This window comes from Sceloporus occidentalis, unplaced genomic scaffold (genome assembly GCF_023333645.1).
Source record: "Sceloporus occidentalis isolate IW3139 unplaced genomic scaffold, rSceOcc1.0.p SCAF_203, whole genome shotgun sequence".
In the NCBI taxonomy this organism is placed as follows: domain Eukaryota; kingdom Metazoa; phylum Chordata; class Lepidosauria; order Squamata; family Phrynosomatidae; genus Sceloporus; species Sceloporus occidentalis.
In genome coordinates, this window is record NW_028317183.1 from 338290 (window position 1) to 410378 (window position 72089).

A 72089-nucleotide genomic window follows, 5' to 3' on the forward strand; every position below is an offset into this window, starting at 1 on the left:
AAGATATAGTGGAGCTGGAGAGGGTTCAAAGACGGGCAACCAGAGTAATAAGGGGAATGGGAGGACTACAGTACCCAGAAAGATTATCAGAATTAGGGTTATTTAGTTTGGAAAAAAGACGGCTTAGGGGGGACTTAATAACTATGTATAAATATATAAGGGGGCAGTACAGAGATCACTCCCAGGACCTATTTATACCCAGGACTGTATCTATAACAAGGGGACATCCTCTACGGCTGGAGGAAAGAAGGTTTCTACACCAGCACAGACGGGGGTTCTTTACAGTAAGAGTGGTGAGACTATGGAACTCTCTGCCAGAGGAAGTGGTAATGGTAAACTCAATAAAAGAGTTCAAAAGGAGCCTGGACGTGTTTCTTGAAAGCAATAATATTACAAGTTATGGATATTAGATTAATAGGGACAGAACGTGGATCCAGGGATTTATTCTGATTGCCATATTTGGAGTCGGGAAGGAATTTTCCCCCTGGTATGGGGCAATTGGCATCTGCTTCATAAGGGTTTTTTGCCTTCCTCTGGATCAACACAGTAGGGACTCAATATGTATATAGGTTGAACTTGATGGTTTTTTTTCAACCTTATGAACTATGTTACTATGTTACTATTCCTAGAGCTAACCTATATTTTTGCATATAACACAATCTTCCACTTTAAACTCAATACCTTTCCCTACAGCGCCTTTAACACTGCACCCCACTATATATATATATCTGCTTATTACTTCTCACTACTTCCCTATAATCTTATATATAATTATACATATTCTCTGGCATCCCCCTGGCAGCGGGAACCCCCCTTGGTGATGTCATCATGACATTGCAAGGGTTTCCCCTGTTTGAAAGGAGATCTCTGGGGTCTCAAGCGAAATCTCTATCTTCTCTTCTAGAGAACAAAAAAATGTAAAAAAAAGTTAAATTATATAAAAAAAAAAAGAAAAACTATGAAAAAAAACACTGACCCTCACTACAATTTGCCAAATCATCTGCATGTGGGGCATTGCTGTACTGTGGGCGTATTGCCAAATACAAATTTGCTAGAAATCCGTAGCACCATTACAAAGTGTGATTGAAAATCAGATTTTCCTCTTTGACTGCTAACCTTGGATTAAGTCGAGCAGGAAAATGGATGCATGAAATTTATCAAAATTACCATAATGCAGTACCCTTGTCAACCTTTCAGAAACATATAGTTGTGTGTTGCTTATTGGAGATCTGTGAGCAATATCGAAGTTGGAGACTCAGAAAACCAACTCTCAAAATATTACATTAAGAAAAAATGCACAACTTTTCATCTTTTAGTTGTAACTCAAAATAAATGAAAATATTAGGCATTTAAAGTGCATGGACAAGCGTATGAATATATTTGGGGTTTAAATTTATCATTTGCCCTTGCTATGTGGAATTAATAAGACATGAAACTTTAAAACAATGTGATTTGTTTTCAAACTTATCGCAAACTGGATTATATAGGTGTATGTGGTATGAGATCCCTACAATTATAATTTGTTGTGTACACTAAATGAGAGAGTGAAATTACAGTTAAACAACAGCAAAGCAGAAATGTTAAAAACACTGTCGTCCAAAAGTATAAAAATGCCTTTGTTACAAAGGGGATAATTTCCCCCTCACGCTTCTTCATCTAGGCTCATGAGTGTTACTTTCTTATTTTTCGTTATGTCTAGTAATTTAAGTTACTTGTTTACATTGGGATCCAGTCGACCTTAAGCCTTTCCATTTTCACCTCGCCTTATATCCCCAGCTTCTTCTAGTTTATGAGATACTCTGAGCAGCCCCTCCAACCTTTTGTTTCTGAATGTCCACAATGTAACGCGAGGTACTACTTAAATGCCGTTTGCCTATTGTTCAGCTCTAAGGAATACGATGGAGCTATATAAACCCCTCAATACATAATAATAGTTAATCGGCAGCCTTGCGGAAGCTGCGATTGAGGCCCTGTGCTTTAAAGGTCTCTACAGCTCAGTGAGGAGGTTTGGCGTGACCAAGGCCAAAAATCCACAATGTCTTACTTAAAAAGGGACATTTATTTTGGACGTTTAGTATTACTTAGGCCATAGAGCAAAGATACACACTCCATTGCATTTTACAAAACTGTTTTCGCAATGCCACCCATGCAAAGCGTGTGACTATATGTTGGTGTACCCCATTTTAATACTCCAAAGTCTCTTCTCCTCACTTGACCCTACTAAAGCACGCGCGCCTATGATAAACCTCACCGTGGCTGCCAAGCGCGGGAGCGAGCCCACCAAGCGTCGCGTGACGTTGTGTTGCTTGCGCGCGAGACCGAGCAGGGTGAGGGGCGGGGAAATCGAGCTGGTAAAGCGCGCGGCGAAGGACACCTCACGGGATACGCAGGAAGGAAACTCGCGACCTAAGAGACGTTACCGCCGGTAACAGGCGGTGATTGTCCGCCGCAAGAGAGCGGCCAACTACAGAAACAAAAGTGTAAATATAGTGCAAACTGACGGTGGCTTACGAAATAAAGCGGCCTATCTGGCTAATGGAAGTTGGGTGGGAGCGGAAGGCTTAATTGGGGAACTACAGAGAGATTTTTTTTACTTATAAATTAATAAAATAAACAAAAAGGGTGATGACGTATCGATAAGTATTGCGGTTGTTTTCGGCGCGCGCCTGTTCACGTGCACCATACTTAACATTTCGTCTCCCACCCCGCAGGTCAGGCTTCTGAAATATCGCTGACGTCACAGCTCTCGCGAGACACACAGACTGGCTGGAAAGGCAGCGCAGTGTCCGAAAAGAGGAGGAGGCCGGGGAGACATGATGATGATGGAGCCCCCGTTACCGCCAACCCAGGATCAACAGTCTGTTAGAAATCAAAACGAAGAGGCGGAGGAGAAAAGCCCGAGCCAGACAAGCAGTGGGACTCATGGTCCAGCCGGCGAAGCGCCTGCGGAACTCAGCAAGTCTGCCAGAGGCCTGGTCAGGATGTGCGACTTGCTGCTGAAGAAGAAGCAACAGCGCCAGCGGAGGCAACAAGGAACTGGAGCTTCGCCGGCCTCACCCACTGGGACTGGGCCTCCTGGCAGAAGCCGCAGACAGAAGAGGAGTCGGAGCAGCCGTACAGCCAGTAGCAGCGATACCGACAAGAGTAGCGACAGCGCCGGCAGTAGCAGCCAAGATGATGATGAGGAGGAGGAGGAGGAAGAAGAGGTGTCCGAGGTGGGCAGTGAGGGTGGGAGCTGGTTCGGGGTGGGCCTAGGTGTGACCAAGGTTAATAGGGAGGTACACTCGTGTCTGCGCGCGTGTGTGTAAATTGTATATATGTGTGTATGTATGTGGTTCTGCTTCTGGTAGTATGTGTAACGTATGAGTATTGTGAAAAGTGGGGGCCATAACTATATTTTTTTTATTCGAAGTCGACGTTATTAACGTTTCAATCCTCTTGTACTGTTTCCTGCTTTCCGTACTCGGTGTGATTATCATCTTGGTCGTATTTCGATTGCGTTCGCTGAAGGGAGATTATGGGGGAGGGGTGAAGGGTAAACACCTTTCAGTGTACTCCTAGCTAATGTTTTCTCAGGCAGAGCTGTGAAGCTGATGCGTCAGACGATTAATTTCATGTGCTAATAAGCATACCTTATGTACTGTAGCTGGTGTAGTGAGTGACGTGACTTATCCGAAGTAGTAAGAACCAGCGCCAACCAAGTGGTGCTTGTCTTCCACTAGATTAGTGTATTTGAGAGGTGTTCTGTTGAAAGTGTTAAATGGTGACTGCTCCACATGGTTCACTTTAACCCACAAGGGTGCCCTGTGAGTTGGTTCCTCTGAGTGACTGACGAGGATGCAACCTCTAGCAGTACAGAGTAAATTGACTAATCTCATGCTGTTTGTGCCTTAGATGTATGTGTAGGCCTTTCACCTCTAGTACTGATTCCAGGACAACTTGCTCAGACTGTATACATTGAGTTGTTTTTGCTCTGGTGTTAAATACAGGCTGTTTGTTTCTCCTCTGTGCGTATTTTAAGGTTTTATAAAAATCACGGTGGTTTGTGTCAATTTATGTGAAAATCTAGTTGTATCTCCATTATGAGGAGCTTTTGGGTAGGGCTGCCGCATGTGGTTGAGTCACTAGGATTAGACTGGCCAGCAGGGTTCTCCCAAGAGCTTCTCACATTCTTTGAGATTTTTCTCATGAAATACATTTAATGACTTGGGCCTAAAGCTTGAATGCCTTTGTAAATAGATGGTGCCTGTGTCTTGAGTATTTATTAAAAAAAAAAAAAAAAGTGTAGGCCTTGAATATTTTCTTACCTAAATATAAAAAACTGTAATGTGTCTCTAGTCTTTTTGTTTGATGTTAGGCATTTATACACCACTCCTAGAGCATTAACAAAACCGAATCACTGCACTGGGTTTTTGTTGGACATTAGGCTTTTTGCTGACATTGGCGTCAAAGCCCTGTCTTGTGATGGCATGGTTGGGGGACTGCTTGGTTCTACATTCACCATAGCGAGAGTGCAGACATGCTCAGATACCCAGCACTGACTGCTATCATGAGGCAAGCAGCATTCTGCAATGAAAGCTTTGCAGGGACATAGGGCTAGTGGAGCAGACTTCTGTAGATCTCTGAAAAACTGGACATGGCTGCCTCGTTAACCCTGCATTTATAAGGTATTTTGGAAACTAATTGGCAAATGACATGCATACTGTTTCATCTCCTCTTCAGTCTGGAGTTTCAGAGTACATCTCTGCCAAGGGTGTAGTAAAATACCCGGCGTATAGCCAGAGCTTTTTTGGTGGTTGTCAGCATTGTTTTGGAGCAGTTTAGGCATTTTTAAAACTGCTTTCAAGGACGGTTCAGTAAGATATGGTAAAGCTTCACAAATGGATTTCTTTAATATTTAAGACTAATTTTTAGTGTGCTGTGAAACTAAATTTATTTTATTTTCCACTGTTTTTCTGATGCATAGGCAGACTTGTGGGTATTTTGAAGTATTATTTGAGAGGGGTGGAAGAGTTTGTTCATTGACAGGTGTTTAATGAGCTCAGCCAGTAATGTGTCCACTGAAATGCTTTGAAGCTTTGCCAGTAGGTTAACACCAATGTTTGAAAACTATCCTTAATAACTAGTATCTGCCACATGCTCTCTAGAGATGTACAGTATTTCAGTAGTTACTGATGCACCCGTGGCCCTACCAAAAGTACCTCTGGTATTACAGAACTCGGTAATATGGGCTATATAGTCAGATCTGCATTAGAATAACATATTAATAAGTATGCAGTCAGGTGTGGCAGTATGGAAACTGCCTGCAAACTGAGCATAGCTTTGTGCAAAAACGGGGTTTAAAATTGATTTTTTTAAATTCAAAATGAAGTTTGTAATGTCAAGTGGGATATATACACCAAGCATGGTCAAGAGTAAGTGTTCCAAAAATAGATGATTTGTGCTATATCAGTATCATAAAGCAAATTGGTTGATAAACAGTGTAGGAACATCTGTTTGCAGTTGCAGAACTTTTTAGGTTGCATTAAACCAGCTGTTTAGTAGTGCTGTTGCATAGATGTTCAGAGAGTATATTAATGTATAGTGTGTTTTCACAGCTCTATTTCCCCAAGCATAATTTCGCCTTAATTCTTTTATTCACCCCCCCCCCCCCCGTTTAATTTTTCTCTGCTGTCATCCTTGTACCTGCAACTATATTGAGTGGTATAAATTGTGAAAGGGATGGGGCCAAGTAATGTGTCCCTTACTAAATTAAAATGTTAACTGTTTTAAAACTAAGTACCGTATATTCCGGCGTATAAGATGACTTTTTAACCCCAAAAAATATTCTTAAAAGTCGGGGGTCGTCTTATACGCCGGGTACTAACCGAGTACCGGGTACTTACCCAGCCGGAGAGTCCCACGAAACTCTAGGGGAGGGGCGAGTGGAGAAGCCGCCCCCCTTTGGGCCGGTCTTCAGGGCCACGCCAAGGTAGGTGCAAGATCGTGATCTCCCCAACTAGCCCTGATCAGCAGGGCTGGTTGGGGAGATCACGACCTCCCTCTAACTAGCCCGACATTAGGGAGCTCGAGGTCTGGCACTTCAGACCTCGGCTTCCCTGCTCCCTCATCACTACGCGCCGGCTATTGATGCCGAGCGTGGTGATGACGTCATGTCCCGGCGCTCGGCATCAATTGCCGGCGCTCCCACGACTGGATGGAAAAAAGAAGATAGAAGATGAGAAAGGGGTGTGAGTGCAGTGTATGTATGTTGGTGTGAGATGGTCAGTGTGTTTGTAAGCTTGTGTGTGTGTGTATGTATATATATGTGTGTGTGTATGTGTGTATATATATATATATATGTATATATGTGTATATATATATACACATGTGTGTATATATATGTATACGGTATATACGTGTGTGTGTATATATATATACACGTGTGTGTAAAGGCAGGGGTGTGGTGAGGGCAGTGTATAAATGTGTGTGTGTGTGTGTGTGTGTGTTGACAGGCGTATGTTAGTATGTGTAGAGATATATAATATATATGTGTGTGTGTGTGTGTGTAAGGGCAGTGTATGTATGTATATGTCTGTATAACAACCAGCCAATCACCGGTAAGGTACATCGCTTGCCGTGATTGGCTGGTTGTTGTACGCTGGGTAGAGGGGTAGTCTTATACGGCGAGTATAGTCCAAACTCTATATTTGAACTGGAAAAGTTGGGGGTCGTTTTATATGCCCAGTCGTCTTATACGCCGGAATATACGGTACTTAATCCCTATTTGTAAGATAATGGAAAAATGTATATAGGAAAATCCATGTGACTGCATTGAGTGTTTGGCAGGCATGTGATTTATACAATGTGCATGTTGGTTGTCAACTTGCAGCTTAGGCATCTTTAAAACTGCTTCCAAGAACAGTTCATTGTGATGTTAAGTTTGCCAATTTAACCAAGTTAAACACAATTATACGTGAAATGAAAGTTTGAGCAATGTTTCTTGCAGCTTGGTAAGTGTGAAATGTGCACTGGGACAAAGTACACTTCTACATTTTCAGGCTGTTGCTATGAGATTCAGCATTGCTTAATTCACCTGTGTATACCATGGGGACACCCATCTTAACTTAATGGGGCTGAATTAATCAATCCTTAGACCAGGAATATCTTTCTCCCTCTTTGTTACCATCACGTTTTGGAAGTTGCTTGTTTGCTTTTGTAAGGGTATCTTAAAAATGTTTGTTTTTTTCTAACCCATCTTTAATGTACTGCACTGAAAAATGGCATGCTGTTACCTTATTGATATCCTAGTTATATCACTTTTTGACTCGCATACAAACTGACCACTCAACCCCATGCGCTAATTCCGATCGCTTTTTGCCTTAAATGCTGCAGAATTTAGACCCCTGTGTGTAGGGCTGCAACAACTAATCGATAATAATCGATAATGAAAATCGTTGCCAACGAATTTCATTATCGATTAGTTGAGTCGATTTTTATCGATTATAAAATGAGGGGTTTTTCAGAGCAAACGCTCTGAAAAATACCCCTCATTATATAAACCGTTTCAGTGACTCACAGCAGCAGCTCCTACTTACCAGCCCCTCCCTGTAATCACTGTGACAACTGGCCCCGCCCCCTTCCTTCTCCCAGAAGGCCAGAACCACATGGCTGTGACACTCATCTAACTGTAAGTATAAAATTAATATTTGGGCTGCTGAAAGTTAGGGGAGGTGGGGTTTAATTTAGGGGCAGTTATGGTTAATGGGGTGTTTAGGGTTAATTTAGGGGAAGTTATGGTTAATGGGGTGTTTAGGGGCAGCTATGGTTAATGGGGTGTTTAGGGGCAGCTATGGTTAATGGGGTGTTTAGGGTTAATTTAGGGGCAGCTATGGTTAATGGGGTGTTTAGGGTTAATTTAGGGACAGCTATGGTTAATGGGGTGTTTAGGGTTAATTTAGGGGCAGTTATGGTTAATGGGGTGTTTAGGGTTAATATAGGAGCAGCTGTGGTTAATGGGGTGTTTGGGGTTAATTTGAGGCAGTTGTGGTTAATGGGGTGTTTAGGGTTAATTTAGGGGCTGTTGTGGTTGATGGGGGTCTTTAGGGTTAATTTAGGGTAGTTGTGTTTGATGGGGTATTTAGAGTTAATTTAGGGGTAGTTATGGTTAATGGGGTGTTTAGGGTTAATTTAATGATGAGGACTGAGGGTTAATTTAATAAAGTTAACTTAAGGCGCAGTTAGAGGTACAGGGGGGCAGACTAAGGGGAATCTAAATCCTGGGGGCAGTGAAGATTAACCCAGTACTTATTTATAAAAGTATGGTCTGTGACTCTGAGGGGACTATGAGATATCTGGGGGTATAAGGCATATCTGGGGAGGATGGAGTGACATATCTGGGGGTATAAGGCATATACGATATATAAGGCATATGTGGGGAGGGCAGCGTGGCATGTCTGGGGAGGATTGAGTGGTGTATCAGGGGGTATAAGGCGTATCAGGCACAGTGGCATATGTGGGAGTGGAGTGGAGTGGAGTGGAGTGGCATATGTGGGAGGCAGCGTGGAGTGGCAAGCCTGGGCTCAAATGTGCATGTGGGAGGCAGCGTGGCATATGTGGGAGGCAGCGTGGAGTGGAATATGTGGGAGGCAGCGTGGAGTGGAATATGTGGGAGGCAGCGTGGAGTGGTATATGTGGGAGGCAGCGTGGAGTGGTATATGTGGGAGGCAGCGTGGAGTGGTATATGTGGGAGGCAGCGTGGAGTGGTATATGTGGGAGGCAGCGTGGAGTGGTATATGTGGGAGGCAGCGTGGAGTGGTATATGTGGGAGGCAGCGTGGAGTGGTATATGTGGGAGGCAGCGTGGAGTGGTATATGTGGGAGGCAGCGTGGAGTGGCATATGTGGGAGGCAGCGTGGCAAGCCTGTGCTCAAATGTGCATTTTAGCAGTTTTTTTTTTTTATTCTGAGTTTGTATTTAACATCATTTGTTTATTAAATTATTTTAAATAAATGAAAAATGTACATTCATTTTTTTTATCCGATTAATCGAAAAAATAATCGGCCAACTAATCGATTATATAATTTATAATCGTTAGTTGCAGCCCTACCTGTGTGCATGCATGGCGAATACTGCCATTGATGGGAGCAATGTCCTGCCAATCAGTGGAACAAAATATCTGGACACTGAGATTGCGATGCATTTACCCTCTGCTGTGCCCTAGCCTCACCCTAGGGCAGTGCAACCCTACCCCTCCAAGACGGAGTCTACACTGCCTTAAAATGAGCACTGTGGCTTTAAGACACGGAGTAACTATCAGGATAAATCCCTTTTGTTGTGTGTCTAATGCAGACTATGAGGGCTGTGCCGAGTTTGCACAGTCTCCATAGTGTAAATTGGCCCATTGAGCAGTTGGATACTTGGGCTCCTCATTCCCGAAGATGGCGATCTGCACCCCGGACTGCCGCCCCTTTGGACCTGCAGCCTTAGGCCTGGTCTCCTTAGGCCATTATAAGGAAATGCAAATTAGAAATATAGAATAAAAAAAAAAACTTCTGGTCCAAACCCAAATGTTTTTAAAACCCGTTCATGATGGATGTGAAAAGAAGCCACACAATTCCGGCAGTTGGCGCCTGAGGATGCACTGCCGTGTTGGGCATCGGCAGGGCTAAATACCTACCGATGCACGGGCGATCAGGCTATCAATTGACATTAACGTAACGGGGTACTTGAAAGCTTCTGTTCTGGCTCATGCAGGTGCAAAGGCATCTTTAGAGACCCCGATCGGGTCTCCAAGCAGGTTTCTTTGCTTCTGGTTACATTTGTTAATGTGATCAGCAGAGCTGCATAGCTCTGTCTTGTAATTACTGTGTGATCAGAAGTCACTGCAGGCTTTGATGTCTGTTGCCTGCCGGATTATCAGAAGAGGAAGAAACTGAAGTCTCTCCTACCAAAAGTAAAATTAAAAAAGTGTACAGTACTAGAAGGAAACACCTTTAGTGATATCATCTTGACATCACAAGGATTTCCACTGTTTCAAGAAACCCATATTAGATCTCCAGGTGTAGCACATTGCTCTCTTCTTGAGAGCAGTGCTTAAAAAAAGACAAAAATATCTAACATTTAAAAGTGTAAAAATATATAATGGAAGTGGAAAAGAAACACACAAAAATCTACCACCCGTTTCCGTTTCACTAAAAAAAGCGAAGCCATATGTTGTGCATTGCTATACTCGGGGAATGTAGCAGAAATCCAAAGCACCGTTATGAAGTTTGTTTGAAAATTGGGTTTATAAGGGGGGAAAAAAACCTGCACGTTTTGGGTGAGGTTTGTGGGGAAATCAATGTGCTAAATGTCAAAATCACCATAGTAGAATATCCTGGGCTAACTCTACAGAAACATACTGTTACGATGCAGTTTTGAGATCTGTGAGTGCAATGACCTTAGGGCCTCCAATATACCAAATGTAAAAATATTACTGTTTTGGATGCAGACACTTTGATATTTGTCCTATAACTGCCAAAATATACGAAAATCCTGGGCATTATGCACTATATGTTGAGGTTTTCCTAATTTGCATCTGTGTACAGATACTGATATACCGTAAAAAAAAAAAGATTTTCCAAATGGGTTTCAGTTTTTCCTTACTAACTAAAAGGTTATATAGGCCTTTTAACTACAGCACCCAGCAGCAGCTGAATGTTGCAACATGCATTGGGGTCAGAAGCTAAGCAACTCATCTATTCCTTCTATTTCCTTTATCACTTAATCCCTTAATGTCAATATGCACGTACTGTTACCTTTACAAAACATGTCAAGATGACCCTTTGAATGTTTGACAGGATGTCCAGTTTTTGTTCTCCTTTGTAGCTGCAGCGAAACGTCCTACTTGTGAGATCGAGCTGCGTGATCTCCCACACCACTGGCTCCATGCTGCTGTAACGGCACAAACGGGAGGGTTTGTTCTGCTGGCCCATCGCACACATTGTGAGGTAGCGCTATGGTGCTCATCTTTTAATCACGCTGTGGCCTGTACAGAGGAGACCAGCATGAGGGTTAAAGTTGGAACAAAATTGAAATGAGAAAAAAATTATACTGCCATTGTTTAGCCAATTATTTCACTTTTTCATAGACTTTCATTAATCATATTGATTGGATAATTCAGTCTCTGAGCCATTCTATTGTTTGCCACAGAGCATTATGATAAGGAGTCAAAATGTTTGTCTAGAAGATTGTGTTACTGGTTTAGTAAACATATACCCACCAAGTAAAGGTGATACACATATAGGTCTCCTTGTCTGGCATCCCTATAGATTGGGCTAACAGCTTCGGTAGAACACATATGACAAACTTACAGTAATTGAAAACGACACTATTTTATGTGACACCAGTAAGGTAAAAAAGTAGGTAGGAGTTGTCTTTAAACTCTGGTAGCATAGCGGCTAAATCCTTGCAGGTGCCAAGCAGGAAGCTGTGTAAGTAAAACGTGCATATTTAAAATCATAACGCTATTTTGAATTGGTTTTAAGGCCGCTGTCACACAATCAGTAGGTTAATAGAACTCTGAAAACTTCATTTGTTATGTAATAAGGTTAAAAATATCACCTTGGGGGATTTTTGGTGCATAGAAAGGCAGGCCTCTGGCGCCTGTGTACCATATTGAATAAACGGCAAATTTAGCCTCAATGGTTTTTTGTGTGTTATCTACGCCCCATCTATAGGGACAGCTTCTTTTTATATCTTGAGGTGGTTGGCGTAGCAAAACTTTTAGATGCCAGTTACGTGACTGGTGCCTTGTGAATACATTGACGGCCAGGACACCAATTTGTGTTTTTATGAATTAGCATCTACTAAATTGTAGGTTATCATGGCTAGTCAATGGTATTTTGGGTGCATTGACCCGTTCCTGTTAAATAGCTGAAGTCCTTTCCTCCAAAGACCTTAATGTGTTCACGCTGGGCAAGTACTTAAGAGCGGGATATCCTATTGTTTGGCACAAAGCACCACAATAAGGAGTCGGCGTGTGTAGAAGTTTTGGCCAGGTAAACACTAACATGACAGATGTGGCTAACATTAGGTAGAGCTAGAGTAAAGAGCTGGATTTGTTTTAATAAAATTTGTGAAATGATAAAAAAAGCAGCTCTGTGTTAATGTGTAATTTCTATGTAACCATATTATACAGTGCTAAAGTGCTTTTAGGTTTGTGTATATAGCGGATTTGTGTGTGTGTGTGTATAATCTGAAAGATAAGGAAAAGGGGGTGTAATTGCAAGTTAGCAATTGATAGTGTTATTGCATTGTTTGCCTCTGGTGCATTGGTAACACAAGTAGAAAATAAATATACCAGTCCAATAAATGGTTAAAAGGCTGATCAATGTGCTTAAAGGCCTTTTTTTTTTTTTTTTATAGATCTCCTGCAATGCAAAAATGGGCTAGGTAGAAAGAAAATTGTGAGTGACTTTAAAGCTTATTCAGCGAGTCACCCCCGTGTGTTGGTAGAGGCCTGCTTTGAAAATGCAGAGCTGCTCCAGGCGAGAATAGAACCTTCCATTTCCTGTTCCCTAGCTGACAGGGGAGGGTTCCTGCTGGCACTGATCTAATCATAGTGCAGCAAAGGATATGGCTGTTTGAGAAAACATGGTGGAGACAGCAGCCGAAATGGAAGCATATGTTTTAGAAGACATCCTGGAGGTAGAGAGAATGTTTTAGCGGCCAGAGAGCATTCTGCAGAGGAGGAGGAGGAGGGGGTGGAGGAGTCAAGGGGAAGACGGCTTTCTGGATAATGTGAAGGGAGGCTTGAAGATTAGCTAGACCTTGTGTGATTTCTTCTTGCTCATTTTGTTAACTTTACATGCGCTGGCTAGTAAATGAGCGTTTCTTTGCTGGAAATGCTTTCTTCATGTTTGCTGCAGTAGCTGCTAGTTTCTGAAAAAGGGGGAAAGGCCCTTGGATTACGTAAAATGCATGCATGCCTGTGACCTTTAGATTAACTCATTAGAAGGTGGGGTCTGCAAAGCAGCTTTCTGTGGGTTTAGTATCGTATGTCTTGCACAATTCGTTTACATCAAGAGGCCTACAACACCGCTAGCACTTTCGAGAATCAATCCTGACCATTTTTTTTGTTCTTTGTGTTACGCAGAATTTTTACTTTTAACTCCTAGTAGTGTAGTTTCTGACAGTCATTGTTTTTTTTCCACTAAGTTGTGTATAGTGAACACTGAAACATGCTGAAAGTTTTGTTTTTGTTCTGGCTGTGTATAACTATATATCGAACCTGTATATGTACTTGAAGATGAATTGGCATTTTTTAGTATCTCCCACAAAACAAAGTTGATATTTGTATGTATGTGTATGTATGTATTCTAATTAGTGTAACAATTGGCTGCAGCAAATTATTTTCTTTTGCCATGGATTTTGATCATTAACACTGTGTGCTAATTGGCAGTTGAGTGGTCTTAGTAAGGACTATTTTTAGTGTTTTATTGCTTTCAGTAGTGAGTGGGGGTGGAGATCTCCAAATGCGCATTGTACAGTACTGCGTGATCAATGAGAATGTTCTGTAGACTTTCTCCGTCTGAAGCTGACAGTGCAGTAATATCTGAGTGCTTTCAGCTTCAAGTACGTTACTAATTGAATCCAGTTTTTCAGTTGGTCTTGTTTTTCTGTAAACTTCTAGTTTTGTACATTTAGGTACCGACTCAAATGGGAAACGTAGTTTAGGCAATATCTAGTGGTTATCCAAAGCAAGGCACCGAACAGTTGGAACTGGAATCCAGTATCGGTTCGGAATCATTGTGAAAATTGCAGCCGTCTTCCCTTTGATGATCACCCCCATATCTCCCCCCCCCCTCCAAAAAAACAACAAAAAACCATGCTGCACGGCATTTTTTATTTTGATTTTATTTTATCCTATCCTAAAGATGTCATCTTGGCTATGCATGTTCAGTAGTAGGGCCAGTAGGTCAAGTGCTTTCCTGGCAGAAGTGAATGAGGCTTGAAATCAAAATTTATTTCGTAGATTAAATGTTTTTATTAATCCAAATGGGAATTCCTTGATTGTAGATCTGTCACCTTTTTAAGTAATAAAAAAAGTTAAGACAAATATTTCATGATAAAGCTGTGATCCCATTGCCACTTTAGCCTCGTCATTGGTAGTGTTTTGATTAGACTATAAGTTACTACTTAAGTAACTACTAGTTACTACTACTTAACAAAAGCAAATATAAGTTGTATGGCAAATCATATACACTGATATCTGTTCTGGTGAATATAGTAGTTGTATGAGTTTTGCCACTTATAGATAGATGTTGCATCATCCCAGAATAATCTATTAAGTCCCTTCTGGTTTTATACTTCCCTCAATGTCAGCAGTTACTCCTTGGGAAAAGTTGCAGGTGTATTGGAGGCATTACAACAAAAGCAGTTAGCTCTGCGCCAGCAATGCTGGCTCCTGATTTTAGGAGAGTCTGTGCTTTCAAAAGACAAGCCGACCTCCTGTGCATTGTCAAAAAATCTACACACCAGTGCAAAAACTGCTGGATGTATGATACAAACTAAGCATCTTCTTCACACCTGTTAGTCTAGTCTATCCATAGGGTCCTGAAGGGGTTAACATAAGCTTGCAGCATGTTTTCTCTATCTTTGTATTGGTCTGTTGATATCAAACGTTTATTCAGCTGTTTTGTCTACAAAAATCAACAATCTCAGTGGGTCCTTTACAGTAGACTACTGGCAAACATATACTACTTACCTTATGCCATGGCTAGACAAATCCCAAGATAGGAACCAAAGCAAAAAAAAATAAAAAATCTCTGCTGGAGAACACACATGGCCCACATGTTTTGTCTCTGACATAACAGATTCCTGAATTTATTTCCTAAAATGCACATTTGCTGCCTATGTTACAAATTGTCATACCAGGGAGAAAAACCAAGGTTCGTATTAGATGCATGTTCAAGCTAGAAAATAGAGGACATTTCATGTACCGTATTTGGTCGTATATAAGACTAGGTTTTTTCAGAGCAAGTGCTCTGAAAAATGCCCCTTGCCTTATATTCGAGGTCATCTTATAATCAGACCTCAAATAGAGGTCTGGCGACAAGACTAAGATCCAGGTCCCCAGCAGCGCTGCAGGGAACCTGGATCCTCCTCTCTGGCAAGCTCTGCGCTGCTGGCACTTCCTCTGGGGCTTCTACGACCAAGCGCCGGCATGGCATGACTTTCCAGTGCTCCACCATAGCAGCCCCAGCAGAAGTGCCGTTGGTAGCGGAGGATGTCTGCGCACACCGCTCAGACGTTCACCAGCTGCCAGAGAGGAGGATCCAGGTCTCCTGCAGCGCTGTGGGGGATCCTCCTCTCTGGCAGCCGGTGAACGTCTGTGCGCAGACATCCTCCGCTTCTGCCCGGAACTTCAGCTGGAACTTCTATGATGGAGCGCCAGCGTGGCATGAACTTCAGATGCTTGTGTCCACCGGCTGCCCCCACTAGACACCAGGGAGTCTGGTGCACGGGGGATATGTCTGGGGATGCATTGGTAAGTTTGTGGGGGAGCAGATGTGCATAATAGGGGGGGGCAGGCTGGCAAATAAAAGTAAATAAAAACAAAAAAATTCATTTTTTTGTCAATCAGTTTTTATGAAATATGAAAAAAATAGTTTACATGCAAATTAATATTTACTAGTAAAATGGTTTTTCCTATAGGGTAGTCTTATATTCAGGTGTCCCCCCCAAATGAATCAAATTTTTGGGGGGTCGTCCTATAATCAAGACAACACGGTAAATTTTGTCATACCCTATAACCTCACAGAATATTTACTGATCATTGAACCATGTTGGAAGTAGTAACATACTTTGTGCATTCGACACGGATTGTTTTTACAGACCCCACATGAGCCTCTAGGCCTGAACGTATGTCACTTAACTAGTGATCAGTGAAGCAATTTGAGCCAATTTGATTTCCAAGGAAGGAAAGAATGAGTATGGTTGCCTTTTTGCATTCTAGGGTTTCACCTGCTGAACATGCATACCAGCTCTGCACTGAGCCAGTTCACTATTCCCATAGTCTTTTTATTTATTTATTTATTTCTTTTTTTTTCTTTTTTTGACGTGCTGCCGTAAAGTGCCATTGTGTTAACTTGTATAAGTAACGCATCAACTCCTGGCTACTGTGTGTGCAGGTAACTTGTTCCCTGATATATGTAAATATAATATATCTGTTGTAGGGCAATACATATTGAGACCCTTGGCACAGCACTATACAAGCTCTCATAACTGGATAAAACACATTTTTTACATAAACACAAGACAAGCCTCCGCAGAGCTGTAAGGGACCTCACTGCTAAACACGGCTCACTTCCCATTTGCCCCAAAATGTTACTTCTGTGCAGACTGCTGTGATTGTTTGCAACAGAACTATATGGTTTGTGCTTCCTCTCTCTGAACTAAATGACGTTACACTAGCATTAGCATATTTCCACTGCCTTATATCGGCTTTATTGGAACCGTGTTAAGACCTAAGTTTCACATAGGTTCCTAACCTGTTGCAATGCATGTTTGGAACCATATTTGGGAAAGGCTAAACATGATTCATATGGACATATGTCTTTTTTCAGCCTATGTAACTATGTAATATTGCCTGCTAAAATGAAGAAATGGTAAAGGCATTGAGATGGCAAAGCAAGAACATTATTATTTGTTTTATATAGCGCCATCAAATTCCATAGCGCTGTACATTGGGTAGACAGGACACAGCAAGTGGTGTGTAACAGAACAAATTGACTTACAGAGACAACAGGTGAGGAGGGCCCTGCTCAAACAAGCTTACAAACTAGAGGCACATTGGTCACTTACCATTTTCTTATGAGGGTATTCGGAGGCTTATGCCTCTGCTGTGTGCCAACAAGGGAGGTCAACATAATTTGTGCAAGTATTTACACACAGTGCTGTATCTCAGGCATATGTGGAAAGCGCTCTTTGATTTAATTGGGAGATGTTTCTTGCCATTGACTAGCCCCCCATTATTGAACAATGTATAGTGTCTTTCTGGACACTAAACTAAACCTTTCAATGTCCCTTTAGGGCAGGGGTGTCCAAGTTGTTTCTTCAGTGGGCCACTTCATCAGAAATGTATGTATGCGTGGGGCTCACAAATTTTTCGACGTTTTTTTGAGAAACCTTTGTCATTCTATCAATACTAAATTACTTAAACAGTAAAACAAAGTCAGTCCACAAACCATTTAATGAATGTATGAATGAGTATACGTGAATGAGTTAATGAATGTGAAGAATGAATATGCTTTTGATAGCATGGATGTGTGAGTGGGGGGCAGGGCACAGGGAGTCTGTAGGTTATGTGCATGTATTGGCTATATTGAATATATGATTAACATTAATCACACTGATGCCCAGATTCCAGCATGTACTGGCTGCCTGGGCATGATAGGAGTGTAATTGCTGTTAGTAATCCTATATAATATAGCAACGACACTCCTATCATTACACTTATATCATGTCCATTGGTAATACTTACATTTTTGTTTTATTTTTTCCTGGTCTCCTCCGATGTGATGACCCTCTCCTTGCCACGAGGAGCTTCTGTGGGCCTGCCCCCTCAAACGTCATGTGTTTAAAGCCGCACAGCGACTGCTTTGAACTTTGCGGCCGGGCGGCTGCTTTGAATGTGGTCTGCCGGCCCATGGACCGGCAGACCGCGGCGTGAGTAAGCAGGACGGGCGGTCCGGTCCTGCTCACGTGGGCCGCACCTGGAAGTCCGGCGGGCTGTGTTTCACCCGCGGGCCGCACGTTGGACGCCCCTGCTGTAGGATATCCTTGCCTGCTACAGCTTAAATCAGAGATAGAAGTACCCGTTTAAGTGGATACTTTACTATTACTATTTGTAAAAGTACTTTGACTAGTGTTAAAATACGCTTTACTTGAAAACAAAAAAGCACTGCAGGTCGGAAGTTTTGCTTAACACAGCGCCATCGTGTTACGTAGCACTGTACAATGGGATACGCAGTTTGCTGAGCCAGCATTCAAGCTATATTGTGTGCACATAAAATACCAGGAATGTGTTAAAAGGGGCAAATGAGTGCAAAAAAAGGACACAACAGAAGGGACCTCTCGGCTACCGAGTGCATATGATGGCAGAAGTGTTCCTTTAACCCTGTCAATACTTAGATGGTTGTCATTTGAGGGGAAAAATAAGCTTTGTTACTTTTCCATTGTCGCTGGCATGGTATATAGTACAGAAAGGTTTGTAACAAAATAGTCCTCTGCTATACACACTGGAACGCGTTCTAAATGTTTGCGGGTTTTTTCCATGGGGAGGGTCCTGATTAACTTTTGACTCTTAAGGGAGCGGCAACTCCTAGGTCATTTGGACCGTGCTAGAATAGTTTTTATGTATATATTTTTCCCTCGGGCTGCAACTATATGAAATCTGTTCAGCCTGCCGTGGATGGTTTAATCCACTCATGTCTAGGCAGTCAGTACTCCACTTCTAGCCATCCACACAGGCCTCAGCCAGACCCAGTGTCTATAAAATGAAGCAGCAGAGATAGATGTGCCAAACTGATCGTGTCCCGAAAGGTTTGCCTGCGTCCGAGCTCTGTGGAGCATCAGGATTATGCCATTTCTTTGATCAAATTGCTTCTGTATAATTAGAGTACGCTGATGTATTGCATTGTACTATAGCTTGACATACCATAAAACAATGTCATTTTAGGGAAAGCTTCAGGAAAGAGGGCTGCTATAGTGATTTAATTGTGCATTTTTATATACATAGGCCATGTTGTGTATGTTAAATCAATTGGAATGTGCACTGGGGGAAAAGGGCTAATTGAAGTGAAAAACACATAGAGGACATGAAGGCACTTTTACTACTTTAATGTATTTTTGTTTCAGTCGATTAGCACTTAACTCTTGTCTTTGGCTCCCATAAGCCAAACTTACCTTGTGTGCTGAGTAAGTGATGTGGTGAATCCATGGCTGTCGTTGCTATTTAAGCTCTAAAATATTATGCATATAAAAATTGCGCTTCAAGTGTCATACACAATTAGAATTGCTTAACGCAGTTCCCATGTACACTTGCATACTGCAATAAGCCTTTTCTAGCAAATTCTGTCATAGGATAACAGAGTATTGTCAATAGAATAGGTTGTACTATAGAGCTCAGTGACTGTCATAGGATGTCACCTTTGCCACAAGTTGAAGATCACTATGCCCAAAGCCAAGTCTCTGCTGGAGTGGTGTGCAGCACGCTGCCGCTGGACTCTGGAGCAGTGGAAACGTCTTATCTGGAGTAATGAATCACGCTTCATTATCTAGAAGTCTCATGGATAAAAAAACTGTCTTTGGTGTGGATGCTACCAATAGGGATCCAAATTGCCTGAAGTCTGATAGAGAAGGGATAATGGGCTGGAGCTGTTTCGTGTAGTTTGGGTTAGTCCTCTTTGTATCCTGGTGCATTAATACTAACCTGCGTTTCAGACCATTGTGTACTTCCAACTTTGGGGCACCGCTTTGACAAGTTTGGCGTGTAGGAACTCTAGTGGCCTGCACAGAGCCATATTAAAAAAGCTTTTTATGTCCTTAAAAACATGTATAACTTGTGTGGGTACACAAAAAATGAAAAAAGGGGTTCAAGGTTAAATGCATAGTAAAGTGCGAAAAAGCTCCAGCTCTATGGGTACAGAGTACCCCACCCCCAGCCACTATTCAAAGCATGGAGCATTTGTCGGCAGACTTCTTGCACGTGCTCAGTAGCGCTCCCATGCTAGTCAAAGGTAGTTGAGATCCTATTGAAAGCAAGTAGCAGTTGTCTTTAGCATGTATGCCGTCTGAATGCTGCAGTAGCTTACCAGCCGTCAGCTGCTTCAGCTCACGCTGACTCCACTTGGAGAGCCGCTCGGCTTGTACAGGAAATATGTTCCGCACTTATTCTTCCTCGTTACAGTAGAGACATCAATGGAAGTGTGAAGCAAGACAAGTCTAATTTTCTCATCTCACTGGAGAATATATGTACCGGTTTGCTCATAGAATCTACCTGCGACAAAACAAAATACTTAAATAACGGCTACCAGACTGTTCCTTTAGCTTTGTTGAAACTCTCTGGCCAGCAAAATGTTTAGATGACAGAATTTTTAAATTGACACGGAATGAATGGAACTTGACAAGGTTGCATACAGATGATATTGAACGATAGTTTCTGAGGATGCAGTTAGTGTATGAAGTACAGAAAATGATAAACCTCTAGCACTGAAGCACATTGGTTTTAATAATTGGGGGGGGGGGGGTATGACTCCCTCCTCAAAATGCCCTCTGATCTTGTCTTTTAACTTAATATTGCAATGCTTATTTAGGTGGAGTCCTTCATTTTGGACCAGGATGATTTGGAGAACCCAATGCTGGAGACCGCTTCCAAGCTACTTCTGTCGGGCACAGCAGATGGCACAGATCTAAGAACAGTAGACCCTGAAACACAGGCCAGACTTGAGGCGTTGCTTGAAGCTGCAGGTAAGGATTCATGGTTGCACGTGTGCCTGCTCTTTTGGTTGCTTAAAACCTTCATCAACAAGCAGACTATCCAGACTCAAATTAGCAGTTTATGTAACTTGTGTGTGTAGATTTTTGGTTTTAGTTTAACAGTTTAACTTTGCCGTTAAAAGCTGTAATTTAGAATACACACTGGCCTTTGTTCTAAATTCATACAAAATCTCCATAGAGCAATGGTTATATTCAAGCTTTCTCTTACTAGAGGGTTTGGGTGCCTTAAATTAATTGGGTTTTTTCTCATAGAAAAAAACAAGATAAGACATTACATTTGTGTGAAAATGTTTTACTACAATTTCACTGAAGTAGAATTGAATTATTATAACACGTTTAATGCTTAGTCTGCATCAGTCTCATATATATTCTGTATTTGAGGAATGCATTTATATATTGAATGTTTATTTTTTTTTCTTTACAATCAATTTAGTATCTGCATGTGTTTTGCTTGTAAAGTATTGTATAAAAAAAAGCCCTTACTGGTATACCTTAGCTGTAATAGGTGGACACCATGTTTAGGTATACGTCACCCAAATTATTGGCTTTGTTTTTTGTTTTTTTTATTTTTTTGAAGCTTTCAGTTTCTGTTGCGCATTGTTGTCTTATCCCCCCTTTGTGCTCTTTTATCCGGTTTCCCCTTTGTTGCACTCTGTATCGGTAGAGTACATAAAGCAGACCTGTTACTTTTCCCAAATTCTACATGTAACAGTTGACTTCAACCATATAATTTTTTCTTTTTATTGGTTGCTTCAAATATATATATATAATACAAATGACTATTACGGTCAGAATCTCAGTGAAAAAAAAACGGTTCATCCCTGCTACCCTTAAAAGACAACAAAAAAAACCAGCTGGTTTAAATTTGTATTAAAATGTGGCCGTGAACATTTCACCCAGTCAAGTAATTGGGTAGTAAATGTACAACTTGGTGTCCTTCTGCATGTCTACAGCTTGCTTGGAAATTAACATTTAACTTGACATTTATTGAACACGTTTTTTACATTTTAGATGGAAATCATTTGACGTAAAACTTTGTTTTCACAAGCCAGCTTTCAGTATAGCATGGCAGTGCTTTGATAGGTGTAATATTTAAGCCTTCTCTACTAATAGAATTTCTTGCACGGTTGGTATGTACTAACGCTAAGCTTATTTTTTTTTTGTTTCTTACATTCACCTACTAACTGGCTTGGCGACATGTGCTAATAAGGAATTGGTAAATTATCCACTGCTGATGGTAAAGCGTTCGCAGATCCTGAAGTACTCCGTAGATTGACATCCTCGGTCAGCTGCGCGTTGGATGAAGCTGCTGCTGCACTTACCAGAATGAGAGCTGAGAGCACCTCTAATGCAGGGCAGACGGACAAGTAAGTTAACTCCACAACATGGGTAACGTCAATGATTTAACATGCCAATTAAAGGCATCTTTTACCTTATTTTATATTGTGCTGATTGCTGGTTTACTAACAATAGAGGGACGGTATTATTTGTAGTAAGTGGGCACACAGTAGCAATGCAGAAACTTAAATCCGTGTGCCTTTTAGGAGATATTTGATCTAAGTTTAATGTGTAGAATTCTATCTATAATGTACGCAGAGCAAGGTTTTTTCCACAAGTGCGTTTTTTCTTTTTCTTACATTGGAGTAATAGTGTTATGGTTTGTGGTGCAGTGGGACTGAAGTTTACATTATTTTGTATATGAAGATAGGTCTGTGTATGAGTTGTCCCTAAGTAGTGACTATATTGGGTATGACTTCTGACGTTATATTTTTCTTCTTAGAGTTGAAATACATGTTTATTTTACAGCCGCAGTTTAGCAGAAGCTTGCTCTGAAGGAGATGTGAATGCAGTGCGGAAGCTTCTTATTGAAGGCCGCAGTGTCAATGAGCACACAGAAGAAGGGGAGTCCCTTCTCTGCCTCGCCTGTTCAGCAGGGTACTATGAACTTGCACAGGTTAGAACAAATGGTTGTACAAATTGAGATTTATGCTTTGCCTCTTTAACACACAATTATAGTGCTGAAATATTGCACATCAAATAATGTGTATTACGACTGTTTGACATATATTTTTTCCATCCTGATTTCACACAGAAACTATAGCAAGATTGTACATTGGTTGAGGACTGTTCTTCAACATTACAGTGGTACTAAAGTATCATGAAAATGTCATGCTGTCTTTAGAACAATTGTAATTGTATAGCGCTACAGAATTTGATGGCGCTATATAAAACAATAAATAACAGAAGGTTTTTTTGTGTGTACAATATGATGGTTGACAAGAGTGGCATAAAGGAACGTGTAACCTAGGTTGCCTGTGTATTAAATCAGTTTTCTTTGGTTCCTTTAAGGTTCTTCTGGCCATGCATGCAAATGTAGAAGATCGAGGCATAAAAGGAGATATAACGCCTTTGATGGCTGCTGCTAATGGGGGACATGTGGAAATTGTGAAACTGCTGCTAGCCCATGATGCTGATGTAAACTCCCAGTCATCCACAGGTTGTTTTTTGTTTTTGTTTTTTTTAAGTATGGTGTTTATCCCCTTGAAGTCAATTGAAGTGCCAAGCACGTCACGGAAATACATGCAGTTCGTAACAATTGCATGTCATGGAATTATATGAAATAAGAAAGTAACCAATGATTGCTTTCTTTGCTCAGCTGGTTTTGGTGCAATGCCTCTAAGGCATCTGTCTGGAGTGCGATCACAAACGCCATAGTGAGAGGCAAGCTTGCTCACAAGATAGGGGTGCCCAGTAAATGTAAGACTTCCTTGAGGGTCCATCCAGAGGTACGGCAGGCAATGTAGCCCAGCTTACTAATCACTGTGTGATAAGTTAAAGAAAAAAAAAAAATAAAGTTTAAATAGAAATTTAGTAGTAATAAAAAATAATGCTGCGGTGATGTCACAAGGAACCATCCAGTTCAAAAATAAAATTGGCACTGTCTTTCCAAAAATCCTGGCAGAGAAAGTTTTCAAAAGTACATGGTTTGAGGGAGGTAAATTGAAGTAAGACTTACAAGATGTTCCAAATAGCACACGGATGCAGGATGACGAGATGTCAAAATTTTTCATATTTAAAAATGCTCACTCCCAAATGTGACATTTTAGCTCCCAAACAACCTAACAAACCCATGGTTTCAAAATAGCAATACACTACTTGTATTGTCCTAAAACTTGCACAAAAAAAACAACCCATGAACGATTTGCGTTTCTAAACAAATCTTAAACAGGTTTCTTTTCCCATTAGCTTTTCTAGATGGGTAAATGTTTGGATAAAGTCAGTATGTAATGTTATGTCATGTTAAGTTTTTATGGTAGATTAGTGTTCTTTGGTGAAAAGATTTTACAGGGAACTTTTATGTAATGGTTATATTTGTTGTCCCTTCTGTAGGAAACACAGCACTTACCTATGCCTGTGCAGGGGGTTATGTAGAGGTTGTTAAGGTGCTGCTGGAATCCGGTGCTAGCATCGAAGACCATAATGAGAATGGTCACACACCACTTATGGAAGCAGGAAGTGCTGGGCATGTGGAAGTAGCCAGGGTCCTTCTGGAGAATGGAGCAGGAATTAATACTCATTCCAACGAGTTTAAGGAGAGTGCACTTACTTTGGCTTGCTATAAAGGTAATTACAATTTGGTTCTCCTTTGCTTCTGTCCACCTGTAGCTTCTGTAGTATTCCCAAATCATGCTACAGTTCACTACACTAGACAGGCTTTTTTGAAATAATATTGTGTTTTTTGCATAATTATCTACTAGACAACAACCCTCACTCCTTATCGTAGTGCTTGTGGTAAACCATAGCATGACCTTGGCCTTAATCACCTAGCAAGACATTGAGTATTGAAAGTCTATGGTGCAACAGACTTCATTAGCGTTGCAGTAAGGGATCAGGTCAGTGCGATGTTTGATCAAAGGAAGTCAAAATATTCAGTCTAACTAGTCTTCTCTAAAACGGTCTCTTAACAGCATATAAAAACGTTTACACTAAATGGCAGATGCCCATTAAAGACTAATGGTTTTAATAAATGTGTTCAATCATGCTGAAAATGTTAAGTGATATCTTTGCGATGGCACTCCCTCTGTTGTCTTTAAACATTGAGTTTAATTTATATTTCTTACTATCAGGGCATTTAGAGATGGTAAGGTTCCTTTTGGAAGCTGGAGCAGATCAGGAACACAAGACTGATGAAATGCACACTGCCTTAATGGAAGCTTGCATGGTAAGAAAAATCAGTACATTGGTAAAGCTCAGGTCAAGCTCTTAACCTGAGTTTCTGCAAATTGACCTAATGGGCAAGATATAATGTATGAACCTTGCCAGTCCGGTACTGGTTCTTTAAATTGTGCATCTGTTCTCCAGGGTCCCAATATGCATTTGTCAAATGGGATCAAACACAAATTGAAAGGGACCACTCAGCTTTCATATGCAAGTCCATATGATGACCGGATTGTCCATTTAATGATCATGTGACTAAAAAGTCGACACTGTTAGGATTGTTGCCATATAAAATACCGTATTTGCTCGATTATAAGACAAGGTTTTTTCCAGAGCAAATGCTCTGAAAAATACCCCTCGTATAGGTCTGACCATGAGACTAAGATCCAGATCCCCTGCAGCGATGCAGGGGACCTGGATCCTCCTGTGCTATGCCCCCCGCCCTCAACTTACCGGTGCTTCTGAGTCCCCGGTGCTTAGTCCGGGCAGTGTGTAGAGCTCTACGAGATTCGCGTAGAGCGGAAGAGATCTACACGCTGCCCGGACTAAGCACCGGGGACTCAGAAGCACCGGTAAGTTGGGGGAGGGGGGGATAACACAGGATGATCCAGGTCCCCTGCATCTGAGGGGCTCTGGTAAGTTTGTAGGAGGGAGGGGGGGGGGAGTGTTAAATGGGGGGGCATAAGGCATTTCTGGAGGCAGAGTGGTCTGTGAAATGCCTTTTAAACCCCCATTAATGCCACTCTGCAGCCAGAAATGCCTTTTAACCCTCTATGCCACTCTGCCTCCTGAAATGCCTTATACCTTTTTATATGCCACTCTACCCCATAATATGCCTTTTAACCCCCTAAATGCCAGAGTGGCATATAGGGGTATAAGGCATTTCTGGAGTCAGAGTGGCACATAGGGGGTCAGAAGGCATATCATGGGGCACAGTGGCATATAGGGGGTCAAAAGGCATATCATGGGGCACTGTGGCATAAATGGGGTATAAGGCATTTCTGGGGCAGAGTGGCAACCCTGGGGGCAGATCTGCGTAACTGGGGGGGCAGGTTGAAAAAAAAAAGGAAATAAAAACAAAATATTTTTCTCAATCGTAGCTTTTATTAAACAATTGTTCACATAGTTTACATGAATTAACATTTACTGGTAAAACTTTTCCTATAGGATAGTCTTATATTCAGGCTTTTTCTTTTTTTCATAAATTAATATTCAGATTTTGGGGGGTCGTCTTATAATCAGGGTCGTCTTATAATCAAGCAAATACGGTGGTTTGTTTTAGGTTTAAGCATTAAGAATACAAATTCACAGATCTGCTCGTGTTAATTCCTTAGCATACTGATTAGGTGGGACAGTATTTTTACAAAAACTTGACCACATGAATTAAAAGGTTTTTGTCCTAGAAATAAATGCAACATCAGACCACTATTTTTAACTAGGATTCAAGTATATATATGTATATTTGTGTGTACATCTTTAAGTGCATTCAATGTATCTAGTTGGGCATCTGTAAAGAAAAAAAAAAGGCTATAAAAAAATGGAAATCCAGAAAAATAAGCTTTTACAAATGTGGTTTAAAGTTGTCAAGATTGAGGTTATAAAAACATTTTGGAATTACTAGCTAGTTTGCATCTTATATTGTCACGAAATTGATACTGTAATTTTTAGTAAACACATGGGTCTGTTTTGTGGTGCTGCAGCATAATTGTATTTTGCATGCATTATATATTTATCTGTTATTTTTAGGATGGCCATGTCGAGGTAGCTCGGCTGCTTCTTGACAGTGGAGCTCAGGTAAACATGCCAGCTGACTCCTTTGAGTCACCGCTAACACTGGCAGCTTGTGGCGGACATGTAGAGCTGGCAGGCTTGCTTATTGAGCGTGGTGCTAACCTGGAGGAAGTTAATGATGAAGGTTATACACCTCTTATGGAAGCAGCGAGAGAAGGACATGAAGAAATGGTGGCATTACTTCTAGGACAGGGTAAGTTATTTGTAATGTGTGAACATGCATTTTTGTGTCTGTGCCCTCCTGGTTATGTTTTGCGTCTGACTCAAAAGAAAATGCTGATGAAAGAAGGAAATAAACATGAGCTAGTGCAGATTAGCTAGCAAAGTCTCATAATTAAAAATGTTCTATATCCACCTAAATTTCCTTTTGTCCCAAAGGAGCAAACATCAATGCTCAAACAGAAGAAACTCAAGAAACGGCCCTTACCTTGGCTTGTTGTGGTGGCTTTTTGGAAGTAGCTGATTTTCTGATTAAAGCTGGAGCAGATATAGAGCTAGGATGCTCTACTCCCTTGATGGAGGCAGCTCAAGAAGGGCACTTAGACTTGGTCAAATTCTTGCTATCAGCTGGTATGCATTTCTTTTTAATACAATGTTTTAACTTTACCATGTGTGATAAGTATGAATGGGAGACTGACGAAACCCTGCGTTGCATTCCAAATTAACATCATCAGTGAATTTAAATTTACACTGCAATAAAGTCTTGTGCACTGTTTTATAGGAGCCAATGTCCATGCAACAACCGCAACAGGTGACACAGCTTTGACATATGCATGTGAAAATGGGCATACAGATGTGGCAGATGTTTTACTTCAAGCTGGTGCAGACTTGGTAAGATTGAGTAGGGCAGTCGGCATTTTTTGTTTATACATTATCGAACCACTTAGAACCCCAATAGATTTGCTTTTAGGATAGTAGGATTTTATTTAGGGGCCGTTTTATATTTTCTATATACTTTGTGTATATACTCAACGTAATAATGTCTGACATTTTCTGAAATTCACACGGTGTTCCCGTCCATCAAACGCTGGTCTAGTTGTCGTTTGCTTGGCAAATAGCATGTCGCAAATCACACTTTCAGGGCTTCAAGGTTTTTTTCTTTTTTCCAGGAGCATGAATCAGAAGGCGGAAGGACTCCCTTAATGAAAGCTGCCAGGGCCGGTCATGTCTGCACTGTCCAGTTTCTCATTAGTAAAGGTAAACGTCTGTGGTGTGTGTTGTCAATGGTTCTACTTTTGTTTGTTTCTGAGCGGTTTGATGCTGCCCGTACGGATTAACCCCTTCAATCCCAGGGGGATATCCTGTCCTCCGATGAACTTCCAGGTTATGTCAGCAGTGACGCAACCCGGAAGGGAATGCCCGATCGCATGATCGGGCAGTTTGAAATGTAACAGCTTTCCGGCTTTCATGCCGGGAGCTGTTACAGGAGATCGGACAGCAGAAAGGTTTATTTACTACCTGCTGCTGGATTCAGTTGTCATTCAGCTGAAGCTCTGTCGTTAACCTTGTCACACAACTTTTAGATTGGCCTGTAGCATAGCAAAAAAACAAAGCGTTTGTGTAATGTTTGATAATCCCAGGAGAAGAGTCCTTCAATCGTCTTAATAGCGAATAGTCTAATGTAATTTAGCCAGTAAATTTGCTCCTTTCTAGTGCTACTATGGTACAGATCTATATTCTGTAAAACTCAACTGGGTATGTAGAACATCATCTTTAAAATCAGTTCCTTGTGCTGTAGTGAACTTGTGTATTGTTTTTCCTCCAGGTGCCGATGTGAACAGGACAACAGCGAACAATGACCATACAGTGCTATCTCTTGCGTGTGCAGGAGGACATTTGGCCGTGGTAGAGTTGCTTTTGGCTCATGGAGCTGATCCCACTCGCAGACTAAAGGTACAAAGCTGCTGCTTCTTCAGAGAGGCATCCTTTTGCAAGAATGTTTTGGGGGGGGTTGCTTGTGGGATCAAAACGTGACCCCCCCCTTTCTTCCAATAGCTGCTTTAAACCTATTGTGTGAAAATAATCCGATATAACTTGAGCACTCTCCTAGGAGCAATATGTAACTTTCTTCTAAAAACTACACTGTGAAGTGTCTTGTGTTGATCATAACCTTGTTTTGTAGTAGATGTTAATACTCCTGTACTATTCAAGTTACTTTGTATGTTAAATCACTATGGATGAAGCTTGGTTATCTTCTGGAATGCCTCACACTTGTTTAAATGTCAACGTGCCAGTAATAAGTGTACCTTATTTTTCTTACAGGATGGTTCTACAATGCTCATTGAAGCTGCCAAAGGTGGTCACACTAGTGTGGTTTGCTACCTGTTGGATTACCCCAATAACCTTCTCTCTGCTCCCCCGCCTGATGTCACACAGTTCACACCACCTTCCCATGATTTGAATCGGGTAATGTATTTCCCATGTTCATAGGATTTTCCAGTGTAGTCGGCTTGTCTACATCTGTGATGGGGAGATTTCTTGTTGTACCTGTTAACATAAGTGTGTAGCAGCAAATTATGCAGCATTTAGTTGTTATATATGCATGCTTTAATTTTCTATAATATGCAGGTCATAGAAATGTTAGCAATGACAGTATCCAATGTTTTAGGCTCCTCGTGTACCAATGCAGGCACTGCCAATGGTTGTCCCACCCCAGGAACCAGACAAACCCCCTGCCAATGTTGCTACAAACCTTCCCATCAGAAATAAAGGTCAGTGTTAGCTTTTCACACTTCACTTCTATTGGTTTAAGATCGGCACTTTGGGCTCACTTTTTCTTACAGTTGCTTGGATGCTAAAACCTACGTATTACTAGCACTAAAGTTTCCAAACTCCTAATGATGTCACCACTTTTTTTTTTCCGGTCTATTTTCACTGTAGAGATTTCAGGATGTTTTGTTAGTACTACAGACTTGAAATATTTACATTCATCTATACACTGAATTGCATTGTCTTCATTCTGTGATTTTTAGCACCCCTCCCGCTCAAAAATAAAACACATGAATACTTCTCCAATATGCAAACTAAAAGTTTAAAATAATAATAATCTGGCCCTTAAATCACATTGGTTTCATAAAATTTTGTACTAAAATTGGGAAATTCTGTTGCGTATTCCAAATTTAAGAGGCGTGAAATCTTGCACGTTTTTTTTTTTTGCTCAGATAAATTGCTGAAAAACGGTTCATACTTGGTTATTAAAAAAAACTGAGATCTGGAGAGCCAGGAGTACATTTCTTAGTCATGAGGACATCTTGGCTAGGCTAGCCATCTGCGGTTAAAACGTTTAGTAACTTGAACTAAGGCAGTAATTTCTATGACATAACATCACAAGTGTATTTACTATTTTCCAAGCCAGCTTATCTGGATGTTGCAGGAGGGGGATCACTATTTTTTTTTTTTTATTTTTTTTAAACAACCAGTCAAACGCTAAAATCTTGAATCCTGACCATAGACGCTGCCCTATTTCTGTAACTCCTTTATTGGTCTGTAGTACATTTGTTTATGATATTAAGACCCCTTCTTGGCACTGTAACTTCTGAAGTTATGCTAAGTTTTTTCCCAGTGAAGTAAATAGAAGTAGTAATTTGAACCCTTCAGGTACTGATTGTGACTGGTCTGTTCCTTATTGTGTATGTGCTGTTATCCCATTTTGCCCACCATTCTCTCTAGAGGAGCTTTGTTATTTTTACTACATATATATCAACATTAATTATGAACCAAGCAAAGCCTGTTCAGTGTGTAAATGCTTGTCGAATATGTTTTGGTTTGCGTGTTTCTTGGTGGTGTCTCCCTAGTGTTTTAAATAGCTTTAGCAGTTGAATGCAAAGAAATTACATGGGTTTATTCACTAAATGACGTTTGTAGGGTAGCTGAAATGCCGTTCTGTACTAAGAACTATCCCTGTTGAGCTTCTCATGCATGCATGAATGCAACTTAACTTTGCATTGCAAAAACATTGGAAAAGCTCCCTAGCCCAGATCAATACAGTAGTCTAATATCAAATAGCCTTTTGACTATGAAAATGACTTAGATTCCAAGGAATGCCGTTGGGCAATTCTGAAAGTATTTCAGAGTAATGCTAAGTTTTTGAGAACTCCAGTTGAATCCGGTGTATAGATGGTCAAGGCATATGAGGTGTGACATTTTGTAACTTTTTTAACAACTGTTAAATTTTGTCAGTTACCACTCAATCTACCCCTAGAAACATTAAGCCTTCTTGTTTTCACAAATGTGGCACATGAACCCATCTGGCACTATTTTGCTATTTCTATAAGACTTTTAGGTAGTTAAGTTGTTATGTTAATGATGGCTTCAGTGTAAGCTGTTCACCTTACAATACTTCATTAGATCTCAATGTTGCAAGTGTGTGTATTTAGGCAACAGGTACTTACATGTGAATTTATATTATATAAATGATATAAATTCCTTATCAGTCATACTAATGCATCTTTCCGCTACTTCTCTAACCAACTTAGCTTTTCTTTTTTTTTTTTCTTTAATTTTCTGCTTTTTATTTTCATTGTGTATTTAATCCTGTTTTAATGGTAGGTGCATTTTATATATTTTTAGCACATTTTTATATAGAATACCTGCTGTTTTTTGTGTTTGAAAAGCTGGAGCGCAATACAAAATTTAAAATAATTTGTTCTATCAGAGAATTTCAGAATTCCAGCTGCTTTTTCCTGAAAATTGCCTTTTCTTTGTACAGACTTGTACATTTTGTTAAAGTATGGTCCCGTTCAGCCTATCTCTAATCTTTGTGGCTATAGTACATGTGCCTATCCTTTTTCTACCAATGCCTGACAATAGCTCAGTCATGAGAATACCATTCTTTTTGGCTTCCACTTGGTTCTGAGGGGGTTTCTTTTTCACACAGCTGCTTCTAAGCAGAAGTCCAGTGGCCATGTGCCAGACGGTGGCCAGGATGCGCAGGGATACATCAGCAGTCAGTCTCCAGAGAGCATTGTTGAAGAGGCTCAGGGGAAGCTAACAGAGTTGGAGCAGAGGATCAAAGAAGCCATTGAAAAGAATGCCCAGTTACAGTCCCTGGAGCTGGCCCATGCTGACCAGCTGACCAAGGAGAAGATAGAGGAGCTAAACAAAACCCGCGAAGAGCAGATTCAGAAGAAACAAAAGATTTTGGAGGAGCTTCAAAAGGTTGAGAGGGAACTGCAGCTAAAGACCCAACAGCAGCTTAAAAAACAATACCTTGAAGTGAAGGCCCAGAGAATCCAACTTCAGCAACAGCAGCAACAACAATCCTGCCAGCATCTGGGGCTGTTAACTTCAGTAGGTGAAGAAATTACAGAAGTAGACTATGCCCATTTACAGCAGGTTGACACCATCCTGCTGAAGGAGGACTCTCAGCAACCTGCTGTACAGATGGGTTTTAGCCCCATGCAGCCTCTGGCAATACCACAAGCTTTACCTTTAGCAGCTGGTGCTTTATCCTCTGGGCCCATTGCAAATCTAGCAGACCTCCAAGGAGTTATAGTGGGACAACAAGAATTGGGTCAAGCACAGCTAACTGGTATTGGGCCAGGTGTTCTCTCCGAAACACAAGAAGGTTTAATGGTAGCCAGTCCTGCACAGACCCTCACTGATACGCTAGATGACATCATGGCAGGTGGGTATTAATCAAGCAGGTTTTAGTTGTGCTTTGTGCGAGTGAAGGGGGCCAGGATTGTCTTTGTCAGTGTGTCAGTGCTATTTGTTTCACCTTTGTAGGATTAGACAGGTTTAAAAGGTATATTGTTGAGCTTGCCAAGTTTATCATGTAAACTACTCAAAGTATATAACTTGTGGGTGTTTTCCTTAAATAATTTACTTTGGGATCTCTGCAAGGTGAGGGGTTCATTTCATAGCCATGATTGGGTATGGTGGGTTAGTGAAATACAATTGTTGCTAAGCAGGAAAGATGTGAAAAGCTGAAATCTCTCCTGTGAGGTGGGGGGGTCCTTGATGGTTAACATGGAGTCTACCCGAAACCTACCGTAACCTATATACAGATACTGATATTTTTAGTGAAAATGTATGTCTAAATACATGGGTAAAAGGCAAGGCTTTCTTTAGATGTTATGTGAAATGTTTAACAGTTTCATTTCTATCATATGCATTCTTTCTAAATCCATCTTTTCTAGGTCTGTTCCATATTATCTTGCTGTTACTTTCCCTTCTTAGGATAACCAAAGTAATACTTAAGCTGCTTAAATTAAACTCATTTTTGGGAAGTAATTCTTTCCTTGTATAATGGCTACTGAAAGTATATACCTTTTTTTTAAAGGGTTACAAAGTAACTTAAAGTTTTTGTTTGTGGACATTAAACCATGTTAACAAACATTTTAGACTATTCTATAAAATGTTACCTGTAGTAAATATATCCCTTATTTAATTTTGTGCAACCCGGTGCTTTAATTCTTTCTAGCCCAACTAAATGTAGATGTTTTATTCAACAGCAGTGAGTGGACGAACATCTGCAATATCAAACACTCCTACCCACAGCATTGCAACTTCCATTTCCCAACCTCAGACGCCAACTCCAAGCCCTATCATCTCTCCTTCAGCCATGTTGCCTATCTACCCTTCGATTGATATTGATGCACAGGTAAGGTGAAAAAGTCTGGTTACATTCTTAAAACTGCGCACTGCTGAGCATGAAATGTTTTCAGCCCAATGCATCTCCTTCCGGGAAAAGATCTGAAGTGCGTGGAAGCATCCCGGTGTAAAGAAAGGGTTTTGACAAATCCCTCTTTGCATTTGGTTTGCAAAAAAGTCAAATTTGACTCTTGACCATCATATAATGGATTAGAGTGCATGTGAGTGTGCTTTGTATAAAAACATATTTTGACAGCAATTAAGAACCCCCTCGGCCCACCTAGTCTGTCAGTTTTTTTTTTCCCTGATGTGAAGACTCCAACCTAAATCAGTCCTCAATTTTGTCTTGAATCTGTCACATATATTTGTAAATCCCCCTCTCTGCCTTGGCTTTTGTGACTTGTGCTGGGAATTTAAATGTGCGTGGGATAAGCAGAAAGAGGTCTTCTTGAACTAACTTGACATTTAGGAAATATCAGGAAAAATGCACCAGAAAACTGTTACGGCCTACTTTGTGTGAAGCTTAAGCTCGTTAATTAGCCTGAACAACAATGATGCTCTAAAATGAGTTATCTCAAACATTATGGCTTGTCTTTGTTCTTGGTGTTTGAGTTTATCGCTTTTTTGTGCAGACTGAAAGTAATCATGATACCGCTCTGACTCTGGCCTGTGCCGGTGGACATGAGGAACTTGTGCAGACGCTTCTAGAAAGAGGGGCCAATATTGAACATAGAGACAAGAAAGGTAAACATAATGTCATCAGGCTTATATTACCTTACGTTGACTTGGTGTGTGGTGTTAGAATACCGTTCGTGTTCTTTCCACTCTAGCTAGTCCTCAAAATTGTGACGGCTCCACCTGTGTGTGGTGGTTGTGGTCTGTAAAAGCTTACTGTCTGAATGCCTGTATCCTCCATCTCTTACAGGCTTCACCCCACTTATTTTGGCTGCAACCGCTGGGCATGTTGGTGTGGTGGAAATTTTGTTAGACAGCGGTGCAGATATTGAAGCTCAATCTGAGAGGACCAAAGACACACCGCTATCTTTGGCCTGCTCTGGAGGCAGACAAGAGGTAACCTTTACGTAAAAAATGTCCAAATTGTGTGTAATTTAAAGTGCCTGTGTTCCAATTTTCCTTTAGGCATAAAACTCAATCCTAGTGTGCATAATTAAGCTACTGGGCATATTTAAAATGGACACACTGGAAACCTACTTCTTAGTTTCTGCAAAGACATACAGACATACATGTATAGACATCTTACATGTGTGTAACAGGTGTATATGATTTTTTTTTGTTTAATACACTAGCATATTTTATTTCTAGGTGGTGGAGTTGTTGTTGGCCCGTGGGGCGAATAAAGAACATAGAAATGTTTCAGACTACACCCCTTTAAGTTTGGCTGCTTCTGGTGGCTATGTAAACATTATCAAAATCTTGTTGAATGCTGGAGCTGAGATCAATTCCAGGTATGTATTCTAGAAAACTCTGGCAGTTCTGTTTACATTTTTAGATATTTAATCCCAACTTTTTTTCTCCTCTATAGTTCTGTAATCTTTTTAAAGTCCCTTGCTACACCATTTTGAGGGTCCTTGTCTTTATGAAGGGAATAGTTGCTATATACTAGGTTTACGTAACAGAAAGGAATTAGAACAACTTCTCCTATTTCAACTAATACCAGTTGTATACTCCTTAAATAGGCTTGAGGCATAAATTGTAAGCTTGTTTTGAGCCAGGCGCTCATCACCTGTTTCTGTAACTCCAATTATGTTATGTACTACTTGTCATGTCCTGTTTACCTATTGTACAGCACTGCAGAATATGCTGGTGCTATATAAAACATAATATTGTTAATTCAGAATGATTTGGCTGATTTGAGCTGAGTAGGGTCTTGCTAGAATAGAAAGCTTTGCCCAGCATTCCTTTTGTATGTTCTTAGGGTGCTCATTAATTTTGCTATAAATGCATAGCCTCACTCATTAATATTTGAACTGAAGCATATAGAGTGTATTGGCAATCCTCACGCTCTTGCAAATTAGAACGGTATTGCACTAATGACTTTACTTTTTTTGTTTTGTTCCCTAGAACTGGTAGCAAGTTGGGAATCTCTCCTTTGATGTTGGCAGCAATGAATGGTCACACATCTGCTGTGAAACTTCTCCTGGATATGGGCTCGGACATCAATGCCCAAATAGAAACCAATCGCAATACTGCACTTACTCTGGCTTGTTTCCAAGGGAGAACTGAAGTGGTTAGCCTGCTCCTGGACAGGAAAGCTAATGTGGAGCATAGAGCTAAGGTAAGACCAGAAGAAAGTATGAAGTTGACTGGCCTTTTCATGTATCCATTACACTGCATCCATTGCCTCACAGTGAAAGAAAATATATTGCGGATTTTCTTCAGAACTGTCTTGTATAAAACGAGTCTCTCTTACAGACTGGTCTTACTCCCTTGATGGAAGCCGCATCCGGTGGTTATGCCGAAGTGGGGAGAGTGCTTCTTGATAAAGGTGCAGATGTGAACGCCCCTCCTGTGCCATCTTCACGAGACACGGCTCTGACCATTGCAGCAGACAAGGGCCACTATAAATTCTGTGAGCTCCTTATCAGCAGGTATTGTTTAAATAACTGTCCGTATAACTGGCTTTTGACGCGTTACTTATCCAACATAGTTTGTGTGTATGTAATTGTTATGTAATGTCTAACTCAGAAGTACTGTAGTCTACTTTAAGTGCCCTTTTAAAATGCTACAGCAGCATAAAACCTTCCATACTAAAATATTTAATGTAGCACCTTGTTTGCTCGTGACATGCATTAATTTTGTAATATGTAGGAGTCTTTGAACAGTTCTTTTATTGTAGGGGAGCACATATTGATGTCCGCAACAAAAAAGGCAACACTCCTCTGTGGCTGGCAGCGAACGGAGGTCATTTGGATGTTGTTCAGCTGTTGGTTCAGGCCGGAGCTGATGTAGATGCAGCAGACAACAGAAAGATAACTCCTCTCATGGCAGCGTTTAGAAAGGTATTATGCGTTTGAATGTTTCACTTTGCTGATGAACATTTATAATGTAAATGTGGCCCTATTCCGGGAAAGCAGAATTTATGCCTGGGCTACTCTGAATAAAGTAACGTTTCTTTTGAGAACTGGGTGCATCTTCAGTGCACCGGTTCATGATCAATGTTGCATCTGCAGTTTAAAGACATACTGGCGCTCCTTCAGAGCATTATCCTTTTTAAGCTTAGGCAGTGACATTTTTCAAACAGTATCTTCATGAGGCTTAGGTTTGCCTCCCTTAAAGAAACAAATCCAATCAACCCTTCAAGTTTTAGGCTTTTACATTCTCGAACGGTTCTGTAGTTTTGCATGCTTTGTCCTAAGCCTTTTGTATGATTGTCCATAGATTGTTCTTCATTATGTTTATTTCTTATACAGGGTCATGTTAAGGTGGTGCGCTACCTTGTGAAAGAGGTAAACCAATTCCCATCAGACTCCGAGTGCATGAGATACATTGCTACCATAACAGACAAGGTAAAACATCAAAATTGTTTCTAGGGCTCGTTCATTATTCAAGTTGTAACGGGTTTTCTGTAGAATTTTTTTTTTTTTTCAGTCCAAGAGCTACGGTTTTATGCATTCATTCGTGAGCGGGGGTGGTCACTTGTCCTCATTTCCACCTAAGTGAATAACCATCACAAGAGTAACTTGTGTCCAGTTCTCTGCCTTGTTTAGATTTAAACATAAAACGTTGCACTTCTTATTTTCTATAGCTTTATTCTAAGTAAGAGTCCGACAGTTTAGTAGCCTGCATATTGGACCTGTGCATTCTCAAATTGTGAACACATTTTAAAGTCATTTTAAGTTATCTTTTTTACCATTTTCCCTACATGTAAGACATGTTGCTTGTTAGCAATTTTTCTTTATGGTAATATTCATTTCAGGAGATGTTGAAGAAGTGCCACCTCTGTATGGAATCAATTGTTCAAGCCAAAGACAGACAGGCTGCTGAAGCAAACAAGAATGCTAGCATCCTTTTAGAGGAGCTGGATCTGGAAAAGGTACACGGTGTCTTCTTTTTCTTTGCGTTTTGTGATTGCCAGTTATGTTACATTAGTAATTTGTTGTACCATTCATGTTAAGTAATTGTGAGGTGTTTTGCTATATTTTATAATGCAGTTACAAAGCTTAGAACTTTTTGGTGTCATGAGCAAACTGTTTTGTAGGTTCTTTAAGTTTGGTTGGCTCTATTTTTACAATAAGTATTAAACAAGCTGAATATATATGCAAAGTAGTAGTTATAACTAAGTTGCCATGAATCCTGCTTACATCCTAGTTGAGTTGCAGTCCTCACAACGTGTGATTTGTTCATATAGTTGAGAGAAGAAAGCAGAAGGCTCGCATTGGCTGCAAAACGAGAGAAAAGGAAGGAGAAACGGCGAAAAAAGAAAGAGGAGCAAAGGAGAAAACTTGAAGAAATTGAAGCAAAAAACAAGGAGAACTTTGAACTGCAAGCTGCTCTTGAGAAGGAAAAACAAAAAGCTGAGGGTAATATATCTTAAGTATGAGCCACTTTGTTACAAAAATGTAGTGTCTAATAATTTCAATTAGAAAACAGTATTACTTTAATAGATCTACTACTGTAGATCTTTTAAAATTATTTTTAATGATTACTAATGCCACCACCTCAAAAGTTGCTCACTATATTACGGATCCTGCAAATATTCTACAATATATAGGTGGCACTACTGTTGTAAATTTCCAGGATTGCAAGCTTAGCAGTATGTGTTTTATTAAACAGATGAACCCCAAGTCTTAACCGAGCCACCTAGTGCAACCACAACCACCACTATTGGAATATCTGCCACGTGGACGACACTCGCTGGGTCTCATGGGAAAAGAAACAATACAATAACGACCAGCAGCACCAAGCGGAAAACTAGAAAGAACAAAATTGCTGCAGAAAATGTGCAGATTATCTTTGAAGACCAGCTCCCTATTGCATATGGGCAGCAAGAAAAGCTCAATGGAGAGTCTAAGAGCAGCAGTACCAGTGAAAGTGGAGACAGTGACAACATGAGGATCTCCAGCTGCAGCGATGAGAGCAGTAACAGCAGCAATAAGAGTGACAATCATTCTACAATTGACATTAGTTTACCAAGCAAAAAGAAACCCTCTGTCCTTGTCACTTCTCCCAAGGAGGATAGAAAAATACCAGCTAAAACTTCAGTAAAGTAAGTTAAATTTGTGTTTTCTCCCAGCTAGGGTTTCATCATCATGTATTATTGGAGGAGCGCACATACATTACATATGTAATTGCAGCGTGTGTAAGGATCTGCCTTGTGCTCTTTTATACATCACTCGTACTGCAGGGCAGCACTTTACATGTTGGACATTGGCCTTGTCTTGTGCTTGATATAGCGCAGTTCTGCATACCACTATTTCACTCGCAAGGGGTAAAGCTTCTCAACACCGCTTGGAGTAATTTCACACACCACATCTTAGAATTGTGACAGGTTAGGAAGTTTTTTTTTCAGATGTGACACTTGGTATAGAATAACTACCATAGTTTTTGGGGATGTTGCTTGGTACACAATTGAAACAGTTAAAATAGTGTAACCTATTTAGACTCTGTAGATAGCATTTTTAAATTTGTAGTTTTTTTTGTTTTTTTTTCCCCCTCCCAACACTCAAAGGTTATCGGAATCCGTTGTTGAAGCAACTGTTAATTCATTGTCCGCAAGCACTAAATCTGGGCCTTCGCCGCTTTCGTCTCCTAATGGGAAGCTTACCATAGCTAGTCCTAAAAGGGGGCAGAAGAGGGAAGAAGGCTGGAAAGAAGTAGTCAGACGGTAAGTAGTGGGGAAAAAAATGAATTGTGGGATAAATGGTTAATTGCCTATAGGTGGTCCTATTGACGGAGGGATATAATGTTGTACCTTGTGGCGTTCAATAACTCTGACGTGGATGAAAACCTGTCCTTCAAGGTGCCGCACCACAAATCATCCTAAAAATAATTGTTAATATACTTTAAAGCCCATTGTCCTAAATGGAAAATGTCCTCATTTTGAAATCCAAGTTGTAGCTTTGTATCGTTCTTACAGAAATCCTGCATTGTAATGGTGGTGTGAAAGTTCACTGCGTGTAATTCGATATATGTACTTTGCCATCAAAGAATATCATTTTTAGGAAAAACGTTATACAGTTTTGTTTGATTGCAGCAGTTTCCCCTACCCATCTGTTGACTATTTTGATTTAGTAACTTTTGATCACATTTTATTAATGTGCATAGTTCCACACCTGGAGATACCTATAAATAGCATTTATATTAGGACTACAGAACAATAGCCAATGTGCTTATTTCAGGTTTTATACATGCACTCACAAAATTTGCGTTGTTGTGTAGTATTCTTCAGTGCTCAGAATGCATATCTGTGTGGTATAAACAAGTGTTAAAATGACTCAAATTCATGCTTTTTAGTTTAAATATATAAATATATATATTTATATGCTCCCAGGTCAAAGAAAGTGTCCGTACCATCTACAGTCATTTCACGAGTTATTGGGAGGGGTGGCTGTAACATCAATGCTATCAGAGAGTTCACAGGTGCACATATCGACATTGACAAACAAAAGGACAAAACCGGAGACAGAATAATAACAATAAGGTAAAATTCTGTGCATGTTATAAGCAAATTGACAGTAATAGAGCACCTAATGTTACAGTACTATGCACTTGAGTGACTTAGACTTACATTCAACCGCTGGTTTTTTTTAATTATTATTTAAGAAAAAAAACTCCTACTAAACGTATGTCTCCATGTTTTTTCCCCGCAGAGGTGGAACAGAATCCACCAGACAGGCAACGCATTTGATTAATGCACTCATTAAAGATCCTGACAAAGAAATAGATGAACTTATCCCAAAGAATCGTTTAAAAAGCTCCTCTGCGAACTCAAAAACTTCATATTCAACTTCTGCCACCATTTCCTCAGTTAACAATTCAGTTATGGGCATTAAAGTCACTGCTGTCACAGTGTCATCGACATCACAAGCTGCCTCTGCACTCTCAGTCCCAGCCATTAGTTCAGCATCTACTCACAAACCATTGAAAAACCCGGTGAATAATGTGCGACCCGGATTTCCAGTCTCTCTCCCTCTGGCTTATCCTCCGCCGCAGTTTGCTCATGCTCTACTCGCTGCCCAGACTTTCCAACAGATCCGTCCTCCTCGATTGCCTATGACACACTTTGGAAGTACCTTTCCTCCAGCCCAGTCCACCTGGGGCCCCTTTCCTGTCAGACCTCTTAGCCCTGCACGAGCTACTAATTCTCCTAAGCCTCACGTGATGCCTCGCCATACTACCCAAAATAATAGCTCTCAGGTGATCCCTGGAGTCTCGTCTACTAGCCCAACTGTTACTTCAAGCTCTGCTGCCACAAGTGTGCCTGTCTCATCCTCAAGTGTGAGCCTCGGCTCACCTTCAGTTAGAAGACAACTATTTGTCACAGTGGTTAAAACCTCTAACGCCACAGCAACCACATTAACCACAACTGCAAGCAACCACGTCACCACACCAACAGCCTCCACATGCTCCATTCCCACTGCCAAAGAACATCGACCTGCATCATCACCATCCCCGCCATCCCTACCTGGAGGGGGATCTCGAAGCAGCCCCTCTGATTGCCTGACATGTTCTCCAAATAAAGGGACCTCACTTTCCTCTGAGCAGGATCTGGGTAGCCAGCCTGTCATGGAGGCAACTAGCTCAGGCAATGGCAAGCAAGCGAGCTCTACCTCTGGGAGTGCCTCAATGCACTCGGCACATCAGCATCCTTCAAACTCTATTTCCCAAGATTCCCGACCACCTCCAATGCAGACACCTGCTCCCCCTCCACCAGATCCAAGGATGGTGCCATCCCTTAACTTAGCTGTAAGTGGTCCCTCTCACCAGGCTGCTCCTTCTAACATGTCTTCATCATATTCCTTATCCCAGCCATCTATGGTTTCTACACAGTCTGCTGCTAAAATGGAAAATTCTGCAGTTAGACCTCACTCCCATGGAGCAAACCCCTCTCACAAGAATCAAGTACCCATACAGAGTTCCCCGGTGTCTGGCCTTGTTGCACATGCAAATATGAAGCGGCCGCAGAGTGTGCAGTCCTTTGGTTCACATCCTCACAATCTAAGCACACAAAGTGCTGCTCAGAATTCTGGTCACCCCTCAAGCAAACCAATGGGTCCCAACTTCAGCTCTGCTTTACCATATAGTCCGTTTAGCACACTGTTTGAAAATAATCCTAATCCTCCTCACCCTTTCTGGGGTGGCTCTATGGTTTCTTCTCAGTCAACTCAAGATTCCATGCTCTCCACACAAGCTTCATATTTGCCAAATCCTGACTCTATGCTTCCATCTGAAACTTCCAAAGCCCCAGGTTTCAGGCCATCTGTGCAAAGGCCACCTCCAAATCAGTCAGGTGAGTGTCTTTTTGTAACTCTTTAATATGTCATTGTCAGCCTTTTGATTGGATATTGTGCTACGGAATTCTGCTTGCCCCTTTCTGTGCAGAATTTGTCAAACACAGCTCAGATTTTTCACGCAATTAAGATATTAGAATTTGTTCTAATGCACCGGGCAGTCAAAATGTTCAGATATGTAACTAAATTGAGTCTGTTTCCGTGGGTCCCAGGAACAATAAAAAAAAATATTCTGTGACAGTTCTGTCATGTACAACTCTTCCACTTTGGGATTGCTTTCACTCAATGGATTTGGACTACGTTTATCAATTTGACCACCAACCTTATTCTACTCCAGCAACTTAACAACTGGGGGAAAGAATATGCTGTTCAAAAGATCAGTGCAGGTTCGATAATATGCATATAGTGATATGCTTTGATTAACACCAAGCAGCTTTGCCAAAAGATTGTATTTTAGACATAACATTTTGGATACAAAGGATGTTTTATTTCCTATGGGAAAGCAAAGCAAATGTGGCATTAAGTTTTAACTGCTAGCAAAGGAAGGGGTTTCTGCAGCCTGGCTTCAGTCCAGGTGAGGAGAGCCAATTGCAAACCGTACAGGTGCAGGCAATGTCCATAGGCAGTGTTGAATCCTTATTGTCTAAAGGTAGTCAGAAATAAGGACTTAACTGTTTTTCATAAGTTTCCCATGAGCTTTTTGAAAGGTGTACATAACATTCAGATGGTCTGTTTTTTTATGCAAAAATAAACTTGTTTACACATTCTACCAATACTGCCATTTGTAGCTAATGTTTCTTTTTTGCCATTAAAGGTATTGTAAACATGGATTCATCTTACACCTCAGTGGCATCATCCACAACCCATCTGGGTACCTTTGCCTCAAATCTTTCGGGAAGTCAAATGTATGCACCCGGGGGTCCTCATACAGCTGCTAATTTCAACAGGCAACACTTTTCTCCTTTAAGTTTATTGACGCCATCTTCATCAGCGTCCAGTGGTAAGTTATTGTATGACTTTTTTTAAATGTTTTGCGTGTAGAGTAAGAATGTAGTGATACACCAATTGAATTGCTCATATTACACCCTGATAAACTGCTTTTGATAAACACTTTTTGAATGAGGAGCACGCCTAGGAAGTAAGGGCTATCGGAAAATTCAGTTACTGCCTAGTGTGGACACATTTTTATATTAAAAGGAAGTCTGGTGCATTATCTCTCCTTTCAATGCCATAGTGATAAGACCAGTTTTCAAAATTTGCAACAGTAACATTAGTTCTAAACAACCACCAAATTCATATGCATACTGCTGTCATTAATTTCCAAATTAACTCAAATGAAAGTTGCAGGACCACGACTTAATTTATGTAAATATTCAGAATAGAACTCCCAATAAATGTGAGTATGCATATGGATCATTGTTTTATTTAATAACCCAATTTATGTTCAGCAACATCCCCCGATTACTGTGATACACCATGTACCTGCTTTCCTTTTTATGTTCTAGTTGGCAACATCGATATGTTACCCTTTAGTGTACTATTTTTTTAATTCTACTGGTTTTAAGGGGTTTGGGGGGTAGTGAGGTTTTCTTAACCCCTTAAGGACAATGGGTGGTCCCTAAACCCATTGAAAACTATTTTAAGCCTGTACATGTACGGGCTTTGTCATCAAGGGGTTAAATACAATTTGCAGTATTCTTTGGGGATCTCTTAAATGCAACATCACTGAGCTCCCAATATAGTTTAATCATTTGATAAACAGAGAATCATACAGTTCGACCTGTCTGGCATATTATTGGTTTAAACGAGCTTAGAATGCAATTGGTGGCTTTCTTCGCTCAAACGGTGTTTGCGATGGTAAATTAAACCAAAACTTAATAGCACAAACTTTGACAAAGGCTGGTGGTAGATTTTATGCATGGAAAGTGTTAAAATATCACCATTTGAAATAATTTATAGTTTCTTTTTAAAAAAAAATATGGTTTCATTGGAGCAAATTTAAATGGCTGGCTTTAAAGATGTCCTCCAAATAGGAGATGGACTTAGGACGACCATATGTCAAAATTCCAAAATGAAAAACACGCACTTCCCAAATTTAGCCCCCAAACAACCCAACAAACTTCGCAATTCAGGTGTACGTTTCGTGAGAATTACAGAAAAAAAATATGATCAAAACAACGGTATCTAAAGAAAGGCCTTGTCCTGAAAATATATATAATTTTGTGTGGGTAAATGAGAAGAAAATTACAGCGAAACACAAACACCACAGAAATGTAATAACATCTATGTCATGAAGGGTACCAAAATAACCTCTCACAAAGCGGTTAATTGTTTCTTATATTTAGGTTTTATTTTTCAACTGGCGGTTTTCCCATTCCTTGAAAAAGGAGAATCTTTTTCTAATTCACATCCATCTGATCTCCCTCGCCATTACATCATTGATAGCCTTGCATTGCTGCCCAGATCTTCCTGGGTCTCTTCTGTCCTATAAACTCATACCCCGGTCTTCGACAGTAAGCTAGTAATGGTGGCTTCTGGTGACAAACGAGAGCCCAGGCTGACATATGCAAAGGGTTAGCGAGCAGGTTGATATTTTGTACTTGTTATACTTATGTTCAAACTATTACTAAACATATGAACCGGCTACCCCAATTTTCCTGTTGATTTCACGATTACGGTTCAGCCCTGATCCCAGTGCAGAGCTTTATTTAATATGGTTTCATATACTTTCTGTGATTTGCAAATGTGTAATCAAAATATTTTGGCCATGATGTACCCTACTCACATATTGTGACTTCCAATGGTTAATTGTATGACTGCTTTTAATATAGATTCTTCAGGCCAGACTGTGTCTGCTGGTGTTCGCGCACAGTCCCCATCCCCTTCGGTGTCTGAGAAACCCAATTCGGTGCCTCATGACAGAAAAGTTCCTGTGCCAATTGGAACAGAACGGTCAGCGCGGATACGGCAGACAGGGACCTCTGCTCCATCTGTGATCGGGAGCAACTTGGCAGCTTCAGTGGGTCATAGTGGAATCTGGTCTTTTGAAGGCATGGGAGGGAGTCAAGGTAATTATTTGTTTTGTTCGATATCTAAATGGAGTCCTACTTTCATGGGCATAAACCGTTAAATAAAGATGCTAAAGTCATATCTTGTTCTAGTATGTGTATTTTCATATGTTAACATTGTTTTAATAGATAAAGTGTCGGACTGGTGCCACCCAGGTATGGGCAGTCACATGATCCACAGGCCTATGTCTGACCCAGGTGTGTTTTCGCAACATCAAGGAATGGAGAGAGACAGTTCTGGAATTGTGCCTGCTTCAGGGGCATACCAACAGCATGTTCCAGCGGGCTACATGGACTTTCCGAAAGTTGGGGTAAAAAAACATTTAGTTCACACAGTTCTTTTAAAGCAATTAAAGTGATGTTTGCAAGTCAGACTGACATTCAACACATTAGACTTAATCTTTGAAAGAGTTTATATTGTGATATCTGTGATATGCACATGGAAGCACTTGGCTTCCTTGGTCATGACCTTTAACGGTGTGTACCTTACATCTTTGTTATCTTGACCATGCGTTTACTTTAGGACTTTCTTTTGAGATACACACACATTAGTCCATTTAGAATGAAATGTGTACATCCCTCAAATACAGTAATACCCACGTACATTGATTTAACCATAAAACCTCACTGACTTGCCCCACTTGGAAAGTTTGATTTGAGATTTAGCATTTTCAGTAGCATCTTTCATGCAAGCTTTTATGTACTTGTTTGCTAAGTCACTGATTTTTTTTTTTTGATTTTTTTTTTTCTTTTCTGTTTTTAAAGCTGTTACTGGGCTTCGAGGTTTTAATCCAGACTTCACAATAATTCTGTGATTTTTAAATTGGCGTCTTAAATACTAGATGGCCTTTGCTTTCTAAATTAACATTGTGTACATATATATATTTATTTTTTAGGGTATGCCTTTCTCCATGTATGGAAATGCAATGATCCCTCCTGTAGCTCCAATGCCGGATGGCACAGGTGGACCAATTTTCAATGGACCTCATGCTGCGGATCCTGCTTGGAATTCAATTATAAAGATTTCAAACTCTACGGAGAATGGGCCTCAAACTGTAAGAATCACGTTTTGTTAAACTGATCTTGTTTTTGTTCATTGATTTGTTGTGTTCTGTTCTAAAGGGTTAATAGTAGTCTTGCTTTCCATTTGCTAAAACTGTTATTATCCCGTGAGCTAATTATTCAACCACGCTTTGTGCCCAGTATTTCTTGCATCTTAACCTCTTTGTGACACAAGCTGTACCATTACTATGACAGAAGATGTAACAGTACAGCCAATGTTTTTTGTTTCACCAGAATAACAGAGCATGTCCAGACCCTGGTGATATAACCATAAGGGTTAAAGTCTAGTTCCAAGAGAGCTCCCTGTGGGGTCTCCAGTAAAAAAAAAAAAAATACTGGGCACCTATTTTTTAATTTTTTTTTTAGATTTTTTTTTTTCTCCAATACAAATATACTTTTTAAAGTGGGATCTAACTAGTGGAATCCTAAGTAAAATTTTTATGGGCCCCCCCCACTAATTTTATATATATATATATATATATATATGTGTGTGTGTGTGTGTGTGTGTATATATATATATATATATATATATATATATATATATATATATATATATATATATATTAAAAAAAAACCCACTAAATTATGGACCATACAAAAAAGCAGAAAGAGAGCCCCACCTGTCCTTGCAAAAGCAGTATCTAATTGGAGTTCACTAAACATGATTGAACAAAGATATGCTAAAAATGGCAAAAAAAAACCTATAAACTGTATACATACTATATACTGTGTCATGTGCAGTATAAGTGTCCTGGCATCTCAAGTATGTGAATGAAGCTATTAATTTGATGTATATTTTGACATAGAGCTCGTGTGCAGCTTGATTTTTATATGTGGAAAATGTATCTTTTCTCTATGCACAGCCTTTTGCTGGAGTGAATTACATGAGAGATTGTTTAACCCCTTAATGACAATTGCCGGTCCTGGCACGGCACGGAAAAGCATGTGCTTTACGACAATTGACGTGCCAGGACCGGCACGTCTTTAACCGGGTGCAGAAAGCGATCTACTATCGCTTTCTGCACCCAAAAAGCGTTGCTGAATGCCTCGACCTCGAGGCATTCAGCAACGCCGCGATCGGCACGAAGGGGCCATCTCTGGCCCCTCCACGGGGCGTCAACATCCGCCATACTTTGTATGGCGGCGGACGCCCGTTTTAAAAGCGTTTAGGAGGCGATCGACGATCGCCTCCTAAACTTAAATGGTGTCGCTGGAATGCCTCGATCAGGAGGCATCCAGCGACACCAAACACTAACCTTTTGATGGGCTGTGACCGCTCCGGAGAGCGGTCACAGCCGCAGCTGCCGGCAATCTTCGCCATCAAGGAAGATGGCCGCCGTCCTGTAACAGGAACCACAAATTTTAAAAGTTCGCTAGATGGTCCAGACCATCTAGAGAACTTTGGCTCCACTTGCAGGTTGAATACAGGTACTGCATTCACCATGCAAGTCAATGGAGCCCAGCTTTCTAATCACAGTGTGATTAGTAAAAATAAATTAAAAAATAAAATAAAATTAATAATTAGAAAAAAATAGTAAAAAAACAGTAAAATGTAAAAATCATTTCCCACTGATGTCACTATCAGGGGAACCTCCAAGTTGAAAAAAAATGTTAAATTTTTTTAAAAAAAAAATAATAATAAAAAAATATATATATATATAAAAAATATATTTGTGAGCAAGTCCTAAAATTAGCATATTAGCTTAAAACAATTCTCGCATGGAAAGAGTTAAAATACTGGCATATTAAATGCCCGTGGGGTGTCTACTTTTAAAAAATGTATGATTTGATGGGGTAAATTGAATGGGCCAGGTTCAACAACGTCCCAATTAACATGGGGGGAAGGATGGCCACACATCTAATTTCCAATTAGAAAAATGCACACGTACCAAATGTGGCCTTTTAGTTCCCCCAAAAAATGACACACCCATGCATGTGGGGTATCACTGCACTCAGGAGATGTTGCTGAACACATTATCGTGTGACAGCGGCATATACCAGGAGCTGTAAATTCATACATAAAGTAGGTGTGTGTGGGAAAAATACACACACAAAAATATTACTGCAAACTTTGAAAAAATGCTGGTGGTAAAATATGTGCATGCAAAGAGTTAAAATACCAGCATTTAAAATACCCTGTGGTGTCTAGTTTTGAAAAATATATGGTTTTGTTGGGCACACTGAAATGGCCTGGCTCAAAGATGTACCAAATAGGGCATGGGCAGTGGATCCCAAATGCCAAAGTTCAACATTGAAAAAAGCGCATGCCCCAAATGTGGCCCTTTTGCCCCAAAACAGCCAGGCAAAATCATTCATGTGAGGTATCGCTGTACTCAGGAGATGTTGCTGAACACATATTGGGGTGTTTTGTGATAGTGACATATACGAGAACATTTTAATTCATACCTGAATTAAAATGTGTGTGGAAAACCAAATGCAAAAAAATGACTACCACAAAGTTTGACAAAGACTGGTGGTAGATATGGTGCATGGAAAGAGTTAAAATACTAGCATTTGGAATACCCTGGGCTGTCTAGTTTTCAAAAATATATGACTTGATGGGGTAAATTTTATTGGCCGGGTTCAAAGATACCCGAAATGGCACATGGGGGGAAGAATTACCAGATTTGGAAAAAATGGCTTTGAAATAGCAAAACGCTACCTGTACTTATTGCCCCATAATGGGTAGAAAAAAGCAAAAAAACATAAAAACATTGGGTATTTCTAAACTCAGGACAAATAGTAGAATCTATTTAGCAGGTTTTTTCATTACCTTTTATAGATGAGTAAAAGATTTTTCAACTAAAAGTTAGAAACAGTCATTTTTTTCTAAATTTTTCACCATATTTTATAATTTTTTTAATAGTAAATAATATGATACAATCAAAACAATGTCATCTAAAGAAAGCCCTTCTTGTCCTGAAAAAAACAATATCTAATGTGTGTGGGTTCAGTAAACGGGAAAGAAGAAAATTACAGCTAAACACAAGCAGCGCAGAAATGTTAAAAAGGCCATTGTCACAAAGGGTACAAAAAGTAAAATCAGCCTTTGTCTCGAAGGGGTTAATGTTGAAATAATATTGGCGCTGAGAATACTTATTTGGGTTTCGTCTTTACTGCTCGTTTTTTAATTTCAGGTGTATCTTTCACGTTACAAACACCTATATTAGCATTCCCTTTATAACATTCCTGGCAATGTCTGTGCTCCTAATATCAATAAGTCACATTACAGATTTGTCTTAAGAAAACATCAAAATGTGTGATGTACTGTGTTCTGTTTTATGTAAACGTTTCCGATATTTCTCTCTCCAGGTATGGACTGGAACCTGGGCACCCCACATGAGCAGTGTGCACATGAACCAGATGGGTTGATTTGGATTATCTTGTTAGCATGGAAAAAAATCCTTCAGCGAGTTAGGGGGGATACCAAAACTTTCATCCCGCAAAAAAAGAGAGCAAAAAGATGACATGCTCCAAGATCATTCTACAAATGTGCTTGACTGAAGTGTGCAGGCTTTTTGCAGATCTTACTAAACTGACCCTTTTCTGTGACCATTGTGACCACCCAGTCCCCATCAACATAAATCTCACTCGATAGTTATCCTTCCCCTGCCCACCTTTATTTTATTTTCCCTTTTTCCGTTTTCTTTGTTGACATAACTCTGATTTTGTTTTTTTATTTTTGTTTTGGTTTTTTTTCCTTCCTTGAAGCTGTTTGGCTGGTTGGTTTTAGTACTGTAAACTGCTTCTGAGCAAACACAGAAATTAGCAAAATTATGTAACTGATTCTGAAGTTTTAGAATGGCAAATAAATGTACAATTGTTTACATAACAGAAAAGGCTAAGCAGAGAATTCAATATGTCAGTATAGAGGCTCTACATAATGTAGACTTAAATTAATGTGAGATGTACCTTCATATTCAGAAATCTGGATGTTTCCTTCATACATTAAACTATTAATAAGCATACGTTTTCTGTCTTGTTTTTGTAAATACTGTTTTTATCGGATCTTCTAGTATCCACATTACATAGTTTGCTGAATTGCACTGTTTTGGCATGTTTGAATTGAGGGGCACATATCCCCTCAGATCTGTCAGTCCTCCTGAATGCCTTTAAAATCAAACAAAACAATGCATTTGCTTATATAAATGTTCGGTTTTTAAATGTGTTGGGTTCCATCACTATACTCATCAAAACGTACACTTCTCGGCAGGATCATTTTTGGGGTTAGACGTGTTTATTCCATGTCAGGATTTTTGGAAAGCTACAGCGATAATTTTGGCACTTGCTCGTAATAAACTTTTCTTTTTTTACATTTTGCTGGAACTTGATGGTGACATCAATGCATAATTCTTAAATGTCACCACTTTTTTTTTTATAGCTATTTTTATTAAAAAAAAATAAAAAATACTAATCACAGAAAGCTGGACTCCATTAACTTTTTGTTTTTTAAAAGGACGCCGCCATCTTGTGAGTGGCAAAATCTCTTGCAGTGGCAGTTGCGAACCCTCAACACACACACTTTCCAAATCAAAAAAGGCATCCGAATTAGGTCTGAGCCAAAAGGTCAGGAAACAGTTGATTGTCTAAAAACAAATGTTTTGAAACTAAACAAATGATGTAAATATTATGTGGAATTTTAGGTAACTCGAACGTAGGCCTCGTACTAAAAAGCCCTACTTGTCTAAATAAAAAAATAAATAAAAATTGTGGTAAACTAAATGGAGAAATTAGGCTTTAAAACTACATGGTAAGTATAAGCTTGCTATATTCTGCTCAGAATGATCACCAGAAAATCCAGATCGTCTCAAACTTTGTCCCATGAAATTTTGAAAAGGGTGCAGATGAAGCGAGGTCCATGATAAACAACAATTTAGGAAAATCATCAAACACAAAATAGCCCAGCTGCATCAACAATGGAAACCTAATTAAAACATTAAAAGGCCAATATGAGACGGTGATAAGAAAAAAAAAAAACTGTTAAAAAGTACCGTCTAACAGTGAAGCTCCCCAGCTCTAATGATGTAAGTCAAATGAGAAACGTCTCATACGAATATACACCGTGCAAGTTCTTTGCCCTGAAACACCTACCGAGGGGTTGAGCCACACTCAACACAGTGTGGAGGCTCAGGTCTAGGCAGGTACAGATAGGCACTTAGTATAATAACCAAAGCACAGAGAAATTGCCAGATACCTGTAAAGGTAATACTGCAGGTATAATTCCTTGGCAGGTGGCACTGGGTGCCAGAGGGTAATGCAGAATGGTCTGCCAAAGCCAGGTTCGGTACAGTAAGCAGGGACTCAGCCAGGCTACGGTTGGTATACCGAGCAGTATGGTACACAGATCAGGATAATAAGGTACAAAATCGCAAGGCAGAGAATGGTAAAAAAAAAAAAAAAAAAAAAGCCAAGAATCAAGGTATAACAGTAAGGTATTAAATTGTAACGCAGGTAACATGAGTGCTCCTTCACGGCAGTTTTGGATATTTAAATTCCGGTGCTTCACCTGCCCTGCCACTTGCTGCATGTCAACGGCTTACCTCCAGCATTCTCCACCCAATGAGACTGGGCTTCAGGCAGCCGTCGGGTAAGTGGCGTTACCCCTACGTCAAAGGCCTGCAGAAGGCCAAAGCTTCCCAGGTTTCTCAGGGAACTTGGCATGAAAATCACCTGCAACCATTCTTCTGGCCCATATCTTCCCAATCCATAAGAAATCTAGAATGGTTTGTATCTCGCATTTAATTTACCTATATTTTTTTTCGGACACATGTTGGGCGAGTGGGGGCGGGATTGGACACATGCATATTTTTAATTTTTTTTATGAGGTAGCAAAATGCCCTCGTTACGTCCCAGCTTTCCCCCTCCAAGAGCCTTAATTCCTCCCCTTTTCTACATATACCGTATTGGCTCGAATATAGGCCGCACTCCCCCCCCCCACTTTAAGTCTTTAAAGTGGGGGTGCGGCCTATATTCGGGGTCTGACGCCCGGCACATGCAGTTCCGGGCAGGCAGCAGGGTTAGGATACAGATCCCCGCAGCGGTGCAGGGGACCCGTATCCTACTCTCAGGTGTGCTCAGACAGCCTCCCGTGCCGGCACTCCCCCCGTGGAAAGATTGTCTAAGCGCATCGCGCAGACGCTCACCGGCAGCAGCGATGCGCGCGTAAACAGCCTCCGCTGCCGGCACGTCTGCACGATCTGCTTTAACAATCTCCCTTACCGGGAATTCCCACGAGGGGAGTCCCGGCAAGGGAGATTGTTAAAGCAGATCGTGCAGACGTGCCGGCAACGGAGGTCGTTTACGCTCGCATCGCTGCTGCCGGTGAACGTTCGCACGATGGGTTTTAGCTCTGCCCCCAAGACTTAAAAGAGCAGTCTTGCGGGGCCGGCAGGGGTCATCTACGCAATACAACTTCCGGTGCCGGCACTCAGCTGGGGGGGGACAGAGTGGCAGCATATCTATTAAAATAACTTTCTTTAAAAAAGGCACCAAGCATAAAGCTAGATGTCATCTCAGGGACAGGCACCGACTGTGGTGTCAGCATGTGTTAATCACCCCATTTAAACTGCACAGTGCTGCGTAATTTGTTGGCAATTAACAAAAGGTAATAAATAATTTCACCATTACATCATCAGGGGTACCCTCTGGTTATAAGAGAGATCCCCGAGGTCGGTATAGAACCTAAGCAATCACTAGGCATGCATTGCTCTGAGATTAAAGGAATGAAATAAAGACGAAAATGTGCTAAGGCTGCACTCCTACCGCAAATATAAAATTACTGTACTCTTGGTATGTTACTATATAATTTTTTTTTTTTACTATTTATTAATGGCACCATGGAAGAAATTCAATGCTCGCTCACATTTTTAAAAAGGGAAGCCGTATTTGCCCTCAAAAGGACTATATAATCTGCGTAAGTATACCTAAAAATGGGGTATTAAGGTTAAAAATTACGAGTAAAATCTTTGGTAACTGCGTTGAAAAATTCCCCGGAGTCTGTTTAAATATCTGCCATTTTTAAAAAAAGATATATTTTTATTTATTTGCCAGGCGCTGCTCGCCTTCAACAACAACAACAAAAGCCGCACGTATTCTTAGCCGCGTAGTGCCCGCTAACTCTCTTCAGTTTATTAAAAAAAAAAAAGACCTTGACGTTTCAGGCGTGGGGGTCGCCGCATTCTGTCGTCACATACGCGACGCAGACTACCACACGCATGCGCAGTAGTTAGGAAATGGTCCTTATCCTTTTAACCTAAGCAGAATCGAGCCCTTTTTACAGGCTGCCGGTAAGAGGAAGACATTAAAAGTCGCACGCCGCTGATATCGTACGATGGTGGAGCTCTGTTGTTGCACGTTATCTGGCAATCCTGATTATGGGGCTTGTTACGGCAAAAGGAGAATGACCTGCAAGGGGAGATCCCACAGAGGTCATTGAAACCGTGGGTGTCTGGGAATGGCTTATGTCATTGGTGGAGCACCCAGCAATGTGTCGCAAGATTTTCACTTGTTTGTACATGACAACAACCATTAGCAGTTATTGCCTTATTAAAGCATTATTCTCATTAGACTCCCATTATTAAAAGGAGAATTCAGTATGTGAAATATGTATACAATACACAATAGATAGGACCAATGGTAATTCTTTAGCCTGTAATAGCTGCTAGAAGTTTGATTCACACATTTATCCTGGGAAGTGTACCGAGCACGCTCCTAGATGTACATTATAAATATATATTTATTAAAATTTTAAATGTGTGCATATATTTCTAGTATTCTGTGTCACAGGCTGTAATACACACCTCAAGATTGTAAGCTTGCAAGCAGGGCTCTCTCCACCTCCATGTATCGGTTTGTCTTAGTCTGTCAATTCTCGTCTTGTCATACCCCCTTGAATATATGTATTGTATTTAGCGCTGCGTAAACTGTTGGCGCTATATAAATAAAAGATAAAAATAATAGTAATAAAATACTGATTAGATTTTATGTGGGTATCCAATAATTTTGATTGATTCAGTTTGAGAGGGGGGTATTTTTAGTTAAAGAAATGCATGTGCTAATACATTTCCATTTGAAAGCGACTCTCCAGTATCCTGGTCAGCCTCATCGAGAAAGAATGCATATTAAAGTACTTTGTAGACTAGGTTGTAGTCTCTCTTCCTTACGTGCCAGTATGTGTTTACTTGTGTTGTGTTGTTTGCTGTCGCTACCTTTTATTGCAATAGTGCTACGGAATCTGCTGATGCTATATAAATGAATGTAGTGGATATAAGTGCTTTAATATACATTTATTAAACTTACAAATGAAATGTATTACGTACCTGTAGGTCAAGCTGTAGTGTGACACCCGCTCTGTGGTCCCATTTTTGCGCATTCAGTGGGAGGAAATTATTTAAATTTATTGGAAACTTAATGCATTGGTCTACGTCAGACATATTACATATCAACATCCAACTTCCAGTAATATAAAGCTGTAACTTGTGTTGCTCTTTTAAACATAAATGTAGTTGTTGAAGTGATAGTTTGTGTGATTTCAAAAGTGTGTGTGTAGTCGGGCTGTCTATTATTAGTATGGTTTTCCATTACTCTGGTGTTCTCTTTTATTTACCTATAAATGTACAGTGAATATTGATACTTAATGTATCTTCATGTATCTTGCTTGTTTAGGATTTGCCATGATGATATGCTGCAAAGCGAAGAACTGGGCACTCTGGTCCAAATGTCTGGACAGAGGTTCATGCCACAAACTGTTCCATGCAAGATGTCTGAGTGCAAAGGATTCTGGGATTCCCTCTGTTAAATGCCATCAACCACGGTGGCGACAGCAGGCACATCGCTTTTCTAGTTTTCAGCAAGTTCACACATGTTATTCCAGGTATCCTTTAATTGGAACATGTGTTTCCGGACCTTACCAAAGCAGGACTGTTGTGCTGTCAGCAGCTCTTTCGGCAGCATCCACCAGTAACCCGAATAGTGGGTATGGGGTGTATGAAAGCTTAGCGGATTCTGCTCCAGTTCACCTTGCTGAAAGTCTTTTGACTGGCCTTCAGGAAGTTACAGGATTGCCATGGTGGGCTAATATAATCTGTACTACTGTAGCCCTCAGAACAGCCGTCACTCTCCCATTGTCTGTATACCAGGTGTACATAATGTCTAAGGTGGGTACTCTTTCTGATTATAGGGAAAAGATTTACCATGTTTTATCAGTGAAATTTTCAGAATGTAATAATATTTTCAAATGTTCAATTGAACATATCTAGGTGTTTCAGCACTTGCAATGTGGGGCTGGGTTTTGTTGTTTATTACCGGTTCGGTTGAAGCAATATGCTGTTGCTATACTTCATTTAATCGGAAGATGTTACCTATACACTGAATTTCCTCTACGTCAAAGCAAGGACCAAAGAAAAAAAATCACATTGAACTACATTACCTCTCAAGAAGCCCTACCGGTTCACAATTGAGCCCAATAGATGTATTTTTTTCACTCCAATATCTGTTTTTTTATAACTTTCTCCTTTTATTTCAGCTAGGTGGAAAATTTGCAGCCCGAGATTGAACAGTTAACAAAAAGACTCCGTTATGAAGTCTCGGTTTACGGCAAACAGCATGGCTGGAATGATAGAGTTGCAAAGTAAGACAGCGCCAGTGTAAATATATAGGGAAACGGTTCTGGTGAAACTCTATATCCATGTGCAAGGGAGAGAAAAATAATAATTTAAAAGGGTCATCATTTGCATTACGATGACTTGGTTGTCCATTTACAGTGTAGATATCAATTTTGTAAAATACTATTGTAGCTGGGAACAACTGATTTTTAGTAGACTATGGTCTTCATAGCAACCATCACTCTTGTGTCCCAATGGCATGTTGTGTTCTTTTATCCAAGTTTAAAAGGCTGATTGATCACTAGAAAACCTTTTTGCAATTATGTTGGAACTGCTAGAAATGTCCTTGTTTTCCATGAAAACAGCTAAGTAATCACAGACAGTGGTGTAGATGGAAGCTTAGTCCCACAGACGTATTATAGGAAATAAAGCTGGGTTTTTCTGTGAGCAGAAAAATAAAAACGTAAAAGTAATCCGCAGACAATATGACTTAGATCCAATTTCTTGTTAAGCTACTTCAACGAGAGTTACTGATCCAACTGGTGAACGAGATCACGTCAGATGCTGTGCAGGCAAGAACATTTAGTCTCAGTGGACACATTTGTTTTTTAAATATTTTTTTTTCTTCATTAGGTTTTATTTTACAAAGAATTTAAAAAGAATTATCTCAGAGCTCTATGTTAGAGACAACTGTCACCCTTTCAAGGCCAGCCTCCTGATCTGGATCCAAATCCCAATGTGGATATTTGTATCCATTGCACTGAGAAACATCAGTTTTGCTACACCGGCTTCTAGCGTAGGTAGGTAAAAAGAAAACATTACGAAACCTCAACTGGTTTATTCGTGCGCTACAAATATGTGATTATAATATAACAAAATAATATTTGCATATTTCAATAAATAAAATATGTTTTGCACACCTATGTTCCTGTTTTGTTGTTTTTTTTTAAAAGACGTTGTAAGGCTTGTTTTCCTGCAGTATGCTGTTGTTATTGTTACCTAATTTTAGTCAGGACATAAAACAGCACTGAGAAAATAAGTCCCAGCAAAATGTAGGTGCTCACTAGGTTTTTTATTACTATTATTCTTTTGAAACTCTACGTTTGTTCTTAATATGTGTGTTTGTTACGTTTCACAGGGGACGCCGTTCAGAAGCAGTTAGCAGAAGGGGGAGCCCTCTGGTTTCCTGACCTTACTCTTCCTGATTCCACATGGATCATTCCAATTTCTTTGGGGATCATAAACTTAGTGATTGTGGAGGTGTGAGTTTTTCTTTAATCTGTTGTTTTTGTTAAGGGTTCATCAACATGCAATTCACAAATATGAACTATCGTCTTTTGTTCACCATTCTTTACCTTAGGTTTCATTCATCTAATTTTCCATAACATTTTGTGTATATACATACAACAGACACTACATGGTTTACTCAGTTCATCCAGTGTTTTTGTATTTTTCCTTTGTTTATCCAAACAGATGTTTGCTCTAAGAAAAACGAAACTTTCAAAATTCCAAAAGATTTTAACCAACTTCATACGAGGACTTAGTATTTTCATGATCCCTATTGCTGCAAGTGTTCCTTCGGTAAGTTGGTAGAATTAGGAAATTGAAAAGTGTTCTTATATATTTAAAAAAAAACCATGATATGTGTTTTAGCACTCTGGACCGCCCTCCAGTTTGTTCATTTATTATTATTATTATGTCAACCCCCCCCCCCATTGTTCTTATCATAAAACAGTTCAACATGATAAGTGATCCATTTGAGGTCTTTATAGATCTGACAGGCCTCTCACAGTACCACTCATGCCATGGTTATATCACAGGGCTCAGTTTTGTATTGTGGCATAGGCTGACTAGGTCTTTGACAGCAGGTCTGGTTGCTCCTATGTTATATTAACGGGGGCAAATGACCCTATTGGGAATTCACACCTCACGGTGTGCCACTACTCCAGAGGCAGGTTGGTAAGATTAGAGATGTATTTGGTACCTTACCCATTTTTACTGCAGAGGTCTGTGCCTAGCTGACACGGCCTCCGGAACATTCTTCCGCCAAGCATCCTTCAGGTTCCTGCACGTGGTATAGCGGACATGGGATGTGTGAGGTAGCTTCTGAGGGGCTAGCTAGGGGAGCCACACCGGGCCAGGCCTAAGGCAGCAACCTCCATTAAATACATTGACTGGAGTCTGTATATTTATTTTGCATTTTATTTTAGAACATGGATAATGTAATTAATTATGTCAATAGATAAATTAGTCATCTCTGGAACATAATGTATGTAGTTGCATATGATGCTCTTTGTATTCACTATTGGTTTTGGTAGTACAGATTTTGGATCATGTTTTATATATTTTATTTTTTTTTTGCAGTCCATGGCATTGTACTGGCTCTCATCTAGTTGTGTTGGCTTGACACACAATCTACTGCTTCGATCCCCAGCTCTCCGAAGGATGTGCCGAATTCCAAGGACAAAATCTGACTCTGACACTCCATATAAAGACTTACTGTCTACATTTATACTTAAATACGTTCCAAAAAAGTGATTGTTATTTTCCTGACAAATGGTTGTTTAGTGTAAATATAAACAAAAAAAATACTTTTTTTGTAATTGCTTCTTTGGTTTTAAATGTGATCTTTTTGAGCTACAACTACTAGGTTTTTATTGCCACAACCCAAATGAAACTAGTAGATTTTTGTAGATTTCAAAGGTTTGCCCAAAGTGGAAGTTTTATATTCTTGTTAGTATAATATATATATATATATATATATATATATATATATATATATATATATACACGCACGTCTCTTCGTGTGAAGATTTGTATATTTATATACACACACTACACATTCAAATGTTTGGGATTACTTTTCATGAAAAACAAGGACATGTCTAGCTGTGCTAACATAATGGCAAATAGATTAATTAGCCTTTAAAACTTAAACTTGGATTAGCCAACACAACATGCCATTGGAACACAAGAGTGAAGGTCACTGATAAAGGGCCTCTGTACTCTTAAAATGCCATTAAAAACACAACTACAGTAGTCATTAACATTAATATCTACACTGTATTTCTGATGTGGTGTTTTTTAATGGACAAAATTTAGCTTTTCTTTCAAATACAAGGACATTTCAGGTGACCTCAAACATTTGAGTGTGTGTATATATATATATATATATATACATATAATATATATATAATGTTTGTGTGTATGTAAATAAAATCTGTATAGCCGGCATGGATCAAAACGATGGTGGTCAGGGCTTTACACATAATATGTATGTTTCAGCTTTTCACTCTGTTCCCTTTCAATAATCTACTGGTAGTAAATTATATAAGTAAGACATTTTTGTTCATGGTGACAATCAATTGAACTGACTAGAATATGTTGTACTTCTGCAAACACTAGATGTCACTGCACATGCCTTTATGAAAACATGGATACTTTGCAACTCAGAAAGCCAAGATGGTCCACACAAAATATCTGTTCTGTAAACTAGTTCATTGTTATTATTGTAATACTTTTGAGTTGGAGGACTCTATTTCATAAGGTAAGATATAAAAAATAAAACTAGGTCTACATTGTCACTGCTAATAAAAATAGAATGTGAGAGTTTAAGGCACAGGTAAGGACTGCATTGAACTAGTAATACTGCTTGTTACAAGATGTGTCTAAATGTTCCATAGAAAGTAGCAAAAGACCAATGGCCAGTGTGGTCAAACGCTGTTTTTTTTTTCTTTTCTTCAGTTTGGGGCAGGCTACATGAAAAATATGTAAACGTTAGGAGTGGAGCCTACGATATAGTTGAGCCCTAATGGCCCTAGATGGCATCAGTCTGCCCTGTTCTAAACTCAGGATTTGTGACTCAAGACTTCTGTCTTCATGAGATGCAACCAGTTCTTTGCAGGGTCTACGCTAACCAAAATCTCAGTCTTAAAGTGAATCTGCCACCTTTTCCAGATTCTGCGTTTTATAGATCTATACAAAGTATTCAGTTGCAATATTGTTTACAGAATAAAATTACCAATATTATAATGTGAATAGTGCAGGGAAATGTATCTTAACTTCCTTATTCTCAAGATCGCCATGATTATCTGTCCTATTATGCCATCTACGTGCTATTGATGTTGAGTAATTCAAGGAGGCTTTGCAAGGATGGCTGGAGAGAAAAGGAATATTTTAAAACAAAATCACAAGCTATAGGAAAGTTTAATGAATTTAGTTATGGTAAAAGGTGTGGACAAAGTCACCACTGAAAGAAACACAAAGCATTTAGCATATTTTGAACTGCAATAATTGTCCTTTGTTCTGTCTTCCTACCAGATCTTCCTAGGTTTTATATAAGACGGTACCGAGTGATTTAGGATGGCGTTCAGTATACAGTGCTATAGGTGCCTCATCTTATTATTATTATTATTATCCTTTATTTATATAGCGCCAACAGTTTACGCAGCGCTTAATACAATACATAAATTCAAGGGATATGACAAGACAAGAATTGACAGACTAAGACAAACCGATACATTTGGTGGAGAGAGCCCTGCTCGCAAGCTTACAATCTAGAGGGAAATGGGGTGACAAACATAAGGCATAGAGAAAGGGTGAGAGGTATTGTCGGGGTTGTATCGATGACAAGGAAGTTCTAGCAGCTAAGATGGTATGCTTCTCTGAAGAAGTGGGTTTTTAGATGTTTCTTGAAAGTTGGGAGGGAGGGAGAATGCTGAAGGTTCCTTGGGAGTAGATTCCAGAGATATGGGACAGCTCGAGTGAAATCTTGTAGACGGGAAAAGGAAGAGGTGATGAGTGAGGAGGAGAGCCTTAGTCCATGGGAGGAACGTAGGGATCGAGTAGGAGAGTATTTGCTAATGAGGTCAGAAATGTACGGAGGAGCAGTATTATGGATGGCCTTATATGTCAGTACCAGGATCTTAAATTTAATTCTAAAGGTAATTGGGAGCCAGTGGAGGGTTTCACAGAGGGGGGAAGCAGAAGAGGAGCCTAGCAGCGGCATTTAGGATAGACTGTAAAGGAGAGAGTCGAGACAGTGGAGTGCCAACCAGAAGAGTGTTGCAGTAGTCAAGACGGGAAATGATAAGGGAATGAACCAGGGTTTTTGTGGATTCTTGGGTGAGGAATGGGCGGATACGAGAGATGTTTTTTAGGTGCAAGCGGCAGGATTTGGCGAGGGACTGAATGTGAGGGATGAAGGAGAGGTTTGAGTCAAGGATGACCCCAAGGCATCGGGCCTGGTTAGTAGGAGAGATAGTCGTGTTGTTAATGGTGATAGAGAATTCAGGTAGTGGAGTGGAGATGGAGGGAGGGAAGATAATGAGTTCAGTTTTAGAAAGATTAAGTTTCAGGTAGTGTTGTGACATCCATGAAGAAATAGCAGACAAGCAATTGGTAATACGGGACAGGAGAGATGGAGAGAGATCAGGAGAAGACAGGTAGATTTGGGTATCATCTGCATATAGGTGATACTGGAGGCCAAATGAGTTGATTAGTTTGCCAAGAGAGGAAGTATAAAGAGAGAACAGCAGAGGGCCAAGGACTGAACCTTGGGGGACACCAACCGAAAGTGGAAGGGGTGATGATGTCTTGCCAGAGAAGTTGACAGAGAAGGAACGGTTAGACAGATATGAGGAGATCCAGGAGAGAGCTGTATCTCGAATGCCTATAGAAGCAAGTGAGTGTAGAAGAAGGTGGTGATCAACAGTATCGAAAGCAGCAGAGAGATCCAGTAGAATTAGAATAGAGAAGTGACCTTTTGCTTTGGCAGAGAGCAAGTCATTGGAGACTTTTATTAGAGCTGTTTCAGTAGAGTGAAGGGGTTTGAAACCAGACTGTAGAGGGTCAAGGAGGGAATTAGAGGAGAGGAAGTTAATGAGGCAGTTGTACACAATCCGTTCAAGCAGCTTAGAGATAAAAGGAAGCAGAGAGATAGGGCGGTAGTTAGTCAAACAGACGGGATCTGAGGAAGGATTCTTTAGAATTGGTGTGATTAGCGCATGCTTGAAGGCAGATGGTACAGTTCCAGATGATAGAGAAAGATTAAATAGGTGGGTAAGTGATGGACCAAGGGATGGATATAGAGACTTTGTGAGGTGTGAAGGGATGGGGTCGAGGGGACAGGTTGTTGGGTGAGAGGAAGAAAGAAGAGTGGTTATCTCTTCTTCGGTTGTAGGGGAAAAGGCAGTTAGTATAGTAGGAGTGGAGAGAGTGGTGTTGAGTGGTGTAGGAGGGAGTTGTAAGGAAGAGAGGTCTTTTCTAATAGTCTCGATCTTCTCTTTGAAGTGGGTAGCAAGATCTTGGGCAGTGAGAGAGGTTTGTGGTGTGGGTGTGGAGGGACAGAGAAGGGAGTTGAAAGTAGAAAAAAGGCGTCGTGGGTTGGAAGAAAGAGAGGATATGAGAGTGGAGAAGTAGAGCTGTTTGGTGAGAGAGAGGGCAGAGTTGTAGGTGTGGAGCATGAATTTATAGTGATTAAAGTCTTCGCTGGATTTGGATTTTCTGAAGTAACGCTCAGCTGTGCGGCAGCACTTCTGAAGAAACCGTGTGGTTTTGGTATGCCATGGTTGGCGTTTAACTAGTCGGGGGTAACTTGTAGTAATTGGAGCTATTGTGTCGAGGGATGAAGCAAGTGTGTTGTTATAAAAAGAGGCTGCTGTGTCTGGGCAGGAAAGGGTTAACATGGAAGGTAAGAGAGGTTCAAGTGAGGCTGGCAGTTGGGTAATGGTATTGTCTGGTAATGGCCTACAAGTATGAGGTGAGCGCTGTAAGTATGTCTTGTTAGGGGTTAGCACTGGAGAAATGGATAGAAGGTGGTGGTCAGACAGAGGGAACGGGTAGATGGAGAAGTCTGAAAGGGAGCATGATCTGGAGAAAACCAGGTCAAGTGAGTGTCCCTCGGTGTGCGTAGGGGAATTAGTCCATTGAGAGAGACCAGAGGAGGATGTCAGGGAGAGGAGTTTGGAGCTAGCAGAGTTGTTAGATATATCTAAAGGAATGTTAAAGTCACCCAGAATAAGACAGGGGATATTAGGAGAGAGGAAGAAAGGGAGCCAGGCAGAAAGGTGGTCAAAGAACTGCGAGGTAGGACCTGGAGGGCGATATATGACAGCAATTTGAAGAGAGAGTGGAGAGAAAAGACGGATTGTGTGAGCTTCAAAGGAACAGAATGAGAGGGAGGGAGGGCTTGGTATATTCTGGAAGGTGCAGTGAGGTGAGAGAAGGATGCCTACACCACCACCCTTTCTGCCATCAGGTCTAGGAGTGTGGCTGAAGTGTAGTCCTCCGAAGGAGAGTGCAGCAGAAGCAGTAGTGTCATGGGAGGGGATCCAGGTTTCAGTAAGATCAGTTAAAAGCATGGGATCGAAAAAGGTCATGTATACAAGCAAGTTTGTTGCATACCGAGCGGGCATTCCATAGGGCACAGTTAAAGACGGGAGGTAGCTTAAGGTTGGAGATGATAGGAATAAGATTGGTTAGGTTGCGCATGTTGATTGAGTTTGCTGGTTAAGAGTTATGGGAATAGGGAAGACTATGTGGGGGACAGGAGTAGTAGAGCAAGTATAGGTAGGTTTCACATATATAGGTTTAGTGTAGAAAGGTTATGGGAATAGTCCCAAATTAATGCATAGCAGCCACCTTATGCATACCTTTTTAGTATGTTTTGGAAGTGTTTATTTAAAATTATTATATACCGTATTGGCTCGAATATAGGCCGCACTTTTTCCCCCCACTTTAAGTCTTTAAAGTGGGGGTGCGGCCTATATTCGGGGTTTAGCGCCCGAAGCCCGGGACATGCAGTCCCGGGCGCCGGGCAGGCAGCGGGGTTAGGATACAGATCCCCCGCAGCGGTGCAGGGGACCTGCATCCTACTCCCCTATACGCTCAGACAGCCTCCCCTGCCAGCACTTCCCACGGGGGGGGTGTCGGCACGGGAGGTTGTCTAAGCGCATCGTGCGGACCGTCCGCACGATGCGTTTTACCTCTGCCCCCCCCCCCGACTTACCGGAGCAGACTCCCGAGTGTCTTGCGGGGCCGGTGGGGGACATCTACGCAATACGCGTATACAACTTCCGGTGCCGGCTCAGTGCACCGGAAGTTGTATACGCGTATTGCGTAGATGTGCCCCGCAAGACACCCGGGAGTCTGCTCCGGTAAGTCGGGGGGGGGGCAGAGGTAAAACGCATCGTGCGGACGGTCCGCACGATGCGCTTAGACAACCTCCCGTGCCGGCACCCCCCCCGTGGGAAGTGCTGGCAGGGGAGGCTGTCTGAGTCGGGGGGGGGGCAGAGGAGGACAGTGGCAGCATATCTCGGGGGGGGGGGGGGACAGTGGCAGCATATCTCGGGGGGGGGGGACAGAGTGGTAGCATGTTTTTTTGGTGCTTTTTTAAAGAAAAAAACTTTTTCTTTAAAAAAGCACCAAACTTTTAGGGTGCGGCCTATATACGGGGGCGGCCTATATCCAAGCCAATACGGTATATCATACAGATACAAATGATAAAAATAATCATGTCATAATTATTTGGAGCATCAATATGTGTATAAAACACGTATATCCAATGGTAAGATACTGCCACCTAGTGTTCACTTCAAATAATGCAAATGAGAGCCTGTCACTTTTTGGCTGGTAAAATCTAATTTATGGATTCAGGGATGCTTCACCCACTGGCGTGACTACAGGGGTTGGAGTCGGCCCGGTACCGATTCAAAATAGTTTTGAAAGGGCCCTTCCGACCTGTACTGTACCAATCCAGGTTGGAAGGGCCATTTCTAAACTATTTTGAACCAGCACGGGGAGACAGGAATGCCAAGTGACCTTGCAGTAACACAGAGACTGCTTGCACACTGAGGGGTAAGAGGGGGGGGCAGAGGCTGGGGCAGGTGGCATATACTGTATGTATGTGTAATATATATATATATAAATGTATGGATGTGTACTTGGGTGTGTGTGTGTGTGAGATAGTATGCATGTGTAATTGTGTAAGTGGGTTGAGATGGAGTGTGTGTTAGTGAGTATGCGTAAGTGTGTGTAAGTTAAATATGCTGTAAGTTGGAAGGGGGAGCAAGGGGCAAATTAAAATTTTAGACCAGTTGTGTGGGGGCAATGATGGCACAGACTAGCAGTTGAAGTTGTGGGGCCCGGGGCAATTTTTGGACCAGGGCACCTTGGTTTCTAGTTACTCCCCTGGCTTCATCACACAGGATCTGAGTATATGAGTAATGTTGCGCGATCCGATAAGGCAGTTTGGCAACCAGGGGGTCTACTAGGACATATCTGGCCGTCACTGCCACCTTCCTCATAGCAAAAGCTGGCTACAAGATGGGTAATTGCTTTGGTTCTCAAAACAAAAGTGCTTCTCCGTGGAAAAAGGGTCTCCCGAAGATCTGTACAACCAGTCAAAAAACAGCATACCAGTCAGGAAGCAAGAGAACACACTTTATTGGGACTGCATAGTTTAAATACTCACTTGCCTATTAATTGTGCACACAGTGTATGCCGTAATTTTTTTATTTAAAATATAGGCCAGCAAGAGGGATAAAATACTGTTTCAAGTCTTAGCATGTTAGAAACTAGGATTGTTTGCAAATTATATAAAAAAATTTTCCAAATACCCCAAATAGCACTTTCATTGCTCACATTTAACACTAAATCAATGGCTTAAGTCTGGGAAACTTATGGAGCAGCAGCTCCATGAACCGGTATTTCGATTCATAGCTGCTGCCGGTTCTGAGCTACCAGGCCAGGCTTATGTCCCTTGCAGTGTTTCATTAGTGTCAAAGTGCATGAATCTGGAGAAAATGGAGTGCTCTTGTTGATGGAACTCCCAGTAACAGAACAGCATTGCCAATGTTACACCGGTTCAACATGATGTAACTTCATGCCTCCAAATATGTATTGTGGGCATCACATTCATATTTGGTGTGTGGTCCTGGAAGTTGGTAAATATGTCTGTAACAGATGATATGCAACGGATGCCGGACCCTATTTTTTAAGAATTTTTTTTTACATTGATTTACAGAGGTGAATTGTAATATTTTGTATATTCATCCTCTTGTTACCATTTCTACATATATTAAGAATGACACACGGTCTAATGTAGGTCTGTTACTTCCCTAATCATTTCACCTCTGTTGCATATTCGCCATTGCTGCATTTGTGAAATTAGTCTGGTGCTGATGGTGTTTGCATAATCCAATGCCATTGTGTTAATAATGTTAATTCTTTCTTGTGTTTCCCAATCCCCCCCCACTGGTAAAGTGGCTATTTTGACCATATCATAATTTTTATATATTTTTTTGCATATTTAACAACTCCAAGCTGTATAAACTTGAATGAGTATTGGATTTAAGGATATCAGGTGATGTGTATTTGTGTAATGAGAGAGGCTGTGGCCTAAGGAGATGAACACCCTATGTCAAGGTGTACATAATTATTAGGCAGCTTCATTTTCTCAGGCAAAATGGGCAGAAAAAGAGATTTAGCTGACTCTGAAAGGTCAAAAATTGTAAAAAGTATTTCAGAGAGATGCAGCACTAAGATATTGGGACGTGATCACAGAACCATCAAACGTTTTGTTGCAAGAAATGTGTTGAGAATAAAAGACACAAATTAACTACCAGATATTTGAGAAGAATCAAACATGAAGCTACCAGGGACCCATTATCCTCCAGTGCTGTGATATTCTAGAGCTGCAACCTACCTGGAGTGTCCACAAGTACAAGGTGTTCAGTGCTCCTAGACATGGCCACGGTACGGAAGGCTGAAACCTGACCACCACTGAACAAGACACATAAGTGGAAACGTCTGGGCCACAAATATCTTAAGAACGATTTTTTTAAAGGTTTTATGGACTGATGAGATGAGAGTGACTCTTGACAGTCCAGATGGATGGGCCTGTGGCTGGATCTGGAGTTCTACTTTGACTCAGACGTCAACAAGATGGAAGAGGGGAACTGGTATGGCCTGGAATTATCAGCGCCGACCTTAGGGGTGTGCGGCCACACAGGGCACCATGGCAGCAGGGGCGCCTGCCCGAGACTTAAATTAAAACATTCATGTTAAATAAAGTAAAAAAAACCCTGATGCTTTAATTTAAGTCCTGGGAAGGGGTGCCGAGCGGTTGCTGAAAACTTCACGAGCAACCGCTCGGCGCCCCTCACTCTCCGTGACTCCGTTGCGGTGCCGGCATTTCATGTTGAGCGCCGGAATATGACATCATATTCTGGCGCTCAACATGAAATGCCGGTACCGCGGCAGAGCGGGAAGACGGATGCCTCCCGCTCTCACCACAGGACTCAACAACAAGGTAAGTGAGGATAATGAGAAGTAGGGAGAGGGGGGGGGATAGTTAGAAGGGGCAGAGGGGGGTAGTTAGAAGGGGCAACGGGGGGGATAGTTAGAAGGGGCAGAGGGGGGATAGTTAGAAGGGGCAGAGGGGGGGATAGTTAGAAGGGGCAGGGGGGGATAGTTAGAAGGGGCATGATTTTTATGCTGGACAATGCTCCATCGCATGTATCAAAGTACTCCACAAAGTATTCCACTGCGTTGCTAGCCAGTAAAGGCCTTAAATGAAAAATAATGACCTGGATCCCTTCCTCACTTGACCTAAACCCTATTGAGAGCTTGTGGGCCCTTACGCTGAAGGAAAACAGTATACCTCTCTGAACAGTGTCTGCAAGGCTGTGGTTGCTGCTGCACAAAAGTCAACAGATCAAGCAACTGACCTGAATGGAAGACTTATGAGTGTTATTGAAAAGAAGGGTGGCTATATTGGTCACTGATTTTTTGGGAAATGTTAAAGTATTCTCACTTAAATAATAATTCTGCACACTAATAGTTACCTAATAATTGTGCACACAGTGGTATGATGAACAGTTTCCACAGAGGAAGGTGGATGGTCAATCCCTCCAATTAGATCAGAAGGATATTGCCCTATGATTGCAGGTAACGGCGTCAATGTGGGTTGTATCACAGTCCTTCAACTCCAGTCCTGGTGGTGGTGGTGGGGGGTTCAGTGGGGATACAAATAGTTGTGGTGTGTGTGCTGGCAGTGTGGAAAAGATAATTTCATGACTGAATTTGCATTGCATTTATGGGGGAAGTTTCATTGCTCAAAACTTGATATCTATCTTAGCCCATTGGCAGCTAGTGGATAAGACTCGGAAAGAGGTGGAGATGGGGTATTTGGCCAGCCCTTTTAATGAATTGCCATTGTCAGATTTGATGGTTTGTCCAATGGGGTTGTCTTAAAGAAAATGCCAGGAAAATGTTGCCATATTCACCACCTATCATTACGAAAAGGTTTCTTACGTTTTGTTTGATCGATCAGTGCACATAATGAAGGCTGCAGGGAAAAGGGCACTCTAGGCAAAAGAGGATGCTGAATCTGTGCTTTGGTTTTTGCCAGCTGTGATTTGGAGAGTTGTTTTTATGTACATTATTGTTTACCAATACGCTGTGCAACTTCTTTTGCCCATTTAGACATTTTCAGTTCTTTTTTTGGAATGGGTAATACACAATGTGGTGGGAGTCCCATCCATCGTCCATTATCTGGATGATTTTCTGTAAGTCTGACCAGTGGGCTCTCAAGTGTATGCGATTTTCTTTCCAAAGTGAAGAAACTGGGGTTTAGGATTGAAATTTATTCAGTGCTTTGTAGGCTCTTGTGAGATTAACTGCGGGGCATATTGACTAAGACTAAATGGTCTTATAAAATCACATAACATTTCCAGAACATTTTAGACAAATTAAAATGTTTATGTAAAATCATGCCCAATGGAGCAGGTTTTTTTATTGACCATGTTGGTAGTTTAGTCTTTTCATCAGGTTGACAGCTGAACATGTAGCAGACTTAGGGGTGTGGGATGTTTTTCTGCTGGGTTAGAATCAGGGGCGTAACTAGAAGCCTCAGGACCCCGGTACGAGAATCTGTTAAGGGCCCCCTCTCACACTATCTACCCCTCTCCCACACTATATACCCTCTCCCTACCACCTTCTCACCATCTACCCTCTCCCTACCCCCTTCTTACCATCTACCATCTACCCTCCCCTACCCGCCTTCTTACCATCTACCCTCTCCCTATCCCCCTTCTTACCATCTACCCTCTCCCTACCCCCCTTCTTACCATCTACCCTCTCCCTACCCCCTTCTTACCATCTACCCTCTCCCTACCCCCCTCTTACCATCTACCCTCTCCCTACCCCCCTTCTTACCATCTACCCTCTCCCTACCCCCTCTTCTCACCATCTACCCTCTCCCTACCCCCTTCTCACTATCTACCCTCTCCATACCCCCCTTTGTAGTTTACTTACCATGTTGAAGTCCTGTGGTGGGAACGCGAGGCCTCGCTTCTCTGCCACGGTGCGCACCCCTGCGACCCCGGTAGTTCCGCCACTGGTTAGAATAGTTTATCCCTGTGGCTGGATGATATGGTGTATAATGATGCTCTGTATCTGTAGACAGACACACCCCGAGTTGTGGGTTATGGGGCAGTTTTTAAGGGTTTGTAGTAGACTTGGGCACCAGGGGGCTCTTCATGTTCGTCTTTGTACTCGTCTTCGGAGAAAAAAAACCCTTCGTATTCCGCGAATATTCGCCCGTTCCTGTCTTCTTTTCGGGGGAATATTCGTGGCCATTCTTCGTGCTCGTTTCATCTTCGTTTCCTCCCGGCTGCGTAGCAGGGGTTAATACGGGGTTAAGAACACATCGGAGCAGCAGCAGCAGATGCGTTCGCGCCGTGAAGGTACGTGTGTGCGACTCTATTGGTCGCTGGAAGGGGGCTGGTCTGGCATCAACAAATGAATTGCAGAACTGCAGAATGCACCTCATTCGTTGATGGCAGGCGAGCCCTCTGCCGAAACGACCAATAGAGTTGCACACACGTACCGAGGTGTACTGTACACAAAATGACCAAGGACAAGCTCCTCCTTTGTTTTTATCATACACAATCACATATCCATAGATGTTTAATAAATAGGGATTATTTAACATTTTTAAATTGATTTTGGACCACTGTTAAAACATGCCTAACATTTGCTACCTATTTATAATGGCATACTTTGCAACAACCCAACTTTTACTGGACAGGACTGGAAAAAAGCAGGACTGTCCACAAAAATGTTGGGTGTGTTGGCAGGTATGCGAATGGAAAAATGTTGGACAAGAACTAAAAAATAGCTTAGGGTTAATGTACGGTTATTTTTAAGATTATTAGCAGTGCACTGTTTTGGTTAAAGATGTATTATGTCTAAATAATAATTTAATTTTAATTTTATTGAATTTTATTTTAAAGTTATATTTATTATTATTTACTTTATTAGATTTATTTAATGTTGTAGTGCTACCCTACCCAGCTATACCTATGTGCACTAGCATACCTAGTTTAGCTAAATTTGATGGGACAGGAAAAAAGCAGGACTGTCCCTGAAAAAGTTGGGTCTGTTGGCAGCTATGTGGATGGAAAAATGTTATTGGGTGAAGTGTGAGTTATAGCGTTAATGCTAGTGAGTGTAGAAGTGAAGGCCAGGGCAAATAACAGGAGGAAAGGTCCTTGTGATTTGTGAATTGTACGTGTGTGTGTGTTGTGTGTTATGTGTTATGTCACTGTGTTATATGTGTTATGTGTGTTATGTCACTGTGTTATATGTGTTATTGTGTGTGTTATGTTTGGTAGGTTGTGTATCAGACGGAAAAAAATGAAATGGAAATGGAAAAGGAAATGGAAAAAGGCGAATGAGTGGGCAATTGGCGACCCACTCAACTGTTTCACCCCAGGGCAAAGCATCCAAACAACTGTCAGTCCTAGACGTTTGGCAGCAGACTTCCAGAGCTCAGACACTAAGCCCTAGCGTAAGCTGGCCACTCCGGCGGAGGTAGCAGGCGTTGCCAAACCGCAAACAGACGCAGCCAGGGAGGAGAAACTGCCCTTACCATTAGGGAAATTTTGGGCATGACTCTAGCCAGAAAGGGAACTGGCATTAAAGAGACGCTGCCACCACCACCAGCAGCAGCAGCAGCAGCATTGGGAAAGGCGTATGAGTGGGCAATTGGCGACCCCCTCACCTGTTTCACCCCAGAGCAAAGCATCCAAAGACTGTCAGTCCTTGGCGTTTGGGAGCGGACTTCCAGAGCTCAGACACAAGGCCCTAGCGTAAGCTGGCTACTCCGGCGGAGGTAGCAGGCGTTGCCACACCGCAAACAGACGAAGCCAGGGGGGAGAAACTACCCTTACCATTAGGGACATTTTGGGCATGACACTAGCCAGGAAGTGAACTGGCAGAGAAGAGACGCTGGCACCACAACCAGCAGCAGCAGCATTGGGAAAGGCAAATGAGTGGGCAATTGACGACCCGCTCACCTGTTCCACCCCAGAGCAAAGCATCCAAAGACTGTCAGTCCATGGCGTTTGGGAGCGGACTTCCAGAACTCAGACACTAGCCCCTAACGTAAATTGGCTACACCGGCAGAGGTAGCAGACGTTGCCACACCACAAACATGTGCAACCAGGGGGAGAAACTACCTTAAATGTTAGAGAAAAAAATAATAACTTTCCAAGCTAAGAGCTGGGTAACCCAACATGGGCAGATTGAATTTAAGAAAGGCAATCTGCTCCATCAGATGAGGTGCCATGCGTGAGCGCTGTGGACTCAGTATGTTTCCAGTCATAGAAAACACGCGCTCACTTTGAACAGTGGTTGGCGGACATGATAGAAGCTGCTGCGCAACCCATGAGAGTGCAGGCCACACACTCTTCTTTTCATCCCAGTAGCTAAGAGAATCAACATTAGGTGCAGAAGGAACTTCACAGAGGTAAAGTTTGACCATTTCAGCAGCACTACTCTCCTTTCTGCTGCAAGCTCTGTCAGATGGTCCAACTATACTCCCAAGGGCCTCTTCCCAAAACGCAGCTGCTCCACTTAGCTGTGTTGTTGTGATGCTTGTGGCACTGCTGCTGATGCTGCTGCTAGGAGTAGCAGACCACATAATCTCTTCCTCCTCCTGCACCTCTCCCTCCTCGGACAGCATTCCCATTTTACGCTGCCAGTCACGCACCTTGTTGACCAATTGCTCCCGGTAGCTACTGAGAACATTGAATTTCAAAGCTTGCTTTCCCTTAATTATTGGATCGCAAAGGCACGCTAGCATCATTTTGGGACTCTCTTCCATTCGTTTGCGAAGGTGTACTTTTAGCAGATCCTTTAGCTTCCTGACTATGGCTGCTATGTCAGGATGTAGAGTGCCACCTTGAACAGCCTCACGGTTTTCAAGGAACACATCCATCTTGCTGCCTAGATGGGAGAACACTGGGATTACCTGGGCCAGACTGGCAGTGTTTGAGTTTAAATTTTCTGTGGCATCCCTGAATGGTTTAAGGACTGCCACTAGCTGGGCGATCACTGTCCAATCCTCCCTATTCAATGGAGATGTAATCTCAATATTGTGCTTTGAGGCAAGATTATGGATTGCCCTCTGCTGCTCCAAAATCCTCTCCAGCATCTCTAATGTGGAGTTCCACCGTGTACTGACATCCTGACGTAGGCAGTGTACGGGAAGACCTGACCTCTCTTGCTCTTCCCTCAAAAGTTGGCTAGCCTTAACACTATGGTGAAAGTGCCCAGCGATCTTTCTGCAGCGGGACAGAACTACTGCTGCCACATTGCTGCCTTCACTACAAGATGGATGATGTGGGCTGCACAGCACACACCAACAATATGACCATCTCGTAGCACTTTCACCATATTGGCACCTCCGTCAGT

General features: G+C 41.2%; 2 protein-coding genes across 2 annotated transcripts; both read left to right on the forward strand.

Annotated features, from left to right (window-relative positions):
- Positions 1–12614: 12614 nt before the first annotated feature.
- On the forward strand, positions 12615–49098 carry LOC149278044 (ankyrin repeat domain-containing protein 17-like). The gene is made up of 34 exons (XM_089502446.1): positions 12615–12668; positions 20339–20492; positions 21733–21889; positions 22329–22476; positions 22872–23019; positions 23913–24146; positions 24650–24744; positions 26487–26724; positions 26910–27101; positions 27253–27362; positions 27641–27728; positions 28297–28424; positions 28794–28937; positions 29140–29242; positions 31408–32157; positions 32987–33135; positions 33758–33869; positions 34051–34196; positions 34449–34591; positions 35208–35421; positions 35559–35734; positions 35983–36145; positions 36557–36652; positions 37063–37179; positions 37495–37666; positions 37920–38352; positions 38815–38970; positions 39637–39786; positions 39956–41595; positions 42411–42596; positions 44428–44664; positions 44794–44975; positions 45561–45719; positions 49039–49098. The coding sequence occupies exons 1-34, from the start codon at positions 12615–12617 to the stop codon at positions 49096–49098; spliced, it is 7434 nt and encodes a 2477-aa protein (XP_089358572.1).
- Positions 49099–51182: 2084 nt separating this feature from the next.
- On the forward strand, positions 51183–57866 carry LOC149278045 (cytochrome c oxidase assembly protein COX18, mitochondrial-like). Its single transcript, XM_089502441.1, has 7 exons — positions 51183–51313; positions 54599–54881; positions 55254–55354; positions 55962–56128; positions 56467–56588; positions 56802–56909; positions 57693–57866. Exons 1-7 carry the CDS (start codon positions 51183–51185, stop codon positions 57864–57866), a joined length of 1086 nt encoding a protein of 361 aa, XP_089358567.1.
- Positions 57867–72089: the final 14223 nt, after the last annotated feature.

Bases quoted from the DNA above. Each gene is read 5' to 3' on its own strand.
- LOC149278044 (XM_089502446.1), top strand. From the start codon at position 12,615: ATGGTGGAGACAGCAGCCGAAATGGAAGCATATGTTTTAGAAGACATC. The intron at 20,493-21,732 runs GTAAGGATTCAT...TGTGCTAATAAG, and splicing joins GGCGTTGCTTGAAGCTGCAG to GAATTGGTAAATTATCCACT. The intron at 26,725-26,909 runs GTAAGTTATTTG...TTTGTCCCAAAG, and splicing joins GGCATTACTTCTAGGACAGG to GAGCAAACATCAATGCTCAA.
- LOC149278045 (XM_089502441.1), top strand. From the start codon at position 51,183: ATGAGTGCTCCTTCACGGCAGTTTTGGATATTTAAATTCCGGTGCTTC. The intron at 56,129-56,466 runs GTAGGTAAAAAG...TACGTTTCACAG, and splicing joins TACACCGGCTTCTAGCGTAG to GGGACGCCGTTCAGAAGCAG. The intron at 56,589-56,801 runs GTGTGAGTTTTT...TTATCCAAACAG, and splicing joins TAAACTTAGTGATTGTGGAG to ATGTTTGCTCTAAGAAAAAC.